At 41.1% G+C, this 62,320-nt stretch overlaps 1 protein-coding gene and 1 long non-coding RNA gene across 2 annotated transcripts; one reads left to right on the plus strand and one right to left on the minus strand.

The window, feature by feature from the left end:
* The first annotated feature begins 3,909 nt into the window (after positions 1-3,909).
* adra1ab (adrenoceptor alpha 1Ab) lies at positions 3,910-30,563 on the plus strand. Its single transcript, XM_047372632.1, has 3 exons — positions 3,910-4,027; positions 15,593-16,789; positions 27,925-30,563. The coding sequence occupies exons 2-3, from the start codon at positions 15,874-15,876 to the stop codon at positions 28,395-28,397; spliced, it is 1,389 nt and encodes a 462-aa protein (XP_047228588.1). The 5' UTR covers positions 3,910-4,027; positions 15,593-15,873; the 3' UTR covers positions 28,398-30,563.
* LOC124872526 lies at positions 17,308-19,013 on the minus strand. The gene is made up of 2 exons (XR_007039312.1): positions 18,578-19,013; positions 17,308-18,493 (listed from the first exon to the last, which is right to left on the minus strand). It is a non-coding gene; the product is annotated as an uncharacterized LOC124872526 (long non-coding RNA).
* Positions 30,564-62,320: the final 31,757 nt, after the last annotated feature.

Raw genomic sequence — 62,320 nt, forward strand, 5'->3', positions numbered from 1 at the left:
AGAATATCACCTAAAAAGATTCATTCCTAGCTTTTATGATTAGCTGTCAGCTTCAATCTGAATTGCTGTTAGCAAGGCTGACTGAGCAGTTGTTGGCTTGGCTCTAATTAGCCGGGAGCGACGCCATTTTTAAGTAGTTAACACTGATGAGTTTTTAGTCTAGCTATAGCTGTTAGTCTCACTCTAATGCTCAACCGGGATAAATTGCAATCTTCACTCACATTAGCTATTAGCTTTACTTTGAGAGGTTTCCCCGCTTGACTTATTAGTATAGCAGAGAAGTTGACACTTCAGTGACATTTCCCTTTGATGCCTTTGATATCTCCAATTACTTTTTAACAAAGGTAAACTATGGACTACTCATAACTATTTCACACAACCTGACCTAAGAATGAAAAACTACCCCCTTAATGTTTATTTTAAACAGGAAGGGTCATCCTTAGTATCAGTTTTGGTGGCTTCATAACCATGGACTCTCAGTGAAAAGGGACCTACTGCTTCCTGGATGAGCCACAACTTTGTATGGAACTGGGACGGTCCTCTGAAGGTTCAGGGTCTTTGTAGGCACTGTGTCATTGAATTTGTGGCAATGCATCTTATAAAGAGGTTCATAAGATTTGTCAAGATGCTTTTTCTTACTCACTCTGACTTTTCCAAGGAATTTCTTTTCTATATCAGCGTATAATCCAGATAGTTAGACCTTTCAGCAATCTTTAGCAAGTTTCTGAAAACTCTTTCTGATGATTTATTTGATATAAGACAGTCATTAGATCACGATATGTTGAGTCTTACCTAAAACCTGTGATCACTTAAATCTGGAAGTGTTCTGAAAGCATTTGCCATGATAAAATATTAATACCCATCTGGTTTTACACCTGTTTGAACAATAGCTTTGCTATCTTTGTGAGATAGGATGTTTTAATAAACAAAACAATGTATTTAGAGAGATGTGGGACTGTCTGGTAACAAAACTGTACAAAATAATAGAAATGTCAAGTGCTTTATCACTTCATTCAGTGTAGATGGATTGAGTTGTTTTGTATTTATGGGTGTAATGAATGGCACACACTATATGGTAATTTTAATTTCACATAATTAGTTAATTAAGCTTATCTCATTGTTTTTATGTCCTTTTTTAAACAGCAATGAAAATGGCTGCTTTTAAGGAAGGTTTTGCACAGACCATGACATTCAAATTGGTTACTGAACATTTGTGGATGTCATAAAATGAAAAAATGATAATTATACATGTTGTCACACATTAAATGTTCATCTAGCAGAGATCGTAAATCCCAGCAGGAGGCACTGAGAAAACAATCGACAGCTGATGAAGCTGCGTCAAATATTTTGTTTATTGTAGATTTAGAGTTATGGTTTAAAGATAAGGATGGCGCATCTTGTTGTAAATCCTTTTTCATCGTCGTGTCTCATTCCATCTTCTCAGCTTTGCTGCAAATGAAAAACATTGCAAGAGAGGAGTCAAGGAGATGAAAATAGGATGTGCAAACTGTGAAATGAGAAGAGGGACTTGTTTGTCTTGTTTTACTTTGTCTGTGTGCCTTTCCACCCAGGCGACTGATTGTTTTCGCTTGAGTTTCCTTATACTAGACTACTTATACATTTAAAGCCCATTTCATCTAACTTCAATTGACAATTCACCTCCATTCCAGCCTCAGTTAATTGTGTGTTTGTCTAGGTTCTAAGACATGTTCGTTATACTTAATTTAATGTGGTCGGATTCCTTAATTTTGCCTGTGCAGCTCCTGGTTCTGGTTTCACTTCTGAATTTTTAAACTTTTTTTTCAGACCTTGCGTTGATCTCAGCTTTTATGCAGTGCAGTTACAAAAACATTCATATAATTGCAGCTACCAGGGTCAGTGTCTTTTTCTTGACATAAGGAACGAGCTGTACTCTTCAGATGGGAATTAAAGATTTTCCTAAAACTCAGACCCACGCAGTGCTTTACAAATTAAACTTTCAGCTTTACACATTCCCAGGTAAATGTGTCATACTGTTTCAAGGCCTGTGCCAACATTAAAGGTGCAGAACCCCTTGCAAAGTAAGCCACACATAAAGAACTTCTAAAGAAATGAGTCTATAATGAAGTTATGTGAAATAAAGTGAAATGGAAAAGGCAATGAGAAAGAGAATAAGAAAAAATACGCATCCTTACTTTGTGAAAATGCCACTTTTGGAATTAACACTTTTAGACATTTACTATTGAAAAACTAGTGCCATCCATTTCTAAGGAGTGTTTTTGACCCATTCGTATTTCCACAAATGGATTCAAGCCATTTGATTAACTGGGCCATTCTAGCAAAAAACCAGCTGAAAGTTGGCTGTTTACCCTTGTTTCACCTTCAGATTCTTGGAAAGAATGTCTCCATTTCTCCATCCATCCTTCCTTCAGTTACATGAAGTCTGCCAGTACCGTATGCTAAAAGCTTCGCTTCTTGTTTTACAGTGATGTGCAGTCCTATTCATCTCCAAACATGATTTGTGAAATTACATGTATAGAACCATTTTGGTCTCATCTGACCATACTATATTCTCCCAGACTTAACAAACTCCAACTTAGTGTTTCCTTCAGCAGTGAAGTCTTGTGCTGGGAGTCTACATAGAGGCCATTATGGCTGAGAGCAGTATTCATAGTTTTCATGCAAATACATTGTTTGCTAATTTATGAAACTCTGTGAGTAGTTCTAGACTCTTGGAGAACTCTTTTGGTTATTATTTTGAATCCTCTGTCTGGATAATGGTCCAAATAATGCTAACTAAAACATTTAGATGTTTAGAAATACACCTGCAACAATCACCATTTTCTACAACAGCGAAGGTGCTAAGAGAGTTCATTGATTTTACTTATTAGGACATTCTTCTTGTGCCAAAGATAGGGGCCTGTAATTACTTGCTGAGAGTTATTTAGTGTTATTTAAAAGAGGTTTTATCACTGCAGTTAACATTAATCAACTGCCATGATGGAGTCATAGCTAAGGTAGTGGGTCAGTTCTCATTAACCAAGCGATTCCAATGCACAGAGGCAGACATAATGGACATTTTCCCACTCCTGTCATCACATTTCACCCAGGATCTCAATAAGTTGCCACCATGGAAGTGAACCAGCATGACCTGCTATGAAAGTTTTGTGCATGCTCCAACTTCTCTGTAATGTGTATCTGGGAGCCCACTGTGTTCTGAATTTGTCCCCAAGCACTTTCTTCCATTTGCATTCTGGCTGATTTTTTTCTCTTTTTATGTTATAACAGGATCTTTATTACAGTGAAGGAAAACACACAGGCAATGAAGCTATTTCAATAAGTGTCTCATTCCAAAGATGAGTAGTGAAAAATTATTTGTTAGTTAATTTAGATGACAGAAATTTACCCTTTAATGGGCCCTGCACTAATTAGTTGTTGCCTTACGTCGTCAATTGGTAGTTTTCCCAGATTTTTTTAATTGAGATGACACTTGCTGCTGTATATTGCAGGTAAGTAATCCAAATTTATGTTACAGAAAAGAATAATCGATAAGGTAAAATTTAGTTTTAATCAAGATGGTTCCTAACTTGTTTTTATCTCCTAAAGGACTCATTAGTTGGAGCCCAGACCGCCTCTCATTACACCTCATTCTTTAAGCCCTTAATTACCAGATCCAACTGTTTACCTACAGTAGAATCATTTTGTTTTGCAAATATGCAAATACTATCTGCAGGGAGACTCAAAACAAGAAAAGAAGGGCTCCCTTGGTGGTAATTAGGTTATGTTAGTGTAAGGATGCAAGCAACCCCTCATACCTTAGTTATCAGAGCATTTGAGCGCCCTAGTGGGAGGCGGAGCCGAAGAGGATCGGTTGGTGGTCCACTCTGATTGTACTTTCCATCAGAGGAGGACAGACTGCAGAAAGGAGGAAAGCACTTCACTGCTCTCTCCGTGTTGTCTGTAGCTGCCTCATGACGAATGACTGCTCTCGGAGAAAATTAGCTGAATTCTCTGGGCTCGCACTTATGTGTGTGCACTCTAAAGCAAGGTAAGACTTTCTCATGTTTTTGTCCTTCCATCCAGCAGCTTTCTCCACTACCAATCAGTAAGGCTTCCAGTTTCTCACAATGCATCATTATGAAAATTTATTTTCAAAATGTTTTGTTATGCCTTTTTTCAGGCCGCTTGGGACCAAAGTGATGATACTATTTACAACATTTTGTTTAACAATACATGCATATTTAAAAGTTGATTAAATATTATGAAAATGAAGGCGATCCATGAAAAACCTAAACAGTATACTTGTTTCCTTTAGACTTCTTTATATTTGTATTGGAACACTCCCCCTCTTCAACAGGTAGATTGGATTTAAAACAGACAACCAGCTCAGGAGATGGAAATATAGATTAAAATTCCTTAACAACCAGAAAGAAAAACAAATACTTTTAATTTAGTGGCTGTGAGAGTCGGGATGCATCCGCAGTAAAACACACAAACAAAAATGTTCTCAGGTGGATAATAGGAGATGCATCCTGTCAGTGGCATCGCCTAATGTTCAAAGCTGATGCAACATAATCATGGATGTCGTACAGGTATTGAATTATGAACTTCAAGGCAGTGACTCATCCCTGAAGAGAATGGCCAACATTTTTGGAAATTGACTTCTTGTGCTGTAATTCATCATGTGAGTGCTCTGCTCTAGAGACCCGACAACAACTGTTCAAATTACAGCGTTTTTAGACACAGTGAGGCATCTGAACTGACCTTGTCTGGCAGGAAAAAAGCAGGTTGAAGGGGTGCGATGTGACTGATCTCATGCAGATGTTTAAAAACTTGGTTTAAGCTGCTGTTGTGTAGAAGTATTTGAAATTTCCCAGTAAAAATCTTCTTTGTCTCACATGTAAAGATATGTTATTGCAGGTTTTGTTTTATATTTACTTAGAATCTTAAACTGTTGCCCTGATAACAGAAATCACAGAGCCTCCTTTTTTTCCTGCTGGAAGGTGAACCTCCACCTCAGCTTTAAGGCTCCTCTAACTGGTCTTCTTCCTAGATTTCCTTTTATTTAGCTCCAGCCATCTTCCTTTTAAATCTGACCCACATCCTTGTCCCTGTTGAAATGAAACACACCCCACAGCATAATGCTGCCACCACCATTTTTCACCATGATGTGTTCAGGCTGATGTGCAGTGTAGTTTTCATCACATAGGCTGTGTCCATATTTTTACTGAATAGGTTACCTGGACATGGAGTACAGTAATGTATTATGCACTATCTAGAGAAAATGGGCTGTTAGATTTTATCAAGGGGTTTTACAGTAAAGGGTCAGAATTCAAATGCATGCCAATTTTTTCAGATTTTATAAAAAAAAAAAATTTAAAACAATGCATGATTTTCTCCTTAACTTTACAAATATGCTCTACTTTTACTGTTGGTCTAAAATCCCAATAAAACACATTGAAGTTTGAGGTTGTAATGTGACAAAATGGGAGAAAGTGTAAGGATGAATACTGACAGCCCACTTTGTGACACTGCTGTGTGTTAATCGGGGGGCGGGTAAGATCTGATCACGCAGGGTGGATTTTAACACCATGTATGAAAAGTGGGGCTTTACTCTGTCTACGTTTATCTGAGTTTGCCAGAATAGATCTTAATGCCAATTTTGAAAAGGGTCTAAGCAACAAAAATAAACAATTCAGAACCAGGTTAGGCACCCAGAATGAATGGTCTGATTTGGATGTAAGTTTGTAAACATGCAGGTAAGCTGTGGTTATACAGATGTTCTGATTTGCTATAGAGCCAGCATTTCTAGAAGTTACACCAAAGGGCATAAGTGCCTGGGTTGCATTTTAAGTCGCATTAGGTAGATAGTCAAATCATATAGTCAGACCTGGCCTTTGGGGCGTTACAGATATCTCACGTTGGAACAAACAGTTCCAGTTAGTGTTACTGCTTCAGATTATGGATCTTCCTTAAGTCATCTTTATTTTGGTGTACAGCACCTCATGGTTCTGTTTTGTGGCCCTTATATTTTCTGGTTTACATGCTCCCTTTTCAGCACATTTTACTTTAAATGGTCATTTTCAGTCTCCCCATTCACTCATGTTTTATCACTTATGAAATAAGCAACAGAACAGAACAGAACTGGAAATCGTTCCTCATGCATTTTTTCTTCAAGATTGGATTACTGTAACTCATATTTCACCTGCCTAGAAAAAGCATCATTGAACCATCTGCAGGTTGTACAGAACACTGCTACCAAGTGTCTGACCAAATCACAGAAGTTTCTAATGTCACACCCCTCCTCATCCACTCCATGTACACTCCATGTACATGAGTACACTTCATGATCTTTGTTCTAGCTTATAGGGGTTTGAATGGTCAAGTACCAGCAAATATTTCAGAACTTTTACATCTATATGTCCATGCAGGTCTCTAAGGTCACGTGACCAAGGCCTGCTGGTTGTGCCACATACCAGGCTGAAAACTAAAGGTGAAAGGGTCATCTCAGCAGTAGACCCAGGACTGTACTCTGGAAAGCTCTCCCCTTTAGTTTCAGGTCAGTCGATTGTGTTGAGCTTTTTAGAAAGCAACTAAAAACTAATCTTTTCTCAGTTGCTTTAGATTGACTATTTGGATGCACTGATGTTTTTAGTTTTCTTCTGTACAACACTTTATGATCTATGTCTTGAAAGGTGCTATATAAATAAAGATTTACTAACTTACTTATCTGGGTCACGTTTTGGGAAGTAAAATGGTCTGATCACGCAGGACATGTGATGCAACTTTGGTTGTACCAGGCTTCACATTCAGTCTAAAACTACACAAATAACTTCTGTTCACCAAACACGACACCTAGAAGGTATGGTCTGAATTAGATCAAAACATAAACACGCAGAACAGTGATGGGTATATACAGGGGTTGGACAATGAAACTGAAACACCTGGTTTTAGACCACAATAATTTATTAGTATGGTGTAGGGCCTCCTTTTGCAGCCAATACAGCGTCAATTCGTCTTGGGAATGACATATACAAGTCCTGCACAGTGGTCAGAGGGATTTTAAGCCATTCTTCTTGCAGGATAGTGGCCAGGTCACTACGTGATACTGGTGGAGGAAAACGTTTCCTGACTCGCTCCTCCAAAACACCCCAAAGTGGCTCAATAATATTTAGATCTGGTGACTGTGCAGGCCATGGGAGATGTTCAACTTCACTTTCATGTTCATCAAACCAATCTTTCACCAGTCTTGCTGTGTGTATTGGTGCATTGTCATCCTGATACACGGCACCACCTTCAGGATACAATGTTTGAACCATTGGATGCACATGGTCCTCAAGAATGGTTCGATAGTCCTTGGCAGTGACACGCCCATCTAGCACAAGTATTGGGCCAAGGGAATGCCATGATATGGCAGCCCAAACCATCACTGATCCAACCCTATGCTTCACTCTGGGCATGCAACAGTCTGGGTGGTACGCTTCTTTGGGGCTTCTCCACACCGTAACTCTCCCGGATGTGGGGAAAACAGTAAAATTGGACTCATCAGAGAACAATACATGTTTCACATTGTCCACAGCCCAAGATTTGCGCTCCTTGCTCCATTGACGTTTGGCATTGGCATGAGTGACCAAACGTTTGGCTAAAGCAGCCCGGCCATGTATATTGACCCTGTGGAGCTCCCGACGGACAGTTCTGGTGGAAACAGGAGAGTTGAGGTGCACATTTAATTCTGCCGTGATTTGGGCAGCCGTGGTTTTATGTTTTTTAGATACAATCCGGGTTAGCACCCGAACATCCCTTTCAGACAGCTTCCTCTTGCGTCCACAGTTAATCCTGTTGGATGTGGTTTGTCCTTCTTGGTGGTATGCTGACATTACCCTGGATACCGTGGCTCTTGATACATCACAAAGACTTGCTCTCTTGGTCACAGATGCGCCAGCAAGACGTGCACCAACAATTTGTCCTCTTTTGAACTCTGGTATGTCACCCATAATGTTGTGTGCATTTCAATATTTTGAGCAAAACTGTGCTCTTACCCTGCTAATTGAACCTTCACACTCTGCTCTTACTGGTGCAATGTGCAATCAATGAAGACTGGCTACCAGGCTGGTCCAATTTAGCCATGAAACCTCCCACACTAAAATGACAGGTGTTTCAGTTTCATTGTCCAACCCCTGTAGATGGCTTCAGCTGCAAGGAGCTGGCATGTCTAGCAGTGGTGCCAAAGGGCATAAGTGGTGGAGAACATAGTGTCATCAGGATGTTGCAGGAGCATCTGACAGTCTGTTAAACCAGTGGGTGTGAGTCACAAGACAGAGAATTGTGGAAAAGCATGAAACTGTTATGATTTGGGGTTGTTTGGTTTTTGGTTTTTTCTTATGTTTTTCAGAGTTAAGGTTTTGAATATTTCTTTTGTTTATTATTATTATTTATAATTATTCTTCTTAGATTTTGAATCATGCTTCTGTTTATTTTTCTGGTCATGTTTTAGTCTTGTTCATGTCTTGTCAAGTTTGGTTTTTGTTTGTATATTAGTCTCTGTTTTTGCCGCAGCCACGTTTTGTTCTGTCTGTCAATTAAGTTTATTCGGTTCACCTGCTCCAAGTTAATCTGTCTCCTTGCTCCACCTGGTTTTCACTCCATATATACACACCTGTTCAGTTAGTCATCGTGGAAACATTTCTCATATCATGTCTTGTTCTCAAATCATGCTCTTGTCTTGGTTTGTGGTTCATGCCAAGCCTGTCCTGCCTGTCCGTTTATTTTTTTGTTCCTGCCTCTTCTGAGAGTGAGTTTTTGTTTTTTATTAAATCTTTTTGCACTTACCATCACGCTGCCTGCTCGTCTGCATTCTGGGGTCCTATATCTCGCAAGCCATAACAGGAACAATATTTCATTCTGTAATATGATGCTTCCCGATACACTAAATAATTTAGTGTATTAGCAAGTATTTTCTTTTGATACAAATTGTCTCAGTTATCAGATTACTATAGCTTTTTTTCCTCTAGGTCTGTGTAGCGAGCAGAAGAAATGCAAGCAGTAAATCATTATCTCCAAAACATCAAACCTGTCAACCTAAAGGCCACAGAATCAGTTTTAAATAATTAAAAAGAATTAGACTAACTCTGGAGTAAATATATGCGCATTAAGAGTCTAACTGGATCCATTGACTTTTCTATCTTCCTCTCCTCCTCATGTTATTCAATGGTAAATGTTGCCCATGCTTCATAATAACAAAAAGAGGCAGGCTGAAATCTCCCTATTTGATGGAGACTTGTACATTATGTACATTACATCGCTCTAGTCTTGTATGTGCATCTCTTGTTGCTCTAAAATATTCAAGATTATGTTTTTTTCTTTTCTGGTTAAATGAATGTGGTTTACTGTAATCTGCATGGTAAACCTTACATTAAAGCAAGGAAAATACTTAGGAGAAAACACTTCAGTTTACAGCAACACGTTCCTGCACTGTATGGAATTGGCTTCATCCTCTCGAGCAGTGGATAGTGCCTTACAAAAAGTTTGTTAGATAATATTTGTGGACAAACAATATCATGAGGCCAAGAAAATCTGTATTAAAATTGTGAAGATGTTTAAAGCGGGGTTAGAGTTTAAAACAATACCCTCAGATTTGAACATTTCACGGATCTCTGTGCAACTATCACCGAAAAAAGAGAGTATGGCACATCTGCATACCTACCAAGATGTGGCCGTCTACCTAAACTGACAGGCCAAACAGAGAGAGAGAAAATTAATCAGAGAGGCAGCCAAGAAGCCCAAGGTAACTCTGGAGGAGCTGTAGAAATCCACTGCCCATGTGTAGAAGTGACAAATCTTAGTTGTGCACTTCACAAATCTGACTTTTATGGGAGTGTGACACAAAGAACGCCATGTTGCAGTTTGCAACAAGCCATGAACAAGCAATCATATGGAAGACGCTCTGGTCAGATGAGACCATCCCCACGGTGAAACATGGAGGTGGCAGCATCTACTTCACAATTATCGAACACAAAAGCAGCAAAATGTCCACATTGTTGTAGAAACATTAACAAAGTAAAAAAACCACACATCTGCCTGTAGCCTCATGGATAACAATGCTGCCTCAAGTGAGAATTAGCATTTTTTAAGCTAAGGTAGTCCAACTAATACCCCTGTTAATATCCTGTCTGTTTCAAGCACAAACCCTGTATCAACTGCCTTAACAATGTCATTTCTATGATGGCCCTCAAGCATCAAGGACAAAGCTTTTCTCCATTACATCCACTAATGCAGCAACGTGAGCAGATCAGCCTTTACATTTTACGTGTAAATGGGAGAATTATACCATTGGCTGATAGCTTTTAATCAAATCTTATCTGTGGAGAAAGAGAGGAGGTGTGTAGCCTCAGTTACCATGCCATTATAGTGGGAACTATGCTCATATCGCCATTATTCTTGCAGGATAAAAAAAAATGGTAAAGCATCCAGAGCCCAGAAACAAGAAAAATTGAAGTGACTGAATCAATCCAGTTTTTTGCCGCAAGCGGCTGCATGAAAAAGTGTTGTGATTCTGATTTCAGTGAAGCTATGAAGGTTGGGAGGGCATGGAAGGGAGGACCACACTGAAAAGGTCATTTCACAAATTTTACACCACTTCATTATTATTTCATCTCCGTGCTGCTGTCCCCTTGCTGCCCTGTCTGTTGTCACACTTTACATGAATGAAACATGAACTGGAGAGATTTACAGATTGGCTACACAATGACTACCCGTCATACTTAGGGGGGAATTAATGAAGCTGTGTAATCCCTTCAGTGTTTTCAGCTCCATTGCTCCTGCTAATTGCATCATTTCTGCACCAGATTCACAAAGCAGATTGTACCAAATAGATGCAGGAGAAATCCGTCCGTCCAAATAAGAAGCTGGCAGTAGTTCTCACCTATTTGTCTATGATGTCACAGTTTTCTATCTTCATCCACACACACAACAGATGCAGTGGTGACAGATATATATTTTTCTACTATTAACTTAATTAACCCTCTTGTTTTTTGACATTTTTTTAATTTTAATCTTGGACAACTTTGGCTCTCTAGATGCAAAACCCATAAAAGTTGGTCATTTTTCTTTAAATCTTTTTGCCTTTGACTTCAATTTAAAATGCATGAATATTATTGAAATTTGATTCCTTTTTAAATTTTGTTTTAATACACTGGTGCCAAAACCTCTTAGAAAAAAAGGAAAAATAAACAGAAGATATTTTTTGACCAATTGCGATAAGACTTTGGTCACTGAAACTAAAAGGTTTGCATAAAGAGTTGTGATGTTATCGGACGTTTTTTATTTATTTATTGGGAAATTAATGAACAGTGACATGTAAATATGCCAGATTGCAGCTAAAGCTCATTTACATCTGTATTCCTTAGGCAGGTTGAGGTTAAAAAATATAAGCTAATAAAGGCTTTCATAAAATATTGGAACACAATATGTTGATACATAGAGCACATACATAGACCCCTAGTTAACAGCGAACTCTAGCCCCTTACCTGACGAGACATCACTAGAAGACAGGATCAATCCCCTAACCCATTTTTCGGAATGCCAGCAGCACAAATCTTTTTCTTCTGTTGTGCCAAAATTAGTAGCAGATTTTTATAGCCCTTGTTTCTTCGTCTCAATCTAGATAATGCAAACAGCTTTGATTTTGCAGATTGAGGAATTATTTTCTCAGGCATAGATATAGAGTCTTTTTCAACCAGAAACATGTTACATACCTTGTTAAGATGTTGACAAATAGTTTAAATGCGGAGATATGCTTTTTGCTCAAAGAAGCGACTTCAGGAGCAGAACTGCTTTTGCATCTAGTTTCTGTATTAAAACCTTGTGCAAACTTGGGTTTGCAAACATTTGCATCAGTTCCAGAGTTTAGTATGTCTCTCCTGTAAAACAGCTGATTGCCATGGAAACTGAGCAAAGGCTGGTATATGGACATAATTGCCTCTAAGGCAAGTCCTGGAGCTTGGATATCCAGGCATGTGACAGATTGTTCTTCTCACAAGTGCCATTTGCTTTCCTACAGCTCAAAAGAGACCATTTTTAATTAATAAAGTAAAGAGAAACGCATAGTCAACAAAACACCTCAGATCTGACCTTTCACGACTGCTGTTGTCCACGTCTCTTCAAAATATCGTTGACAGACCTTTTGGATTTGTGATTACAACCTTTTACAGATGGCATCCTTACACCAAAAGATAGGAATCCTCCTAGCGTTCTGCTCAAAGGAAGTCCTTCAAATATGAAATCAATTTTAAATGAGAAACAAGATGAGAAAAAAGAAACAAAATTTTTTAACATAATTACCCAGTGAACAACTCTAACTGTTCGTTGCTGTTTATCAGCCAATCTGAAGTAGTTTTTGGTACTTTAGAAAAGAACCTAAGTTATGAGAAGAGGTGAACTACACAGCAACATCCATGTGAACACCAAGATTTCTTAGCAGACGTTTGCACTACAACAATAACAACAGCATAAATAACTTTTCCTGTCAGTGGTCATAATGTTATGGGGGTTGTTTTTATGTTTTGCTATAACAATAAGGGTATTTTTCAAAGCTGAATGCAGCCTGAGCACAGCCAATGCAAATAAAATCTAACATGGGCTGAGTGTCACCTAAGCAGCCTCACAACATAAACAAGTCACCCGGTGCTGACTTACTGCACTTTGCACCTCTAAACCAGTCTGCCCTGCCTGACACAAAACAGCATATTACTGCGGAGTGTAGGACTAATACATGGCTCTGTATAGATCTCAGTAATGTTGCTTTATCTCTGTTCTGCATTAATTTATTTCCTGTTTCACCCTTTTTTCCACTAACACATCAATCCTCCCACATTTACAGGCAGAGAATGAAAAAACAGATGACTCCCCGTACTATGATCTCTCAGTACTACTGTATATGTATTCCAAGTACCACTTCATTCCAGGTAATCCGAGATATCCGCCCATTTCATTTCTGTTCCCCCTTGGGCCACAAATCCCAGCATAGAGCGATAGTGAATGTGTGGTTCCACCTCGCAGCGGGACCTGCAGCAGAAGTCTTTGATTCTGTACAAACGTGAGACAAGCATGACAGTTCTACCACAAAGCTTTATCACTGCTACATTTTTTTATTCGAGATTCGTCTTATTTCACTCTGCGACATCCCTTACTGTGAGAAAAACACAGTGAGTCTGTCGGCACCCGAAGCACTGGCAGGGAGGTGCTATAGTGCCCTCCGCATGGTTCAATCCTCTGCCTGTCATCTGACGAATGACATAAAGCCCAACACACACACAAGACCTTCAGCAGAGCTTTCGTGGGCACTTGGCTGACTGTTTACCCGTAAAAACATAATTATATGTGCTTTCATTTATCTTCTTGCTGCACGGTTGGTTGGGTTTCTCATAATGCCACAAATGATTTTCCTGTTGCTCCCTGAAGATTATCGTTTCTACTCTGGTGTCTTTGTGTTTACACCATATTTTTATTTAGAATAATGATGTTTAGCACTCCTACAGAACATCAATCTGGCTTAATCAAGTGAACCTAAAGTTCAGATATTATTACTTTTGAGCTTCTGAAAGAGAACCCCAAAACACAGACCACCGTCTCCCCATATGTCCTGACACCTTCAGCTGTACCTTTCCCCACCCCTCTCCTATCTCAGGCAGCCTCACCATCCTCCATTCCTGCATGCCTCATTACATCTGAATAGGTAAAGAAAGAGGTGAGAAAGACCAAGGCTTGTAAGGTGGCTTGCCCCAATGGTATCAGCCCCAGAGCAATGTGCTGCAGTATATCTTTAACCTGAATCTGAAGCTGGAGCAGTTACCTGCCCAGTGGAAGATTTCCTGCTTAATTTCAGTTCCCAAAATTGAGCCCCCAAGAGAGCAAATCAACTGAACTGGACCCTATTCTGGTTGTGCATCGTCCAGGGATGGGGTGGAGGACGCTGTTATCTACATGCTTCAATGAGCCTTTTCACACCTGGACGATCCTGGGAGTACTCTGAGGGTCATGTTTTTTTTTTTTATTCTCCAGTGCAACACCATCCAGCATTCACTGCTGAGGGGAAATCTGCAAGACTTGGGATTAGACAGTTTTGTCACTGCATAGACCACCGACCTCACAGATAGGCCGCAAAATGTGAGGCTTTGCGACTGTGTCAAATGTGGTAATCTGCAGCACAAGCTTCTTGGTGAACTGTCCTCTCACCTTTCCTCTTCACCCTCTACACCTCGGACTTCAGACGCAACACTGCCAGTTGTCACTTCCAGAAGTTTGACTGGGCTGTGTCTCTGAGGAGAAAGATCTGGAGTACAGGGAGGTCATCACAGACATTGTTGGCTGGTGCACATGGAACCATCTGTGCATAAACATCAACAAGACTCAATGCAGATGTCCACTGGACATTTCCGCCCAAAGCTAAATTGTTACGACCGCGTAGGAGGTCGCCTAGACACACAGTGTCACTGCCACACTCTGCACTGCAGTGAGAGATTTCCCTTCTTTGTCCCTAGTATGTTTATTTGACGTTATGTGCCACCTTCTTTTCTTTGGTTTTTCTAAAGCTACAAGGCAACTTAGCTCTGACTCGTTGTTTGATGACACCATGGCAGAAAATGTGGGAAATGTAGGAATTTGTCACCATAAATTAAGATAATTGGTACACTCAACTATGAAATCTCAAATGTCTGCAAACAGTGCTCGGGGAGTCTGCCTGAAGTCCACGCTGCTCACAGTACACTCAACTATGAGGGAGCCTTAAGGAGATGGTGATTGACTTCTCCACGAAGGCCACTCCCCAAACATCCAGGGCTTTGGCATGGAGACTGTGGCGGAATACCTGGGTATTCACCTCAACAATAAACTGGACTCTACAGTGGAGATGGGAAAGAGAAGGATGCCAAACTGACATCCATCATGAACAGCACCTCTCACCCCGCTACGACATGGGTGCTCTGAGCATCTCCTTCAGCACTGCAGCTGCCACAGTGCAGGAAGGAACACTTCAGAAGGTCCTTACTCCCATCAGCAATAAGACTCTACAATAAAACATTTAAACGTACGATATCTCTCTCCTTTCTGTTTCTCTCCTGTTTATAGTGTACATTATTTTAGATATAGCATTTGTTTTTGGCACTACTTGCACTAGTTAATTATTTTATTTACTTATCTTCCTGGATGTGTACCTTATACTGTGTCTTGTTGCTGTGATGATTCAATCCCCCCTTTGGGGATGAATAAAGACTTATCTAATCTCTTATCTATATGTTATTTTGTCAGTAATTGCCTGAGTTTGCTTGCAGGGGCAAAATGACAGCAGACTAAGATACTTTTAGATAATTGTGTGCATTCTCTACTTCATTACTCAGTTCTCTCTGGTGCAGATCTAATGAAGAGGGAACACTGTTATTTTTACCTTTTAATAATATCAGGGAGATGTGGAATGAACTTTGTTTCGCCATTTACATCTAATGTGTTTTGTCATTTGGCTTTGTAACCAACAGCAAAAGAACATCATTTACGTTTTTATGGCCTTGTTTACTGATAAAACCCTGCAATCATACACTTTATCTCTCCTCTTCTTTTACAGATTTCTTGCAGTAAGGCCTTTTTAGGGTGAAGACTGGATCTCAACTCCAACTGTGATCACCTTTTTGCCCCTTTGAGTATTTTCAGACTCAGCATGATAAACTGCAGCAGTTTTATTATGACCAAATTGGAAATTCAGCCGAAGAATCTAGACCACATGATCTATGGATTGTTGGCAAGAGTCAGTGCATCTGCAAATGAAGTGGAAGAGCAGTTTATGCAGCTGGGAAAGCTTTTGTCCTCTGTTGGAGCATAACAACATAATTCACCTAAGCATTTATAATGGTTCCAACTGAGAATACAAGTCTTTTTTCACCAGCTGGTTTTTGCCCCAACTCCAGCTCCTCTACCCTTTCAGAGGTGCATGTGGCCAAGGCAGTGGTTTTAGGGGTTGTGCTAGTGGTCTTTTTGTTGTTTGGGGTCCTCGGAAACATCCTGGTCATCCTGTCTGTGCTGCTCCATCATCAGTGGCGATCTGTAACGCATTATTTTATTGCCAACTTGGCAGCGGCAGACCTGCTGCTAAGTTCAGCTGTCCTGCCTTTCTCCGCCACCTCCGAGGCTCTGGGCAGGTGGGTGTTTGGCCGCTCCTTCTGCAACGTCTGGGCCGCCCTGGATGTCCTCTGCTGCACCGCCTCCATTCTTAGCCTCTGTGTGATTTCCATTGACCGCTATCTGGCTGTGAGCTACCCACTGCGCTATCCGGCCATAGCTACTGGCCGGCGAGGCCTGACCGCAGTGGCGGCTCTCTGGGTACTCTCAGCCGCTATATCTGTGGGCCCTTTGTTCGGCTGGAAGGAGCCTGACCCGGAAGATGAAACCGAGTGTCGAATCACACAAGAACCTGGATATGCTTTGTTTTCAGCATTAGGGTCTTTCTACATACCACTGGCCATCATCTTGGCCATGTACTGTCAAGTGTATAGAGTGGCAAGAAGAGAGACAAAAACCATTAGAGAGGGCGCAAAAGGAGAGGGGGTGGAGATGGAAGGAGTGATGTTAAGGATACACAGAGGGAACTCTTCTCAGGCTGGGAAGAACAAGGATGATGAGGAGACTGTGATGCACAAACGGTCCTCGTTTCCCCTGCCAAAGCTGCTAAGGTTCTGGGGGGAAGAAAAGGCAGCCAAGACTCTGGGCATTGTGGTCGGTTGCTTCATCCTATGCTGGCTCCCCTTTTTTCTGGTTTTACCAATAGGTAGGTTCACCCTAACACAGCCCAATTTTTTTTTAAGTTTTCCTTGTAGATCAACAGGAAATGACCATTTCTGTTTTCAAATGTAAAATAAAAAGTAATGTAGGTACTGGTTTGAAATATTGCCACCCCTTGGACACAAGTAGATCATTCAGAAGTTCAGAAAGCTGGGTTTAATTCCAGCTTCCCCGTCACATGTAGATACATGCACATTAGTGAGCATGACTGGGTGAATGTGGCTCTGGTGTAAAGCATTTTGAGTGGTCAGTATGACTTGAAAAGAACTAAATAAATTCAGTCTATTTACAGTCATTTATTTCCAAGCCAGAGGAGAACAGTTTTTATTCTGTATTTTATGTTTTTCAAAAGGGTTAAATAAGGTGCAGCTCTTCTGCATTATTTAGAGTTCTTGTTGCTTCTTGGTTCATTTCATTTCCACTAACTTCCTGTAGCAGCTAGCTATGCTGCAGTGATAATGGAACCCTGTAGCCACCAGCAGTGCTTCAGTAGTGGGTCCGTTAACTTCTGTAGAGATTCAATTTTAGATATATTTTCTTACAATTTGCTTCTTCTGCAAACCTGGGAAAGCTGTGCCTCCTGTTGTGAGGAGAGTTTTACCCCCTGCCTTAGAGTTCAGGGCTGCCAATATACTGTGACTCTTACATGAGTGTTTAATAAAAACTAGAAGTAAAGGAACAGTAGAGTTATAGAACGAAAAACCAGTTTTAACCTTTTCAGAAATGAGCATATAAAAGTAAATTGCCTTCACTATGCAAATTGTTTACAGCTGCACCAGACTTGAGCAATTTAACCAGAGGGAGCAATTAAGCTCTGCTTTTCCAAGCGAGTCTTAGGTTTATCGTCTCTGCAGGAAAACAATTTATTATACCAGATGATTTTTGCAGAAGAAAATGGATACGTCTTCAATGTCTTTGTTTGGCTTAGATTAATTCTTACAATTGAGTGCTAATATTCAATTTCCCAAATCTTTTTGTCACTGACAGTAAACTGACATGACTTAAGATGGTCCATTTGTTGTAATGTTGTTGACTTTATGTCTCTAAAAGAGGCTCCAAGATATTTAGAGATTTATTGTCAAATTTTCACGAACAAGCAAAGTAAAGGTGAAAATGAACTTTTTATTGCCTTTGTAGCAAAGCTTTCAAGCTTCAGGTAACCCTTTTAGGAAGTAAAAAAAAAAAAACAAGTAATCCAAGTCATCTGCTGCTATTTACACCTTAATGTGCACGCTCACAAAGAGTGATAAAACACAGGATGTATGTGAAAGGCAGGGAAAATGGAAACAAAATAAGGAAGCCTACACACACAAAAAAAAAAAAAAAAAAAAAAACACAATAGGAGCATCTCAGTGTTTCATTTAGCATGCACTGGATGTGGCAGGGGAGCCAAACGAGACATAACTAATTACTTCAACTGCGGTTACTTTTATCTGCCAACGCTTCCACATAAAAAAAAGGTTGAAAAAGAAAGTTGGGTGCAGTTTAGTGTCAGCTACTAATGTGCGTTTCCCTCAAGTAAATATTAGGTTGAATAGCTTGACAATAAATAAAGCTTTCCAGATTTTTCCATCATATACATGTCATTTTCAGTATAGATTTGACCCACATACAGAGAACACTCAGAAGGAAAAGTTTTACAGGTTTTGTTGTCAGCAAAGTAATCTGGGATGAGGACTGGAAACACCAACTGTATGGGAGGGAAGAAGAATGGATTGGTGAACAAACTAATGATAAGAAGCAACTGATTACTTAGATCTGAGAAATGGCTTACTAAATTGTTGTAGCTAGAACCACCAGGGTAGAGAGATTCAGAGTCTTAACTTGTGAAGTAAGATTGTTCAGTTGTCTTCTCCATTGTGAGCTTGGTGTCAGCCCAATGGAACTCAGGTGCCAACGTTTGAGATGGAGGAAGGAGCAGGGTGTGCTGATGCCTGGGTCCTGGAGTCGAAGGAAACGGGAAGCCGCCAGCTTGGTCCGCGCCCGAAAAGTACAGACGGAAATGTGAGAAATCCACAAGAAGGTAGATCCTTAACTCTGTAGTTGATAATTCAGATGCTCAGAGAAACTCTGGAATGAAGTCAAAACTCAGCAAGGTAAACAAGGCCTCTGGTAGAAACCTGCATGGGAACAAAATGCAAGATTACTTGGAATTCAAAAACGAAGCACAAAATCACTAGAGGCTGAGCTTGTTACCACTAAGGCAAACACTCTCGCATCAAAGTGCTGGCACCCTCCCGCTTAAGTACTCCTCCAAGCAATCAGCAGATAGGAGACACCTGTCATCCAGCGCACCTGAGAACTCCAGCACCAACAGAAACACTGAATGGTTATGAAGACAAGTACACCAAACACACATGCAGACACACACATAGACCCAGACTCTGACAATACAATCATGAAAACCAACCTGAGTGGTCTTGAAGGTGACTCCACTGACATCAAAAGCACCAGTAGAAGTTTGTTTTTACCATAACTAAGGTCAATATTGAACTATCATCACTTTTAAACTGAAAAATTATTAGGATTTTTTAAGTTAAAAAGGGTGCAAATATTAAAGTGATGGTTGAACGTTTTTAAGTTTTCTGAAATCATGTATACTCGTTTGATTTCACATTAAAACCCTCACAGTGTCAGATCCTGGTTATTTTTGCCTGCTACTAACCCTTTTCCACCAGTAGGGGCGTTAGGAGCTGAGTTCTGGGTGGTCAGGTGTATCGCATGAGTGTCATCAGCTGGAGGACTATAAGAAGGAGGCGAGCCAGTACTTCGACGCCTTAGTATTTTGCCTCCTCATGGTATTCAGCCTGGCCAATTTCATGATTTTGTGTAGTTTTTGATCTTCTGTGAAGACTCTGTTTATTCACTTGACTAAGGGTCTTATCTGTCTCAGGATACCAAAGCCTAGTTCTGGAAGACTTCTAACAGTTTATGGATTCTGGATTCTCGCTCTTCTACCCGCTGGCTGCCGGATCAGACGTTTGCTTCATAGCTCCAGGCGAACCCTGTCCACCCTCCTCCGAACCTCTCAGGACTACCTTGCTCCAACGTTGCAGTGTTGATCACAGCCACTCCAGGATCATAACCTCTCTCCCTGGCGGACCTAACTCAACCGGACGTAAGCTCTCACATAGAGCACATTGTTAAGGTTTCTTTGGTGGTGTCTTACCTGCATTCGCTTTTCTCTTGCAGTCGCTCAGCATCCTCGGTTTCCAGTACCTGGTTCTGCAAATAAAACTTCTTTCTAAACGCTTCTCTGTTTAGTTGCGTTTTTCTGCATGTGGGTCAAGTTGGCCATTAACACTATGACCGAACACTCAGGCCAGCCGGACCCAGCAGAAAAACTACGGAGAACCGTTTCGGAACACGGCCAAACGATCCAGGCCCATGACTCAACCCTCCGTTCGATCCTAGAACAGCAGCGACAGGTTAGTCAACAGCTGGGGAAGATGACGGCACTCATGTAGCACACCCTGAGTGTTAGAGCCACAGCACCACCGGGGGCCGCTGCGGAGCCTCCAGTAGCGCAGCGACTTCCGCATGGCCGAGATGTCACTTCCCCCTGCCCGGAGAAGTTTTCCGGTGAGGTGGGAGGTTGTCGTGGGTTTTTGTTGCAGTGCTCTCTAGTGTTTAACCGTTCCCCTCAGTCATTTCCCCATGATGATGCAAAGGTATCTTATATTCTGGTTTTACTATCTGGTAGGGCACTCCGATGGGCGGAGGCAAGATTCACTAATTATAGTCATTTTGGCTGCACTTATGATGAATTCTTAAAGGACTTCAGATCCATATTCGATTTAGAGATGGGTCAGACTGAGGTGGCTCATAGGTTATGCACGCTTAAGCAGCGCAACTGACAACTTACTGATTTTTCCATAGATTTTCGAACTTTGGCGGTTGCATCTGGCTGGAATTCCGGTGCATTGAGATCAATGTTTTTTCAGGCTCTGGATGAAAATTTAAAGGATGAACTAGTTCTATTGGAAGAACCAGAGGACCTAGATGAATATATGGATTTAGCCCTCCGTTTGGATAACCGTATAAGGGAAAGGAGGCGGTCCCGCGCTGAGCGGTTTTTGCCTAGAGCACAGTCTTCCACCACTCACCAGACACCGACCTGACTGGTACAATCTCCAGGCCAGGTAGAGTCCGAGCCCATGCAGCTCGGACGGGCGCGGTTGTCTGATGATGAGCGGAGTCGCCGGCAGGAGGCCGGGCAGTGTTTTTACTGCGGATCCCCCGAGCATTTGGTTTTGGCTTGTCCTATTCGGTCAAAAGGTTGGGTCCGCCGGTTTGGTGGACCAAAGGCCCTTTAGCATGCCCTCACGTTTTCACATCACCTGCCACATTAGTATTGAATCAACAGAGCCTCACTCTCTCCGCCCTACTAGATACGGGTTGTGAACTGAGCCTAATCGATCAGGATCTGGTAAAACTCCACCAGATTAAGATTGAACCATTAACCGTGCCACGTCAAGTCTTGGCCTTAGATGGCCGGGCGCTCCACAGTATTACCCATAGAACTCTACCCCTGGAATTAGTCTTATCTGGTAACCATAGGGAGCTTATTACCCTGTTTGTGTTTTCCATGGTACAGAGTTCTCTTGTGCTTGGATTTCCTTGGCTGCAGCTTCACAACCCGCATCTGAACTGGGCGGAGTTACGGGTAGAATCATGGTCCACCCAGTGCTTGTCATCCTGTCTCCACTCAGCTGTTCCCCGTAGTACTCCTGAGAAGGAGAGGGAGGTCGAACCTCCCGATCTTACTCGAGTACCAAGTGAGTATCATGATCTAAAATCAGTGTTTAGCAAGTCTCTGGCTCTGTCCCTCCCGGCGCACCGTCCTTATGACTGCGCTATTGACCTTCTGGCAGGAGCTCCATTACGGTTATATATCCGGTTATATAAAATCTCTGGACCAGAGAGGTTGGTAATGGAGAATTATATAAACGAATCATTAGCCTCAGGAATAATCCGACCGTCTTCATCCCCGTTGGGAGCTGGGTTTTTCTTTGTCGGCAAGAAAGATGGGTCTCTCTGCCCGTGTATAGATTATAGGGGATTAAACGCCATCACAATAAAGAACAAGTACCCTTTACCCCTTCTTTCATCGGCGTTCGAACCAGTTTATGGCGCCACAATCTTTACTAAACTCGATCTTAGGAACGCATACCACTTGGTCCGAATCCGCCAGGGAGATGAGTGGAAGATGGCTTTTAAGACTCCACTCGGACACTATGAGTACCAGGTGATGCCGTTTGGACTATGTAATGCACCCGCCGTGTTCCAGCCTCTTATAAACGATGTATTAAGGGACTTCCTGACTATTCGTTTTTGTTTATCTTGATGACATTTTGGTTTATTCAAAGACTCCTATAGAGCATCGCCGGCATGTTCGTCTAGTCCTTCAGCGCCTCCTGGAAAATCAGCTGTTTGTGAAGGCCAAGAAGTGCGAATTCCACCAGTCATCCATCAGTTTTCTGGGTTTCGTCCTCGAGGGTGGGCAGGTTTGCGCTGACCCGAGCAAGATCAAGGCGGTGGAGGACTGGCCTATCCCTACCACTTGGAAGGAATAACAACGGTTTCTGGGCTTTGCCAATTTTTATAGAAAATTTATTATGAACTACAGCCAGCCCCCTCACAGCCCTGACTTCCTATAAGGTGCCGTTCGTTTGGACTCCGGAGGCAGACAACGCATTCAGCACCTTAAAAGACAAGTTCACCCATGCTCCAGTGCTCGTTCACCCTGATTCAGCGAAACAGTTCATTCTGGAGGTGGATGCTTTGGACACAGGGGTGGGAGCGGTGCTCTCCCAACGCCAGGACCTTGACTCAAGGCTTCATCCGTGTGCCTTTTTCTCTCGCCGCTTATCTGCGGCAGAAAGGAACTATGATGTGGGTGACAGAGAGCTCCTAGCTATTAAGCTCGCTCTGGAGGAGTGGCGGCACTGGTTGGAGGGCGCTGAACATCCAGTGCTGGTCTGGACCGACCATAGAAATTTGTCTTACATCCAATCAGCAAAATGGTTAAACCATAGACAATCACGTTGGTCATTCTTTTCTCGCTTTAATTTGTTGATCTCTTACAGACCCGGTACCAGAAACACCAAGCCAGATGCCCTGTCACGACAGTTCTCCACTAATGAAACTGAGAAGCTAGCTGCACCTATCCTGCTTCCTAGCTGCACTATTGGAGCCGTTACCTGGGAGATTGAGGACAGCATGCGGCAGGCCCTCCTCGCTGTCCCGGGGCCAGGAACTGGACCACCTAACTGGATGCATGTTCCCAGCGCTGTTCGGTCCCGGCTCATTACCTGGTTCCACGCTTCAAGGTTCGCCGTCCACCCAGGAGCTAATTGGACCATCGCTGCCCTGTCTAGACGCTTTTGGTGGCCCACTTTACACTGAGACATTAGGGATTATGCCTCAGCCTGTAGAACCTGTGCTCGTAACAAGACATCTAATCGGCCACCCCCTGGCCTCCTGCAACCGTTGGATGTTCCTCCTCAACCTTGGTCCCACATCGCCGTGGATTTTGTCACTGGCCTTCCAAACTCTCACGGTATGACTACTATCATGACTATTGTGGACAGATTTTCTAAAGCCTGCCATCTTGTACCTCTCAGGACACTGCCTTCCGCTTTCCAGACTGCCAAGCTTATGGTCAAGCATGTATTCCGTTTGCATGATCCCCCAGGACGTGCTGTCGGACCGTGGGCCCCAGTTCACCGCCCAGGTGTGGAAGGAGTTTTGTGCAGCACTGGGGGCCACCGTCTCTCTAACTTCCGGTCATCACCCACAGACCAATGGCCAAGTGGAGAGACTTAATCAGGAGATGGAAGCAGCGCTACGCTGCGTAGCATCCTCCAGCCCTACTGATTGGAGCGACTACCTGCCCTAGATTGAGTACTCACACAATTCACATGTCTCCACTGCCACCGGTTTATCCCCGTTTGAAGTTTCGCTGGGGTATCAACCACCCCTGTTTCCTGCTGATGAGAAGGAGATCGCTGTTACCTCCGTACGACAGCACGTCCGGCAATGCAGACGATCTGGACATCTACCACCAAGGCCCTTCAGCGGTCCCCTGCAGCCAACAAACGCTATGCCGACAGGCGACAGATCACTTCTCCTACCTATCGCCCGGGTAAGCAGGTGTGGCTGTCTACACGGACTGTTCTGCTCAAGTCTCTGTCCCGGAAGCTATCTCCCAGGTTCATTGGTCCATATGTTATAGATTCTGTGGTTAACCCTTCATCGGTACATCTACGTTTGCCCCCTAGTTTTCCGGGACCATCCTGTGTTTCATGTATCTCAGATTAAGCCTGTCCAGTCCAGCACGCTCTGCCCTCCAGCCGTGCCCCCTCCACCCGCCCAGGAGTTCCAAGGCCACCTACTCGGTCCGCCGGATCGTGGCCTCCCGTCGACGAGGAAGGGGGTGGCAGTTCTTAGTGGATTGGGAGGGTTACGGTCCCGAGGATCGCCTCTGGGTTCCCCGGTCTTTCATCCTGGACTCTAGACTGATTCAGGACTTCTGGTCATCCCAGGCCAGTTCGTCTAGACCGCCCGGAGGTGGTTGTTGAGGGGGAGGTGGTGTCAGATCCTGTTTATTTTTGCCTGCTACTAACCCTTTTCCACCAGTAGGGGCATTAGGAGCTGAGTTCTGGGTGGTCAGGTGTATCGCATGAGTGTCATCAGCTGGAGGACTATAAGAAGGAGGCGAGCCAGTACTTCGATGCCTGAGTGTTTTGCCTTCTTCTACCCGCTGGCTGCCGGATCAGACGTTTGCTTCATAGTTCCAGGCGAACCCTGTCCACCCTCCTCCGAACCTCTCAGGACATCCTTGCTCCAACGTTGCAGTGTTGCTCACAGCCACTCCAGGATCATAACCTCTCTCTCTGGCGGACCTAACTCAACCGGACGTAAGCTCTCACATAAAGCACATTGTTAAGGTTTCTTTGGTGGTGTCTTACCTGCATTCGCTTTTCTCTTGCAGTCGCTCAGCATCCTCGGTTTCCAGTACCTGGTTCTGCAAATAAAACTTCTTTCTAAACGCTTCTCTGTTTAGTTGTGTTTTTCTGCATGTGGGTCAAGTCGGCCATTAACACTATGACACAGAGGCTGGAAAAAGAAATTTAAAACTATGACTTCTCAAAGGCTTGTATTTTATCATAAATCAAAGCATCACTGCAACAAAACCCAAAGGGAAAACTATCATTGACTTGCGGTAGCCTACCTGAATATCAAGCTGACCACGTCCATCCCTTTATGACCACAGTGTAACCATCTTTTTCACAAAGAAGTCACGTCAAAAAGCCCAAATTATCTCAAACTGGTTTGAGATCACTGTGCTCCTGTGGCCTCCACAGAAAAAAAAACTGCTTTAGGGAAGTACAGCAGCATTAGGTTTCAAGTTGATATGGACAAAAATCTCTGAGGAATGTCTTCAACACCTTAAATCTATTCCACAAAGAACTAAGGCAGTTCGGAAGGTATAAGTGGACTAACTTAGTACTAGCAAGGTGTAGTTTTCTCTTTGTATGGAAATCCCTGTGCCCGCTGATGGAGACAGCTTTACATTTTGGAGATTAAAGGCGAACCAAACCTTGCAAAGCTTTAACATAAATGAATGCTTTAGCAGCAGCTTTTGTTGAGGTTTGGACCTGAACACCTTGTTAATTAATTTGCTGTGAACACAACAAGAGGAAGGACCTCCGTCTTTGACTCCTGTATCTTGACCCAACTGAGTTTATCACGTCTCTGAAAGGACACAAAGAAATTCAATTACAAGCAAGAAAATAGAGCAAACAAAACCGCAGAATGGGCTCCTTTTGCAAGATGAAATTGAATAACCCAACTACTGCTCTCGCCTAATAGAAAACTATTATAGATAACAAGCATGAGACTTAATGGACTGCAATGCCAGGGAGGCATCCAGAGACACCACTGACACACAAGGCAGTTGATCATATAAGGATAGTTAAGCATTTCAATTTAGACAGACCTTCACGGGCCATGGCGCAGCACTCATACAAACGCTGAGGAGATGATAGTCTGGCATTCAAAGGCTGAAGGTTTGAAAAACTGCAGTTTTTTCTTTTGTTTAAAACTCTGTAGATGAAAAGCCTGTTCAATGCTGTAACACTTGTTAATGACACACCTTTCAATAACGTTGCACAGTTCTTGCAAAAGCACCAGTTCTATATGTTCCTTAGTAAGTGTTTACAAGATGAATGACATAAAGCACCTCCATCTTCTACACATCAAAGAGTCTAGAAAACCCATGTGAAGCATTGATTTTAGGAGAATCAATAGGCCAGAAAATAAGACAGATTTCTACATTTATTAGGAAAAAATATAGCCTGTTTGGTAAAGCATGAAGCAGTTTTAACATGATTTCTGTTTTACAGATGTGTTTCATATAAAATGCGAACACTGAATATCCTATGCAGGAGTAACTGCGTTTTGGACAAGTAAACATAAATTCTAAGTCCAGTAATGGGTAACAGTCCAGTGACAGTGCAGAGAGTCCTTACAGGATTAATTTAGTCTTGGAACATCTGTACAAGTACAGAATTTAAGTTTTTCCAGCTTTGGGTCAGATTAGTATGGAAACAGAAAACAAATATTTTTACTTTTAGATCCTTATTTCATGGCAGTTTTTCTCCATCCATCCATCCATCCATCCATCCATCGGTTGAAGAATATGTCCATCTATCTTTTATAGATTTCATATTGAAATGCTTACCACATCAGAAATATCTACCAGAAATTCAAATTTTTGTGTTTTCATCTTAAAATGTAACCACAAATTAACAGACAAATCTGGAAATTAATCACATGTTGAAACCCTTTCAGCTTTAGCAAACGCTTTTGATGTGGTAACATGTTAAAGACTTGTTGTTAAAAGTTGTTTGTATTAGTATTCATTTATTTTGGCCTTACCAACTCCACCACCAGAGTATATATTTCATTGATCTGCCCTTCAGCTTTTAGAATCTAAATTAAAACCTTTGCTTTACATGAAGACCAGAAGGAGGAGCACGATGCACCATACAAGTGCTCAAAGGAACATAGACCTCCTAGATAGGTCCTATACCAAGCTAACAGTTATACAGAAACTTTACTATAGCTGCTGGTGATAAATACGCCTAACACTGTTGTTGGTTTGGCCTCATGTAGACCTACTGTTTTTTGACCAAATTGGGAAAACCACTTCTTTTCTATAATGGATTTGTGCAGAGGAAACAGGACATGAATCCTAAACACACATCAAAACATTTTCCAAATACGTAAATCAGCCCAACATTGAGCCTCTGGAATTGCCTCCCTAAAGTTGGCCTCAGTCATTTTGAACATTTATGGACTATGTTTAAAAGCTGGCTCTGTGCCAGGAAACCAACCGTTTTTTTAACTTTACAACTTTACAAAGTCTAGAAGAATGTGCTACCACTTACCCTCTGATAAAAAGAGAATCGGTTGGGGGGCTGCATCAAAGTTTAGTTCAATCGTTTGCAGTGACTGAATGTGAGGTACGGTGGTGTCAGCATCATGCTGTGGGTATTTTTCCCTGTAGTGGTTCTAGTGCATTGCACATAGTGGATTAAATAATAAAAAAAGAGCACCACCTTCAAATTTGTTTACCTCACAAATGAACAGCTAGATGAAAATTGGACGCAATCTGGTATCCAAAAAAAGACCATGATCCCAAACGCACATCAGGACCGGTCTAGGAACAGATAAAGCAGGCAGACCTAAAGCCTCGATAATGGCTTTCCCAAATCTTTAAGTTCAACTCTATTGAAACAATTGACAGACTGTGCTTAGCAGAAATCTAACCGATGTAAATGAACTCTTAAAATTCTGTCAAGAACAGTCGAATATCCAGGTAAAAATTATGATTAGACTTTGTGGTTACAAAATGTCAATTGTCAAGGTACACCTTGTCAAGAGACTTTTAACCAAATATCAGTGAGGGCATATGTATATATTCAATCCCATATGTATAATTCTGACCCTCTGTAGATTACACTAGATTCAGACAAAAATTTGTGCACCCAATTCTTGCAAAGTAATTTTCTTGAACCTTTTATTTTGCTTCTCTTTCTGTATCTTTTCCAGGGTCCATCTTCCCGTCCTGTAAGCCCCCTGAAACCATCTTCAAGATAACCTTCTGGCTGGGTTACCTCAACAGCTGCATCAACCCTGTTATTTACCCATGCTTCAGCCAGGAGTTCAAAAAAGCTTTCCACAACATGTTAAGAGGGCGCTGCATAAGAACTGCAGTTCCCGCTGCCAAACAGGGACACATCACCGCTCATTCCTCCTGTCCCCGCCCAACGTCTTATGGATCTGGTACTTCAGTCCAAAACCATACTGCTGCTTCCTCATTAGCTTGCTGCAGGATGCTGTCGACGTCAACATCATCTGTTGGTGGTCAAGATAAGACTCAAAGCGGACATGTCCAGGGGAAGGGCCTGCTGAAGGCCTGGTGCCTTTCAGCGAGGCAAACCTCAGTAGCACAGAACCCTTCCACAAATGGGTCAACTAAAGTCTTACGCCTCTCTCTTGGCATTTCTGGAGAAGCCGTTTAATTGGGTTCTGAGAGGTCAGGACATTCAATCTTGTTATCCAGCCTCCTCAGAGAAACAGTTATGTACAACTCTGTCCTCAAATGCAAGATGAGAGATCAAAATGACTGCAGCAGCCTTTTGTATTAGGAACATGCATGCTCAGCAGAAAACATTTGGACCGGTTGTGTTGTTGGAGTTTGCGGAAAAAGACTGAGCCAAAAATCCTGTTTTGCAAGAATGAACACACGAACAGAATATCCTGGAGTGTTTGCTGAGGATTAAAGGAGATACCAGTAATTCTGCTCATATTGAAATTGTAAGATTACCCCAGAGAAATGATTTATTGGAACATTAGTGGTGTTTCTGCATATTGCACTAAAGGGAACAATCCCAAGATGATTTAGGGGTAATTACTATAAAGTGACAGATCTGAGAAAGCTGGTGTTGGGAGTGTGTTACCTCTGATTTAAAGAGAAGGTCACAACAGAAACATGCAGCGCCTTGCAAACGTATTCACACTCATTTGACACATTATGACCACAACCCTAAATGTGTTTTATGTAAAGATTTAATGTAACAGAACAACACAAAGTGCTGCACAATTGTAAGGTAAAAGAAAAATGGAAACTTGGTTTCAACCGTTTTTAAAAGATAAGAATCTACAAAGTGTAGCTTAAATACGCATTTACCCCCGTTACTCTGACACCCTTAAATAAAATTCTGTGCCACCAATCATAGGCCATCTAATGAGTAGTGTCCGCCTGTGTGTATTTTAACCTCAGTGGAAATCCAGCTGTTATTCGAAGGCCTCAGAGGTTTGTTAGAGGACATTAGTGAACATGAAGACCCAGGAACACAGTGGACGGGTCAGGGAGGAAGCTCTGGAGAAGTTTAAAGCAGAGTTAGGTTCTTAATCAACATCCCCAGCTCTGAGCATCCCATGGAGCACTGTTAAATCCACCATTTAAAAAGGGAAAGACGATGGCACAACTACAAACTTAGACATGGACATCCACCTATACTAACAGGCTGGGCAAGAAGAAGCAGCGAAGAGTAATATGGTATCTGGAGGAGCTGCAGAGATCCGCAGCTCATGTAGGAGATTCTGTTAAAAGAACAAATCTGGCCTTTATGGAACAGTGGCAAGAAAAAAGCCAATGGTGGAAGAAAGCCAGAAGAAGCCATGTTTACAGTTTGTCACAAGCCATGCAGAGGACACAGCAAAGATGTAAAAGATGCTCTGATAAGCCCAAAAACAAACGTTTTGGGCTACAATTAAAAAAGTATGTGTAATACAAAGCCTATACTGCTACTTACCCTGAAGAAACCATCCCCATAATGGAACATGGTGGAGGCAGTATCATGCTTTTCTTTAGCAACAACAGGGAAGCTGGTCAAACTTGATGGGAATAAGGCGTTAAACCCAGGACATTCCTAGAAGTCCTGGATGACATCCACCTGTTAGATGCTTCAAAAGACTTAAGACTGGGGCAAGATGAAGACCTTAAACATGTGGCCAGAGCTAGATCAAAGCATATTCATGTGTTAGAATCACCCATCAGAGCAAAGTTCAAGTAAGACTCTGAGGCAAGTGTTGAAAACTGATGTCCACAGAAGCTTTCCGTTTTCTGACAGAGTTGAAACTCTTTTGTAAAGAAGAATGTGCAAAACATTTCAGTTTCTAGCTGTGCAAAGCTGGTAAAGAAATACCCCAGATGTACTTTAGTTTTTTGTGAAAAGTTTTAAAACGTCATGTTTACATGCCACCTCACAATTCTGTATAAGTCTATAAAATCCCATTGAAGGTTGTGGTTGTGGGAAAAACGTTCAGCGGTGTGAATACTTTTGAAAGACACTTTATTGACTAATATTTAGGAATCTGATAAATCAAGAAAAAAGGTTTATATCTAAAGCTTGACTAAGTGTCCTGATAAACAGCTGTTGTACAGCTGCTTTGCCAATGAGGGGCTTATTGTACAGGTTAGACAATGATGCATGAACAAACTGAGGCAATAATTGCAACATGATTCTCTCTAAGATTAATTCATTCAGTCAATTCCTTACTTTGCAGTGCATTGACTACTTTTGCAAAAATAAGCCTGCAAAGTTGGACCTTCAATGGCAGACAGGCAGCTTTGCAATGAATCGTTGGATTATTGTTAAAAAATTAAATTAAATTAAATAAGGTGTCAATTCCATATCTGACAGATTATTTTGACTTTGATACTACAGTTTGTGTTGGAAGGGATCAGGTTTGGTTCTATTTTTAGTCCCACTTGGCTCTTCTTTTGGCTCACATTAACAATCCAAGCAAATCACTAGAACAAACAGAAAAATCTCTGGCCAAAGAAAATTAAAATGAAATAATAAATCTAAATCTAATAATAAACAAGTGATCAAAGAACAAACAGCACTTCATTAAATGAGGGGAGTGATGACGAAAGGGAAGCAGGTGTGGCAGCTACAAAAGAGACCAGGTGGTGCAGACAACTGGGAAAGCAATCTGGATACTACAAAATAAAACAGGAAAATACAACGCTAGAACAAATACACAAAACAGAAAATCAAAAACGATTATTGAAACCACATGTTTTGAATAGGAAACCCCATCTTGCTGCTGTGAATAGGGAGACAAGGTTACTGCATTTATTCCAGAATCTTAGAGGATGTCCTGCATTTTGAATGGTTGGATGGTGCCAGAAGAAGTGGTTTGCCCAGGAGGCCATGTAGCATATGGGACTTTCAAACCCACAAAAATCAACTACAACCCAAACAAAACTATGAGAGCTACAGAACCGCCACCAACAAAATAACCAGCACCACCAGGTTGATTAGATTAGGTCAGGCTGGAGTCCTCCTGGACTATGATGATTAGAGTGGATATTGTGATGCCAAGTACAAGTAGGGAACAGGTAGAGATATGCTTTAGAGAAAGAAGAGGAATGAAAGTCAACGGAAACAAGAGAATATATGAGACAAAGAGAGGTGGAGAAATAAAGCAAAGAAAGAGCAAAGATCCTGAACACATGAGTTAAGGTACCTTGGGTCAACCATCCAAAGCAACAGGCACTGTACAGAAGTGAAATAGAGTACAAACACGGTAGAGTACATGGAGATAAATCAGAAAATTTATGAAAGAAACAGCAGCACAAGTGAAGATGAGACTTGGTGAGATTATCTAGATTTGTTGACCACACAGCCATGGTGTGAATCTTCTGTTCCATCACATCCCAATGGTGCTTCATTGGACTGAGATCTGGTGACTGTGGGGGGTATGGGAATGCTGTGAACTCTCACTCAGGATGGAGATGATCACCAACAACCCATCTGCCTCAAGCTTCGACTTGTTGTGTGTTCAGAGTTGATATTCTGCATACCGGGATTGTAACAAGTTGTTTTTTAAGCTATTGTTGTCTCTCTATCATCTCGCACCAGTTCACACCCATTCTACTTTCACTTCTGAAATTTCCTTCCACACAACTGCAGCCCACTGGATATTTTCTCTTTCCCAGTCCGTTCTCTGTTAACCTGTGAGATGAATGTGCATAAAAATCCCAGGATATCAGCAGCTTCTGAAATACTCAGACCAGGATGTCTGCAACGTTTAAAGTCAGTGAAATTCCCCTTCTTCACCATGCTGCTACTCGATTTGAGCAAGTCGACTTCACCACATTGAATCTGTTGAGTTCCTGCCATGTAATTGGCTGAGTTAATATTTGCGTTGTAAAAGCAGTTAAAGACATATACAGTATGTTTGAGACTCTTTAAGTGAAAAAGCTAAGGCCTCTTGTGACACTCGCTTAGAAGAAGCCAGTGCCACCTTTTCTTCATTTGGTGTCATTTTGGGATTAAAAATATATAACCTGTGACAGATAGGACACTCCTACTATAAATGCTCACAGTTTGCTTGAGTGCAGCTACAAAACCAAGATTCCTAATACACACTAGGCCTGCAAGCTTGAGAATTAGGTTTGAATTAAATGCCTCAATGTTTGAATTGAGTTTTAATTTTACGCTACTCTCGCCCAAATTAAAGTAAAAGCTTAGAAATTACAGCTTTGTGTTATGTTAAAACCCTTTTTAGTGGTTCCAGTGTCATTGCACAAATGCATGATATTCTTTTTGCAATTCTTGTTCTTCTGCAATGACTCCCTGAATTCTAAAACAATGATTTCATGAAATAGGTTTTCTCCCTATTTGCACATTGCCAGGTTCAAAATATTACTAATAAATCTTCACGAAGGTTACCCAGCTCTTGCTTCACTTGGTGAAAAAGAAAAGGGTTGAATTCTAATTTTTCAAGACTATATGAGAGCTGCTCTTGCTGTGGCAAAAGCTTCAAAATGCTGCTTGCTTAAAGTGATTTTGTGTCCAACGTTGTATCTGCACATCTGTTTTATGCCTCTATTGTTGGTTTCTTGAATGTTTGTCTTCAGCGTAATTTAGTTAAGAAGTGTCACATCTGCCTCTATCAGTTCTGATATTATTCATGGTAATAAAGGCACAGGCCTCCTTTTAAACATGCAGCTCTCATTTTTAGAGAAGCAGACAATTCGAAGGGCGTCACCGCTGTTGTCAGATTAAAGCAAATGCTGTCAAGATGAATGGATCCAGGCTCCCGTTACTAGAAAGATGGGCTTTAACCCAATTAGTTGACTTAGGACTGTGAAGTGTCATCACAAAGGGTGATTATGATTAATAATGTCGAGGCAGCAGTGCATTGCAGATGGCAAGAATTGAAACTAAATCAGGAAGTGAGAGAGGCAAAGTAGGGTATGTTGTATGTTTCAAGCTGGAAGACTTTCTGAAAAACTCTGAGTCTTCCCCTACTACAGCATATCAGCGTTTCTCCAAGTGCATTAATGTGAAATTTCACTAAAAAACAATCCATACTGGATCTGATTGCTTGTAAAAATACTTTTCCTTGCAAAAACTTTGTTAAAATATGCAAAAATTGATAATCTATGTTTACCATTTCATTTTTTGGAAAGATTTTGCTTATAAAATTGCCAAAGTTCCCTTCAATGCTATTTAGTGGAATTATTCTCTGTCTCGTTAAATGTAAGAACAAGAATTTGCATTGCAGGAGGTGTCAAATTCTGATGGCCCAAATTTTCTTGCCACAAAGCACAACTTAATACCTGCGTGGATGGACAGAAAAGCAATTGTAAAGAAAATTAAATCTGCTTTTATTTAGCCACAGTGTTATGTATTTTCGTCTTATGCAGCAGAACAGAGAGTATCTGCATTGAGTAACAAAACTCAATGGTATCTAGATTCAATATTTAATTAATCACAATGAAACACAATGGGTCTAGGTAAGCAATATTATAATCATACAGAGTAATGAACTAATTGTGCATCTCACATCATTGTACACAAATGTAACTGCAGATGAATGCAAATATTTGGCAGAATTATCCCACAAAATCTGATGTTACTTACAAAGGTGGTTTCTATTGGCTAAACATGCTTTGATTGATAAAGGTGACATGGCATTAGCTAAACATTACAACAGAAAAAAGCAGCAGCCCTTGGCATAACATACAGATACGTCTAAATAAAAAAAATACAATAATGCATGGTCATTTCAGAAAGTGAAACTCATATATTTTGTAGAATAATTACACATAGAGTGATATATTCCAAGCCTTTGTTTCCTGTAACCTTGATGATTATGGCTTAAGAAAACTCAAAACTCAGTGTCTCTGTGAAAAAGTTCATTTTTGAACACTCGTGGTGTCACACCCTACTTAGCTAATTAACCTAAGACACCTGCAAAGGTTTCTTGAGCATTTAAATGGTCTTTCGGTCTGGGTCAGCAGGCTACACAGTTATGGGGAAGACTGCTGACTGGACTGATGTCCAGAAGACAGTCATCAAAACCCTTTACATGGAGGGTACGCCACAAAAGGTCATTGCTGAAGAAGCTGGTTGTTCACAGAGTTCTGAATCCAAGCATATTATAGACAATTGAGTGGAAGGAAGAAGTGTGGTAGGAAAAGGTGCACCAGCAGCAGCCTTTGTCAAGTGACAATATTGCACTTTTACACAATATTCTAAGTTTTTTAGATGTACCTGTATTGCACCTGACAATTAATGCTCTCCGTCATTTATCTATTGTCTTTACCTGTGTATCCTTGCTGGGTCGCAGTATCTCCAGCGATCATTGGGCAGGAAGCAAGCTACACCCTGGACAGCAAGCCAGTCCTTCACAAAGATGGCAGACATTAATTAAATATGCTACACTCAACAAATGCACCTCTGCATTAGCTAAACAAGCAGCAACTGACAAAGATTACCCGCATTAACTCAACGTGCCTGTGAGGGACCAAGTCGGAAAGCAGGAGGAGTCACTGAAATTATCAGAAAAAGAGTGTTTTTTTACGTTAACCCAAAAAGTTATAACTGCAAAAATGACAACTGAGCTCATAACAGAGATCAAATAAGCAAAAGTAAACACAGGCAAAAAATGTGAGCAAACCAACTGACTGCACAAACAAACACAACTGACCTGTTAAGAAATGACGCACAAGGGTATATATGTTAGTTGATCAGACCATTACAACACAATAGGGGTAACTAAAGAATACAAACACCAACTACAAGAAACAACACAGTACAGTAAAGTTTGTTGCTAAATTGAACACTAAAGAAAGAAATGAAAACCACCGAACCTTAAATACAAAGCTTTAGTTATATACAAAAGAGCAACTCCAGCAGGAGTTGGTGGTGCAGTCCAATTTTCCAACAGGTATTTAGGTGGTCTAAGCCCTGGCCATCAGCTTTTGTCTGGCCAAGCTCCCAGGGATCATAGAAGGTAAAAACTGGTAAGAGAAACAAGAATTAGCAATAATTACAAATCAAAAGATCAAAATGAGTAGATAAAAATACATCTGAACCAAATGTGCACCTTACAAGTTGAACACATTTAAAACACCTCAATAAAACCTTGTTGCAAACTAAAGTGTATCATTGTGTTTGAATGAATGAACAATGAGGGTGCATGAGAGTTACTCAACTTTACTGGAGCGTGGCTATGGATTTGGTCATCACAATGCCATAACTGACAAACATGGATAGCACAGCAAAACATGCAGTGAATAAAATAGATGACTTAGCATTAGCTAAACATGCTACACCCAATAAATGTGTCTTGGATATGTGCCTAGGATGCTATAACTAACCAATTTGACCAAGTATTACCTAAACATGGTAAATGACAAAAATCAATTCAATTTTGTTAATTTATGTCACGCCAAATTACAACACATCATCTCAAGGCACTTTACAAAATCAATTCAATTGGATCATAGAGTTACAGAGAAGTCAGGTACATACATTCCAGTTGATCCTAGTTATCAAACAATCCAGTCAAATTCAGTTTATTATTCAAATTGGTTAAAACGTTTTATATCTAAGGAAACTCAGCAGATTGCATTGAGTCACTGACTTGCATCATTGACTCCTCCTGGATGAGCACATAGCAACAGTGGACAGTCACTTGCATTGTGTCGTTGACTTTGCAGCAACCCCTCGTACCAAGCATGCATGTAGCAACAGCGGGAAGGGAAACAACCCTTTTAACAGGAAGAAGCCTACAGCAGAACCGTGCTCAGTGTGAGCAGCCTTCTGCTAGAGAGCAATGTAGAGAGCAATGACTTAGCTGTCAAAGGAGAGCTGGGATATTGAGGAGTTGGTGATCTGGTGAGTTGTGCCAACAAGTTGTGCCTCTATCTTATTACTGTTGAGCTGAAGAAAATTGCTTTTTATCCAGTTCTTAATCTCATCTAGGCAGGCAGCAACATGTGACAGGGCTATGGAAGGGTTGGGAGCAGTTCTGATGTATAAAAGTGTGTCACCAGCGTAGCAGTGGAATGACAGATTGTGCCTGCTGATGACACAACCAAGTGGAAGCATGTAGGTGACAAAATGCAGGGGGCCCATGACTGTTCCTTGGGGGACACTAAACGTAACAGGGAGGGGTCTGGACTTACATGATTCAATAAAACATATTTGGTTCTGTCAGAGAGGTATGATTTGAACCACGCTAAGGTGCTGCCTGACAGTCCGGCAGTGTTAGAGAGGCTGTCTAGGAGGAGAGCATGGTCCATTGTGTCAAAATCAGCTGACAGATTGAGGAAAATGGGGAGTGATGGTGATCCAACATCAGTGGCCATCAGCAAGTCATTTGTCACCATAAGCAAAGCTGTTTCTGTGCTATGTCCTGAACGAAAACCTGACTGGAACTTTTTAAACAAGTTGTTGTTCTTCAGATGGAGTTGGAACTGAGAGGAAACAACTTTCTCGAGGACCTTGAACAAAGATAGCACGGTTGGAAATAGGCCTATAGTTCACAAGTTCATCTGGATCCAGGCTAGGCTTTTTGAATACAGGGCAGATGATGGCTGCTTTCAGCACAGTTGGGATTCGCACAGATCGAAGAGCGAAATTTAAAAAATTGGGTGATGATTGGACTAACAATGGAAATCAGCGATTTCAACAAAGCCTTTGGAATGGGATTTAAGATAGATGATGAAGCTTTCATTGCCTGCAAGATTTCCTCAATGTGGATGCGTTGGACCTCAGTGAACATTAGGAAAGATGGCAGAGTCCCAGATAAAGGTTTCAAGGCAGGGGGAGACACAGAAGAATAATCTATTAAGGAGAAGTGGATCTTGCTAACTTTTACTCTGAAAAAGTTAATAAGAGGGGTGCATTGCTCCTCAGTTGTTGTTGTATTGGTACGAGGCACCTGTGGCTTCAACAGAGAGTTTATTGTTGAGAAAAGCTGCTTGGGGTTTCCAACATTTTTATTAAATCAGGCTGGAACAAAATTTAGAGTGCAAATCCTTTTGTTTGGCGTAAGCCTTCTGATGAGAACGGAAAGCAAGCTTGTGCACTGTGAGTCCAGACTGTCTATAACGACGTTCCAGGACTCGGCTGGCCGTTTTCATCTGCCACAGTTCCTTAGTGAACCAGGGTGCAGAGCATTCAAAACTGACCTCACGTGACCTAATAGGGGCATGGAGGTCAAAAATAGCGCTCAGGGAGGAGTTATAATGCATCACTAGTTCATCCACTGTTGCAGGAATGTGACTGAAGGTACATTGGAGGTCAGTGGTCAAGGTGGTGAGGTCAATATGTCTCCAGTTGCGGAAAGATATTTGCGAATGTCAAATGCATGGACTAGATTTCCAGCATTACTCCTGGACAAGATATTTCTAATTTTGGAAGTATTCCGAAGGTGAAAGAAGGTAATCCTAGAAACCTGTTTAATATGGCATTTACCCTACCGGTCAAAAGTTTTAGATACGCTTTCTTACTTAATGGGTCTCTTTATTAACATGACAATTTACATTGTAGATTCTTACCAAAGGCAACAAAACTGTGAATGAACACATGAAATTATACAGTAAACAAAAAGTGTGAAATAAACATTTTTATTTTTCAGATTTTTCAGAATAGCCATCCTTTGCTTTGATTACTTTGCTCTCTTGACATTCGCTCCATGAGCTTCATGAGGTGATCGCCTGAAATGGTTTTCCAAAAAGTCTTGAAAGAACTTCCCAGAGGTTCACTGAGAGATAGTCAAAGGTTAATATTTCAGTTTCACAGCAAAGGCTGGCTACTTTAAGGAATATAAAACATAAAACATATTTAAAGTTCTTTTACAACTTTCCATTTGCTACATAATTCCATAATTCCAGTGAAGAGAATTGGCCCAAGCACTGAACCCTGTGTTACTTCACAATTAACCCTGGAGTTTGAAGATGATTTATCATTTACATGAACAAACTGGAATGTGTCAGACAAATAAGATTTAAACCAGCCTAGTGCTGTTCCCCTGATCCCTACAGCATATTCCAGCCTCTGTGAGAGAATATTTTGATCGACTGTATCAAATGCAGCACTGAGATCTAACAGAACCAGAACAGACACAAGTCCATTATCTGAGGCCATAGGAATATCATTAGTGACTTTCAGCAGAGCTGTTTCAGTGCTATGATGAGCTCTGAAACCTGACTGAAACTCTTCAAACAGGTCATTGCTGTATAAATGCTCACACATTTGATTAGCAACTATTTTCTCAAGAATCTTAGATAAGAATGGAAGATTGGATATAGGTCTGTATTAAATCATCTTGTTCAGGCGAAGATTTATTAAGTGAAGGTTTAATTACAGCTACCTTAAAAGCATGTGGTTCATAACCATTTACTAAGAATAAATCAATCATATCTGATTGCTGGTAATTCAAGAAAATACATCCTTAAATAATTTGGTTAGGGTTGGGTCTAACATACAAGTTTAAATGAAGCTAATATTTTTGAAATCTCAGAAAGCTCCACTGGATCAAAGCAGTCCAAACACAGATCAGGTTCTACAGTCACTTCCAATGCTTTCTCACTTACTAAGGATGAAGGAATCATTTTTGGGACTTTGCCAATGATTTTAGTTTTAATAGAATTAATTTTATTTATAAAGAATCCCATAAAGTCAGAGAGCTAAGGGAATGGATGGCTTAACAAAGGTGTGTCTCTGTGTGTGTTTGGCAACTGTACTAAAAACTAACCCAGGATTATTCTTATTCTCTCCTGTCCGGCAGAGTAGCGCTCAGAATTGTTCTCTGAGTGCCAAGAAAAAGCCTAACAGATTTACTTTCACAAGTGGAGCATTATAGCTAACACTTTAAAGCTCTGATATTTATAAAAGAAACTTTATTAGAAACTGCTTTGGGATTATTTCAGTTGTTACGGACACGGAGACAGAAATTAAAAGAAGAAAATAAGTAGCACGAAAGAGAGAGGTGGGGCAAAATGGAAAAGGGAGAGAAGGAGGAAAGAATGAAGGAGAGAAAGAAGGATGAAGAGATTACAAGATAACACACTGCTTACTTCTACACCTGCAGAACATTCATAATAAAAGCTTTTTTACCAAAATGTGCACGGTACTTATGAATGCAAGATGTATTTAGTGGTAAATGCGGCTCAATATAGAACCTTTTTGTATTTGTTAACACCTGAATCTAAACACCTGTGGATCTGAGTGTGAGCGCGCTTGTGTATACAAGGTTTCTCCATAAAAATAGGCAATAGCAAGTGTGAGGAGCCACAGACCTGCCCCCCTGGACCCGGGACAGATACGGAGGACATCCGAGCCATAGACATCTAAAGGCCCCCCAGAGCACAGGAACCCCAAGAGAACCATCGCCGGGACTAACACAACCCCCCCAGAGATGAGCAGGAGAGAGTCCCAGGGGAACCACCCAGCAGCCACAGTGCAGAAGCCCCAGGGAGCTGCAGTGACGATCCCATTGGCCCCGCCAGCAGCCGTCTAGGCCTGAGCAGATTTAGCCATGAATCCAGAGACCCGATATATCAATCCCCAAGCAGAGGCCCGACAGAGCCCAGGGGTCCAGGCCCCAGCAACCAGCCACCGGGAGTGAGTCGGCACATACCAAAGCACCCAGCCCCGGACACCAAGAACCAAAAGTATACCAGCGGGCAGAGACAGTAGCCACCGGCAGGTAGTGTGGCAGGGTGGAAATAGGCCTCACATTTGATTGGGGGCCTAAACTGATCCAGGAGAGGGAGCAGTCCAAGACCCAACCTGACACAAAAAACAGGCACACACAGTCACAATCATACATTCCCAGCCTCATGCATATGTTACCCCCTTAAAAGAAGGGAAAAAGTGCAAGACAATGATCACAGGAGACCGTATCACTGCTTCTCCTTTCACTCATGTGTATTGAGTGCAGTAACAAACATACGAGTCCCCCTAGTGGATCCTTTAGGTTGTGACGTTAAAATAACCCCTTTCCCAAACAAAGAAACTTAAATGCTTCATCTTTTGCACATTTTAAACCAAATTAGGAAAACATACAAATGAAAATAATCAAAATAAATTAGCATAATATTAATAAAGATAAATTACCCTGCAACACGTACACATTAAAACACTCACAACCACGCACCCAACGTAAAGACAAACAACAATGGACATTTTACACTCACTCACACTCCCCATACATATTCTATATTCCCAGGTATTGGTGCCAATACCTCATAAGGGCAACCAACCCCCGGACCCAGGAGGTGGTCCCCTTCCCTCCGGGGGTGGAGGCAGGCAGACCACCCCAGCACCAGCCCAGACTAGTGCCGGCACCACCCAAACCTGAGCAACCCAGGCCCGGAACCTGACCCCAGTCCCCATTGACCCTCGTCCTCATCCCACACAAGCATACCACATCACCGCCACTGCAGCGATAGCCCAGGAAGAAACATTACCTAGCTCAGCTCTACCATCGCCGCTCAGCCGATTCAAATGCCGGTGACCCCACATCCAAGAAGAGGACACAGCCCCCCAACCCACATGCTGCGGCCCCTCAATGCCACCCTCTAGCCCGCCGCCTCAACCCCCCACTAGTACACAACAGCCAGCAGAGTAGCACACTGCCAAGCCCGCCCGCCCAACCACCCAGCCAGCAAAAGCAGCCCCAGCCTGCCAGTCCATGACAGAAAAACAAGTACCAGCCAGGTAACCGGACCAGGCAGGCCAATCTCTCCAGGCCAAGCACAACCCACCAGCCGCCCAAGTGCAAGCACAAGACATTCTCATCTGCCCCACCCACCCGACCGCCATCCACATTCTTACTCTCTTCTATTAATGATGAGAAGTAAGGTGCTCTAGATTGGCGAAGTGTCTTTTTATAACAGTAGACTATTTTTTCAGATTAAGTTGGAGTCCTCTAGGTGTGTAAACGCCATTTTCTCCCCAATTTCCTAACATTGTTCTTTGAAATACGCAGCACATAATTAAACCAGGGAGCCAGCCTCCTATGAATAATTACCTTCTTTTTGAAGGGGGCTACATTGTCTAATGCACCACCCAATGATGAAGTAACACTATGAAAAAGAAAATCAATTTGTGAAAGGCAAAAAATTTAATTACTGCCTCCACTGTGTTTTCATGTGATAATAAGGAAATTAAAAATGGAACAGATTATTTAAAGTTGTGACAGCATTGTCTGATAATGATCTACAATAATGAAAGTTTCTTTCATATGTGGAGTACTCGGTTAAATTAAACTCAAAGGTTATTAAAAATGGTCAGACAGGACAGGGTTATGAGAAAATATTGTTACTGCTGTACACTGAATACTATATTTTAGAACAAAGTCCAGAGTATGAAGGCAAAGTGGGTAGGTTTGCAAATGCTTTGGGCAAAGCTTGAGTCTAAGATAGCATTAAAGGCTATATTTAGGCTATCCCTTTCAATGTCAACATGAATGTTAAAATTCCTGACTACATTGACCTTATCTGTATTTAACACTAAATCACATAAGAAGTCTGAGAACTGATCTAAAAGCTGATAATTAGGGCCTAATAGACAATTCAACTATAACAAACAGAATTTATTGCTTTGCAATTTGGATCAAAACTAAGGTTTAAATATTCAAAAGAATAGTAACTATTGGAATTCTAATTTCCCCTCGGGGATCAATAAAGTATCTTTGAATTGAATTGAATTGATTAACAAAATAAATAAATCTGATTGTCACAAATCAAGTCATTAACAAACAGTCTTTGAAGAGAGAGACCTTATGTTCAGTAAGCCCCATTTAATTGTTTTATTTTTCTTTTCAGTCTGAGTTTGATTTATTTTTAAGAGATTTTTATGGTTTCCTCCTTTTAGATTATTTTTCAATCTGTTCGACTTTGACCATGGGCAAAACATTGTCTTTACAGGGTAATGGGTGGGTAACAGCACAGAAGCTACAGAGCTGTGTCTTAAACTATGACTCTGCTTCCTGGTCTGGACCGTGGATTGTCAGAGTTTTGTACTGCTGAAGAAATTCGGCCACATTACTAGGAAGAAGAGCAGCTCTGTCAAAAGTGGAATGGATGCCTTTGGCTAAATAATAATAAACTGGCAAAGATGTGTAGCGTTAGCTAAAAATAACTGGCTGTAATGGACAAGAATGGTGAGCATTATTTATTCGAGCTGTAACTGACAAAGGTGATTTAACAGCTAAACATGTAATAGCTAACTAACATTAGCTCACCAGGAATAAAGGAAAAATGTACTTTTAACAAAAACAAAATTATCTTAAAAATGAGGTCCCTACATATTTCCATGTATAATCAGATAAGGAATAAATATCACTGAGATTTTTTTGCCACATTTTCCTTGTCATGCACAAAATGCCTCATCCTAAAAACATTTGAAAAACCTAATATTGCCAATTGTTTTGGGGGGGAAATAAAATCCTTATTTTAGACTAAGTCTGTCAGTCTCTTAAATTGTTGTGTGGATGTCACTGTGAGCTAACCAGAGCAGGATGAACCTTTCCGTAAAGTGATGGACAGAGAGGTGGAGAGGTGAAGGGTCACTACATGCAGAGCTCTATTACCTGTCAGATAGGCAGCCTGCTCATTCTTGTTAACATTTGATGGTTCTCTCACACAGAATCAGCCTCCAGCCTCTTTCCAACATCTCTGCATTTCTCAAAATGTTATACTGACAGAAAGGAAACTTTTTCAGAGTTGTGCTATTTAATACCTGCAGACTTTGAATAATTTGCACTTAGAAAGCATATACTTGAGCCATTTTTTGAAAATCTTTTTAAATATAACTGTTGAAACTTTAAACAACCTGCTTATATTCAACACATAAAATACACTGAGGGCATTCATTTGACTTAATATTTCTTATTGCTTTACATAATTCTCATTATTGCTAGGGGAAATTCAAAAATTGGCAGAACATATTTCATTTGATATGCAACCTTAAATACACAGTCAAGCTAACAAAACTTAAATAGTGAACTGTCATTAATGTTCCACATTTCTTTTTTCACGATAAAGATAAAGAGGAATTCAACTAAGTATTTAAAAAGCCATTAGGTGTGATGTACCATGATTGGATAAATCACATTTCCAAAATTTGATCCAAACAATTCCAGGTTTTTTCAAAGTTTCTGCAAATATTGATTTGTTTAAGTTTGCATGGCATTCTTCCTTTGCAAAGGTATATTGATACAAATTTTGAAAAAATAGTGAAAGTACTGGATGACACATTTGAATAGTTGCATCTGGAATAAACCTTTTTTCCTGCTGCCGCTGGAAATTTACTTAAACCGTTTCTTTGTCTTGTAAAATTTGGTTTGTCCATATTTCACACAGGGAAAATTATAGTGACAACCTGAAATTACACAGGAAGTTATCCAGGCTGAAAAAGAACACACACAGTGTAGCTATTTTGGTTTTCACTTGTTTTACCGGTTGTTGTTGTTGAGCTTTTCCCACCAAGTAGACGGAGAAGGAGGAATTGTGTTATATTCCCTTTCAAACGCATTTATATCACCCATTTTGCCAGCTCACAACAAGTAACTTTAAAACATTTCATTAGAATTGTATGTGGTAGACCAACACAAAGTATGGCATAATAGTGAAGTTGAAATGACACATGGGTTTTCACCAAATTACAAATAAAACTGTTGCATTTGTTTGTGTTCAGCTCCATTTAATCTTGTTGTGAAGAAGATAAAGCGGGGATTGGTTATAAAACAAAATCCTAAGCTTTGAACATCTCACAGAGCGCTGGTAAACCCAAGATCTGGCAATCCTACCAAAACATGGCAATCCACCTGAACTAACAGGCTGGGCAAGGAGAACATTAATTGACAAAAGCAGCCAAGAGGCCCATGATAAATCTGGAGCAGCTGCAGAAATCCACAATTCAGGTGGTAGAATATGTTGATAGAAAAACAATAAGTTGCACACTCCACAGACCTGGCCTTTATGTAGGAGTTGCAAAACAAAATCCCATAAGACTTTAAGGAAAAGCTGCTCTGATCAAACAAGATCAAAATTAAAACCTTTGTGGTCTACAAGGCAATAGCTGTTGAGAAAAACCAACACCTCACATCACCATGAAAACATCATTCCCAGTGTAAAACATGGCAGTGGTAAGGGAAGCTGTTCAGAGATGGAGCAAATACAGGAAAATGCTGAAAGATAACCAGGGGTGAAAGTGAGCCGGTACGGTCCGGTACTGCGTACCACTAAAAGATTCTGCGCCGGTACGCAGTACAGGTGTTACGTCGATTCGCGTTTCCCCAGCGTCTCCTTGCCGCTCAGCTGCGTGAAGCTGACAACCCACCCACTTGAAAAATTCCAGCAAATAGACAGAATAGTTAGTGCTTCGTTTGTGCAGGTTTGTGCCGTTAACATTTTCGTTTGTGCTGTTTTGGTTTCTGAGATATTAAAGATTATTTTTTAGGTCATCCAGAGGTCACCATCCCCCCATTTTACTCCGAATTGAACCGGAGTGGGCTCATTTGTTAGTGCTTCGTTTGTGCAGGTTTGTGCCGTTAAAATTTTCGTTTGTGCTGTTTTAATTTCTGAGATATTATAAGGTTTAATTTCGGCCGATGACGTCACCATCCCCCCATTTTACTCCGAATTGAACCGGAGTTGTCTACCTTTTTAATGCTGTTTGTGCCGCTTTTATGTACAAGCTATATAATTTTCTTTCAGGCGATCACTGACGACTTAAATCGATGACGTCTATGGCCTGCGCTGAACATAATCACCACCAAGCAAGCAGTTATTAATTTCATGTTTTTCTTTCATCATGCAAGTTAAATTGTGTTTTTATCCGATGTTGTAAAATGTATGCCTTGTTATAGTGTTTTGCACTTTATTCCTTAATAAAGATTATGAAACTTTTTTGGTCTCAAAGAAATTTGCTTTAAATATGTCTACTAAGTCACCAATACATTTATCTTTCTACACAGTAATTCAATATTATCCTCTCACAAATGGGGAATAATCCACCAGCTGCAGCTACACATTCCTTGCCCAAAACCTGACATGGTCTGCGACCACTATGATGTAATGTTTATAATTTCAATAACTGTTCTGTGTTACTGTTGTGGTTTTAATAATCTAATTCAGCTCGTGTACGCTGGACAAAAGCAGAAGTGCGAGTAGGTCATTGGCTCAAAGTTCATAACCAAGTAATTTACTTTTCGTTTAAATAAAATTTTTAAATGCGTCAAGCTTTAATTTCTAATTTCTGACATTAAATGTAAGAATTTTTAAAAGCGCTTGGCAACTTTGATATACTAAGTTCTCACACAATCAGAATCAGAATCAGAAAAGCTTTATTGCCAAGTACGTTTTTGGACATACAAGGAATTTGTTTTGGCGTAGTCGGTGCAATACAGTACAAATTAAACAGTACAAACATATCTTCAATATAATATAAATATAAGTGCACAGTTTTAAGTGAGTGAGAGTAAATATAGAGCAGTATAAGATGCAAGAGCAATACAACAGTGCAGGTGATCATTGTGCAAGTAAAGCAGTGCAAGTAAGCAGGAGTCCAAGCTGAGCGTTAATGTAACGCATAGAGTTACAGGTTACAAGTGTCCTGTCAGCAAAAAAAGGGTGGGTGTGGGGGAAAGGGGGAATGTCAGGGTGGTTTCCGGGCTTTGTTAACCAGGCTGGTGGCAGATGGGAAAAAACTGTTCTTGTGGCGTGAGGTTTTGGTCCGGATGGACCGCAGCCTCCTGCCAGAGGGGAGAGTCTCAAAGAGTCTGTGACCGGGGTGGGAGGGATCAGCCAGAATCTTCCCTGCCCGCTTCAGGGTCCTGGAGGTGTACAGTTCCTGGAGTGACAGTAGACTGCAGCCAATGTCATAGGGATTGGCTCCACCCACGTACTGACCCCCACCACTGACCTTGTTTTGGCGGTAATTTAAACGTTTTACTACACTTGTACAAGGTAAGTAAGCTAATAATGTTTAGGTTTTAGATAAAACACTGTTTTTTAAAAGTCCAGACGTTTAAAAAATGTTGAAACAAAGATTCTGCAAGGCTTCATTTTGCAGCTATTCCATTCATTTTTAGTCATCGATGTTTAGGCACATCAGTAGACTCCACAGAACTAAGACACATTTTTAAAGTTGAACAGATACTTCAATTGAAAATTCACAAGACAAGTAGTAGTAAAAAATTCAACATTTAAAATAAAATAAAAACATACTATAATTACAACACAGCATAAATGGCTTACAGATTTGAGAGAACAATTTAAACTGAGTTTTTGAGTTGTGATAGAATGCTGAAATATCAATGTTTTGTGGCTTTGGGAGATTATATAGGCCAGAATAATATTTTGATTAATGCTAATCAAAGCCTTTTCATTCTTTAACTAGATGCCTCGACAGCCATCAATAGACAGGAATTCCCTTATTGCAGTTCTCTGCACTTCCAAAGAGGCTATCCTTCTAAATGGCAAAATAGCCACTCCAGCTGCCACTATTTGGACAGTATTAAGTCAGCAGCTGGAAAACAAGATGTCTCCAAAAGCCCTGTACACTTTTGTAAAATCTAACAGACATAACATCTGGTCATGTTTGGAGATCAGTGAGCAGGAAAGTGATCGTGAAAGCAGTGTGGACACAGAGTTTGACTCTGGCTCCATTTCTCCTGGACAAGACGACTGCTCAGGTTTTCAGCTTGAAGTTCCTTTTGAGGAATGGATCAAATTTGTACCTGAGAAAGTGGAATATAATGACAAGTTTTCATCATCTGGCAAAAGGGAATATATGATTTTGAAGCCTGGCACTTGGAGTCATGTAATTAACCATCTGATTTGGAAAAAGATCAAAAGCACATGTACATTTGTGTTCCAGAGAGCAAAAGTTTATCCAACTGTCACAAGCAACTACACAGATATCAAAGGCTTCTGTAAAGAGTGTCAAGGCCATATTAAAATGACTTTTGCTAGAGAGCCAACGGTAAACAGCCCAATGCTGCTTCAGTGTTCCATCGAAGACACTGATATCTCCCTGCACACTGGGCAATCCAAGAGGTTCATGTCTAGAAACCTTCGTGCACAGATTTCAAAAGAGCCGTGTGAAGGCAGGATGGAGCCGGCTGTATGGAGGTCAGCGAAGGCATCAGATTTGATGGATATTGGAGATGCTGAGCCAAGTCACCTTCCAAATTTGGCCACCCTACGAAAAGCTAAGCAGGAGAGAAGAGATTTGGAATTAGGTGACAAAGATCCCATTTTGTCTTTGCAGTTATTAAAATATAGCACATCTCACAGTGGTAGTATAAGAGACATTGGTCTAGACAAGTTCTTCTGCCACTATTGGAGTCAAACACAGCTACATGTGTATAAGGCATTGTCCAAAAAATGCCCCTCAGTAGTTTGCTTTGACGCAACTGGCTCAGTTGTGAGAAGACTGGTGAGACCAAATGGTACATCTGGCCACATCTTCTTATATCAAGGCGTTCTGACAGGGGACAACTGCTCAGTCCCAGTTGTGCAAATGCTGTCAGAGAGACACGACATTAATGCAATTGCAACATGGCTGACAGAATGGCTTCGTACAGGTGCTGCTATACCAAAGGAAGCCGTGAGTGACTTTTCTCTGGCTATTCTTGGTGCTCTGGTGAAGGCCTTCACACCTTACCCCGATCTGAAGACATACATTAACGAATGCTTCCGTTTGCTACTTGGGAACCAGTCTGCAAAACTTCCTCCTTGTTTTATCAGGGTTGATGTGGCACACTGCATAAAGATGATCTGTCATTGGGACTGCCTGAAAAACAAGTCACACCGTGTCAAAGATTTCTTTGTCAGGGCAATAGCAATATTCCTGACCAGAAATAGGTTCTATTTTAATGTTCTTTGTTACAAGTTCTTAGATGGTTAAGTATGCCATATTTTGCCTGTGGTGATTTATAACATAAAGTTAATTTTCCAAATCAGAAGTGTTTATTCTTCTTTGAAAGTATAATGTAGATTACATTTTCAAACAGTAACTTGGTTATGCGTGATCTCAGAAGTCATGGTTATCTCTCTCAATTAATTAGAATAGAAAACCTTTATTGTTCCACAATAGGAACATTTGAGTGTGTCAGCACCAAACCATAAGGCAATGAAAGTACACAAGTTCATATTTATCTAAAAAAGTAGAAAACTTACCCAAACTAAAAGCTGTAAGAAACAAAGTGCAAAAAACAATCACAAAAAGGCTGAAAGGGATTTACAATAAAAGAGAGGAAAAATACAATACTGTGCAGTTATCAGTAAGGTATAGGTTATATATATTAAATTAGGCGTGCAGAACAATCAGGTGACAGTGGTGACAGCATTTATGTAAACACTTGATCAGATAAAAACTTGATCAGATAAAAACTTCAATATTGGCATGAAAGTAGAAAACCTATTGTTTGTTGGAAGCAGTGATGGTTAGTCTATAAAGTCTAACAGCAGCTCTGCTCTGCAAAAAAGTACTTTTGTCCACTTAAGGTAAAGCTTCACTTAGGCTAAAGTACCTCTCCATGTCTTTACTAGCTTCATGCATGGGATGGGAAATACTGTCCAACTATGAATATATTGGTCATGTGCCCACCTCATGCCCTGAATAAAGTGCAAAACAATATAACAAGGCATACATTTTACAACATCGGATAAAAACACAATTTAACTTGCATGATGAAAGAAAAACACGAAATTAATAACTGCTTGCTTGGTGGTGATGATGTTCAGCGCAGGCCATAGACGTCATCGATTTAAGTCGTCAGTGATCACCTGAAAGAAAATTATATAGTCAGTCAGTCATTTTCTACCGCTTATTCCATAGTGGGTCGCGGGGGAGCTGGTGCCTATATCCAGCAGTCTATGGGCGAGAGGCGGGGTACACAAAATTATATAGCTTGTACATAAAAGCAGCACAAACAGCATTAAAAAGGTAGACAACTCCGGTTCAATTTGGAGCAAAATGGGGGGATGGTGACGTCATTGGCCGAAATTAAACCTTATAATATCTCAGAAATTAAAACAGCACAAACGAAAATCTTATTGGCACAAACCTGCACAAATGAAGCACTAACAAATGAGCCCACTCCGGTTCAATTCGGAGTAAAATGGGGGGATGGTGACCTCTGGATGACCTAAAAAATTATCTTTAATATCTCAGAAACCAAAACAGCACAAACGAAAATTTTAACGGCACAAACCTGCACAAACGAAGCACTAACCATTCTGTCTATTTGCTGGAATTTTTCAAGTGGGTGGGTTGTCAGCTTCACGCAGCTACCCTGAAAGCTCAAATGTCGTGTTTCGGAGAAGTCGATCTACATTTGTTGAGCTAGTGTGTTGTTATTAGATAAACTAATATATCATCATTTTACAGATAGATAGATAGATAGATAGATAGATAGATAGATAGATAGATAGATAGATAGATAGATAGATAGATAGATAGATAGATAGATAGATAGATAGATAGATAGATAGATAGATAGATAGATAGATAGATAGATAGATAGATAGATAGATAGATAGATAGATAGATAGATAGATAGATAGATAGATAGATAGATAGATAGATAGATAGATAGATAGATAGATAGATAGATAGATAGATAGATAGATAGATAGATAGATAGATAGATAGATAGATAGATAGATAGATAGATAGATAGATAGATAGATAGATAGATTTTATTATATAGTTTATTATATAGTTATATACACACACACGTATATATATATATATATATATATATATATATATACATATATATATATATATATCCATACATATATCCATACACATATATATATATACGTTCTACATTGTCAAGTGATTCTAATTTCTGCCTTATACAGACAGCCTACAGTAAAGTAAAATATTGATACGTTTTAATTAGCTTGAGTTTGGACTTTGCTGAGAGAGAGAGAGATCTCGAGGGGGCCACAGATGAGAGTAACAATTAACAGACACACACATTATATATATATATATATATATATATATATATATATATACATATATGAGTATATATATCCCCATTCCCCCCTCTAGCTCCATCCCTAAGTACCGGTAAGATTTTAAAACTACTTTCACCCCTGAAGATAACCTGTTAGAGGAAACCAGGAAAAATACTCTAAACATACAGCCAGAGCTACAATTCAGTGGTTTAGATCAAAGGAAATACTTGTCTTAGAATGACCCATTCAAAGTCCAGATATAAATCCAATGAGAATTTCTGGCAAAAAATGTGAATGAACTTGAGCTATTTTGCAAAGAAGAATCGGCAAAACATTCAGTCTCTACGTGAGAGAAGCTGGTAGGGACATACCTCTAAAGACTTGGAGCTTCAACTGCAGCAATAGGTGGTTCAACAAGGTGAATAAATAGGCATGCCATACTTTTCAGATTGTTATTTTTCATTGTCCTTCACAGCTTTGGACCGCTTCAAGTTGGTCCTTCCCATGAAATTAAATACATCGAGGTTTGAGGTTACGAAAGATGACAAAATATATAAAAGTTACAGGTATGGAAGGTACTGTATTGTGTGTGCACCACTCAGCTAGGTTTGCAACCTCTCTCCTGGAAGATGACTCATCATTGCCTGTAATTAGTCATACAATTGTGGTGTCGTCACCAAATTTGATGATTACATTGTTAGAGGGACACACAGGGGTGCAATCATATGTCAGGAGAGCAAAAAGCACTGGGCTGAGCAGAGAAGGGAAGAGATGTTTTTACAAATTCTCCTCTGTTGTGGCATTTTGTAGCTGCTCTACAGACAGTGGATTCTCCACATAAGCAATGAGAAGTAGGATTGAGAGAAAACTTAGTACTGATCTTCTGTTATCCTTCCTAAGAATTCCTGCAAGATTTCAATCTTTTCTCAACGTTTTTCCTGGACAGAAATGATGTATTTGCCGTCATTGTTTTTGACAACCTTCTCCACGGCAACTGAATCTCTCACCTTGAAATTTATGATAAGCAAGAAAACTGTATTTTTTCACTTGCAATACTGCAATAAAATGTATTGGATCATTTTGTGATGGGGGAAAAATGTAACTTAAACATTTTAAATAAAGTATATAAATTGATATCTTGCCCTAATGGGTGATTTGTTTTCTCAGAACTGAAATGCTTCTCGATAATTACATGCGGTTTCCAGCGGATTTCGAAGAACACATGAATTTTGTCCTGCTTCTTGCAATGTAAATAATTCTGGAAATTTCATGTCTAAGGTAGGTACAAAATAACATGCATAAGTGTAAGTCTCAGCTCTATGATGAACCAATTGCACCTGATGTGTTCCCCAGGTTGTGCCGGATGGAAGCCACTAAAGGAGAAATAGATTTACACAAACAGGCCACTAGGGGTCACAAGTGTCTCATAAACCCTGTACATGATTTCTAGACATGGACTGAGCATTTAAGATAAAAGAAAAGTCATTAGTCTGGTATTAATAAAGGAATAAAAGAGAACTTCAATGAAAAGTTATTTTAAACTTCAAGTTACTTCAGACCCAAAAGATAAAAAGCAGAGATGGTGAAGTTAATCACCACCAACTTTTGATCACCACAACATTTTGATTGCTTAACTGATTTATTTTTATCAAGCAGCTGCTGTAGTATTTTGAAGGATTTACGACCATAGCAACACATGTAGGTCCAATGCGCATCAGAGGGAGCTTGGAGTGATCGGTAAATAAAAGGACAGCACTGCCACCTAGTGGATGCACTTTAATATATTTCTCTGAACCGCTTTCATGAGAAAAAGTCTTGCACCAGGAAATGTAAATATGTAAAAGGCCTGGTGAAAAACCACTGTCCTAAGCTACAGCTCAAAATCTAGTGCATGTAACAAAACTGAAAAACATACAGTGCCCTGCAAAGGTATTCATCCCCATTGAAACTTTCTACATTTTATTACATAACCAGAAACCTCAATGTAATTTATGTGACCAACCAAAAAAAGTGGTGCATAATTGTGAAATTGAAGGAACATAATTTATGTATAATGGAGTATTTTTGTTTTTACAAATTAAAATCTTAATAGTGTGGCGTGCATTTGTATTCTGTCTCTCTGAATCAGTACTTTTGTCAGTACCTTTTGCTGCAATTACCAGCTTTGCACATCAAGAGCCTGAGGTTTTACTGATTCTTCTTTGGAAAAAAAAATAAAAACGCTGAAACTCTTTCAGATTGGATGGAGAGCATCAATGAACATGGATTTTCAGGTCTTGTCACAGGTTCTCAATTGAATATAGGGCTGGACTTTGTACCATTATAACACATGAATATGCTTTGATCTAAACCATTACATTGTATATCTGGCTGTATGCATAGGATTGTGGTCCTGCTGAAAAGGAGAACCTTCACCCTGTTCTCAAGTCTTTTGACCAGCTTCCCTTTCCCTACTGAAAAAAACGCTTCCCCAAAGCATGATGCTGCCACCACCATTTTCACCCTTCCACAATATTTCCATATTATAATTGTCAGGATCTGGGTTTGTGTTTGTGTTTTTGTGCTGCTACATGTGCTCATTCTCAGGTGGTGCTGGAGCTCTCAGGTGTGCTGGGTGACAGGTGCGACTTATTCCACTGATTACCATGAGGAGCACTTAAGCAGGAGTCTGCAAGCACTTCAATACGAGAGTGTTTTGCCACAGTGGTACAAACTCTAGTCACACTCCAAGTTATGCTTCGTACTTCAACCTCGTTTAACTTGGTTTTTTGCTCCTCTGCAGATTTTGAAAGCCTAAGCTTTGGATCTATGTCACTGAGTTTTCTGGACTACGTTTCTGAAAGTTATTCTGGATGATCAAGCCTGTCTTCGTTCTGAGGATTCCTATCCTGTGATCTACCTTCATTTAGATTTGCATCAAGCTGGCAGCTTCCTGTCCTCTTCGTCTCCTGAGCCAAGCCACAAGCGCACCCTGTCCGCCCTCCAACGTAAGCCACCGCACATCGAACTTGTTACTGTAACCTGAGCTCCACAGAAAGCACCAAGTGAACTCTCTACGGATATACCTGCTTAAGACCTGGATCCTGAATCTCATTCCCCCTGGCAACCTGACCACCATAACTCTGTAAGCCAATCTCAGTATCAAAATAACTATTTGCTCTTAGTTTAGTTTTTCCCTCCGTTACCCGTACTCATCCATTCTCTTCACTTCTCTCTATTATGATTTGTGAGTGTTTTGGTGTTTTTGTTGGTTTTATTCACAGTTAAGGTTTTGAATCGTTCTTCTGTTTGTTTTCCTGGTCATGCTTTAGTTTTGTATTCATGTTTTGCTTAGTTGTGTATTTGGATTGGGCTTCTGGTCATGCTTTGGTTTCATGTTTTTCTAGTTAGATTTCTGTTTGTTTGTATCCTTGAAGTTCTTTTTTGCCACTGTCATGTTGTGTTCTGTCTGTTAATTATCTTTATCCAGTTCACCTGCTCCAAGCTAATCTGTCTCCTTGCTCCAACTGGTTTACTCTCCATATATACACTCCTGTTCAGTTGTTCAGCGCGAAAACATTTTTCAAACCATGTCTTGTCTTCTGGATCATGCTCATGTGTTTCATGCCAAGCCTATCTTGCCACTCTGCCCATGTCTGCTTGTGCATGTCTTGCCCGCCCGTTTTTTGTTTTTATTTTGTTCCTGCCTCCTCCGTGAATGAGTTTTTGTTTTTTATTCATTATTCACGCTGCCTGCTAGTCTGCATTCTGGGGTCCTCTATCTCGCAAGCTGTAACACTCTCCTTACAGTGAGATATTTCGTCTGTTCCGTTCCTGACTATATCGTAAATAAACAATCTTTATTTTACTTCCTCCTCCTGAGTGTTCTCTGTACGTGGGTCCGAGCTATTTCAAACATAATGACAGAACATTCTCGCCAACAAAACCCAGCAAAAGCACTCAGGAGGACTCTCTCTGAACAGTCTAACCAGATCCAGTTTCATGATTCCTCTCTTTGTTCCCTTACAGAACAGCAATGTCAAACCAACCAAGAGCCTTAAAACAACGTCACAGACCCATTTCTGAGTTTTCTATTGAATTCCGTACTTTGGCAGCTACATCTGGCTGGAATAATGAGGCTCTAAAGACTACCTTTTTGCACGCCTTAGACGATCCTCTAAGGGATGAATTAACCAGGGTAGAGGAGCCTCCTACTTTAGATGAGGTTATTTCATTAGCAACCAGGATAGATAACAGAATAAGAGAAAGAAGAAGAGCCCGAGCAGAAAGGTTATATTTTCACCCCCAGTTGAGGACTAATTCTCCATCCGTTGTCAAGGCCTCATCACAACAATCAGCCACCGAACCCGAGCCCATGCTGTTAGGAGGAACCCGCTTATCTTTTGAAGAAAGACGAAGAGTTTCTAGGCAGTGTTTTTGCTGTGGTTCCGCAGATCATTTCGTAGCAACCTGTCCTGCCTTCCCTGGGCCGTTAAAAACAGGGTCCACCGGCTTTGAAGGGAGGGTTGCTGGACCAAGCTCAAAATAGTAAAGCCCCCAGATTCAGCTTACCTGCGACTCTTTTAGTGGGTCAGCGTACGTTGACTGTATCTGCACTTGTAGACTCCGGCTGCAAACAGAATCTCATAGATCTGGATTTGGTAAACCAGGCAGGAATAGAAGTGGAGTCCCTTGAATCACCACGTTCAGTTTTAGCTTTAGACGGAAAGAGACTACAACAGATAACACAACGAACCAAGCCAGTGGAACTACTGTTATCTGGCAATCATAGGGAAGAAACATCATTTTTTATATTTCCAGTATCTCAAGGTTCTCTGGTCTTAGGATTCCCCTGATTACGACAACATAACCCACATCTAGACTGGTCAAGGTGTCGTATAGAGTCCTGGTCCGCTAATTGTCATTCATCTTGTCTAAGATCAGCATTCACACCAAATCTACCCCCACAGGCTACAGTGAGGACGAAGGAATCGATTTGACTCATGTACCTCAAGAATACCATGACCTGAAGGGAGTGTTTAGCAATAATAAGGCTCTATCATTACCTCCTCACAGACCCTATGATTGTGCAATTAACCTTCTCCCCGGTGCACCTTTGCCCTCTAGCAGACTCTACAACATTTCACGTCCTGAGCAGAAATCTAAGGAAGACTATATCAATGATTCCTTATCAGCAGGAATTATTCGTCCTTCCTCATCACCACTAGGGGCAGGTTTCTTTTTTGTAGGGAAGAAGGATGGTTCATTGCGTCCCTGTATAGACTATAGGGGTTTAAATCAGATCACCATTAAGAATAGGTACCCACTTCCCTTCATCACTTCTGCTTTTGAACCCGTTTATGGTGCCACGGTTTTTTCTAAATTACTGGTCCTTCTCAAAATATTAGCATATTGTGATAAAGTTCATTATTTTCCATAATGTCATGATGAAAATTTAACATTCATATATTTTAGACTCATTGCACACTAACTGAAATATTTCAGGTCTTTTATTGTCTTAATACGGATGATTGTGGCATACAGCTCATGAAAACCCAAAATTCCTATCTCACAAAATTAGCATATCATTAAAAGGGTCTCTAAACGAGCTATGAACCTAATCATCTGAATCAACGAGTTAACTCTAAACACCTGCAAAAGATTCCTGAGGCCTTTAAAACTCCCAGCCTGGTTCATCACTCAAAACCCCAATCATGGGTAAGACTGCCGACCTGACTGCTGTCCAGAAGGCCACTATTGACACCCTCAAGCAAGAGGGTAAGACACAGAAAGAAATTTCTGAACGAATAGGCTGTTCCCAGAGTGCTGTATCAAGGCACCTCAGTGGGAAGCCTGTGGGAAGGAAAAAGTGTGGCAGAAAACGCTGCACAATGAGAAGAGGTGACCGGACCCTAAGGAAGATTGTGGAGAAGGGCCGATTCCAGACCTTGGGGGACCTGCGGAAGCAGTGGACTGAGTCTGGAGTAGAAACATCCAGAGCCACCGTGCACAGGCGTGTGCAGGAAATGGGCTACAGGTGCCGCATTCCCCAGGTCAAGCCACTTTTGAACCAGAAACAGCGGCAGAAGCGCCTGACCAAAGTACTTTTTTCGGATGAAAGCAAATTCTGCATGTCATTCGGAAATCAAGGTGCCAGAGTCTGGAGGAAGACTGGGGAGAAGGAAATGCCAAAATGCCAGAAGTCCAGTGTCAAGTACCCACAGTCAGTGATGGTCTGGGGTGCCGTGTCAGCTGCTGGTGTTGGTCCACTGTGTTTTATCAAGGGCAGGGTCAATGCAGCTAGCTATCAGGAGATTTTGGAGCACTTCATGCTTCCATCTGCTGAAAAGCTTTATGGAGATGAAGATTTCATTTTTCAGCACGACCTGGCACCTGCTCACAGTGCCAAAACCACTGGTAAATGGTTTACTGACCATGGTATCACTGTGCTCAATTGGCCTGCCAACTCTCCTGACCTGAACCCCATAGAGAATCTGTGGGATATTGTGAAGAGAACGTTGAGAGACTCAAGACCCAACACTCTGGATGAGCTAAAGGCCGCTATCGAAGCATCCTGGGCCTCCATAAGACCTCAGCAGTGCCACAGGCTGATTGCCTCCATGCCACGCCGCATTGAAGCAATCATTTCTGCAAAAGGATTCCTGACCAAGTATTGAGTGCATAACTGTACATGATTATTTGAAGGTTGACGTTTTTTGTATTAAAAACACTTTTCTTTTATTGGTCGGATGAAATATGCTAATTTTGTGAGATAGGAATTTTGGGTTTTCATGAGCTGTATGCCAAAATCATCCGTATTAAGACAATAAAAGACCTGAAATATTTCAGTTAGTGTGCACTGAATCTAAAATATATGAATGTTAAATTTTCATCATGACATTATGGAAAATAATGAACTTTAACACAATATGCTAATATTTTGAGAAGGACCTGTAGATCTTCGTAACCCTTACCACTTGGTCAGGATCCGCCAGGGGGATGAGTGGAAGACGGCCTTTAAAACGCCATTGGGTTATTTAGAGTATTTGGTCATGCCTTTTGGACTGTGTAATGCTCCTGCGGTTTTTCAAGCTTTGGTCAACGACATTCTCAGGGATTGTTTTGAACATTTTCGTCTTCGTCTATTTTGATGATATTCTGAATTACTCTAAGAATATGCAGGAGCATCGCAAACACGTTCGCCAAGTTCGTCAACATCTCCTGGAGAACCGCCTGTTCATAAAAGCCGAGACGTGTGAGTTTCACCAGTCATCAGTCACCTTCCTGGGCTACATCCTTGAGGGTGGACAGGTACGTTTTGATCCAGAGAAAATAAGAGCTGTACTAGAATGGCCGGTGCCGGACTCACGCAAATCTTTGCAGCGTTTTTTGGGATTCGTAATTTTTACAGACGTTTCATCAAGGACTATAGTCTCATTGCTGCACCTATAACAGCTCTAACTTCCTCTAAGATCTCCTTTGCCTGGTCATCTGAAGTGGCTTTTTGTACCCTCAAGGAGACGTTCTCTCGCACCCCCATCTTGGTCCATCCGGATTCTGCAAGACCATTCATCCTGGAAGTCGAAGCATCGGACATCGGGGTCGGAGCAGTGCTGTCGCAAAACTCTGAAGATGGAAAACTTCATCCTTGTGCTTTCTTTTCTCGCAGGTTCAGCAATACAGAGAGGAACTACGACGTGGGTGACAGAGAACTCCTGGGGATAAAGTTGGCCGTTGATGAGATAAAGTTGGCCGTTGAGGAGTGGCGCCACTGGCTTGAGGGTGCCAAACATCCCATCCAAGTCTGGAATGATCACAAGAATTTGGTCTACCTACAGTCAGCCAAAAGGCTAAACCCACATCAGTCTCGCTGGTCCTTACTTTTCATAAGTCTCGTTTCGACTTATGTATTTCTTTCAGGCCGGGACCTAAGAATACTAAGCCTGATGCCCTCTCCAGACAATTCGCCACAGACGATTCGGTGTGGGAACCTGCACCCATCATACCGCCAAGTTGGACGGTCGGGGCACTTAATGGGAGATTGAGGACACGGTGTTAAAGGCTCAACAACAGGAGCCCGATCCTGGCAATGGCCACCAAACCGTATCTACGTCCCATCTACAGTACGAGCTCGATTAATTAACTGGCTGCACACAGCAAGGTTTTCGGCTCATCCAGGTGTTAGTAGAACTATCGCATTGGTTCAAAGGAGGTTTTGGTGGCCTACATTATATAAAGATGTGAAGAAATTTGTTCAGTGTTTTGCTACTTGTGCTAGGAATAAGTCTTGTAACCAGCCCCCTGCAGGTCTTCTCCAACCTCTAAGCATCCCAAGTCGTCCCTGGTCTCACATAGCTTTGGATTTTGTTACTGGTCTTCCCCTCTCTTCTGGTATGACAACTATTCTCATTATTGTAGACCGTTTTTCAAAAGCCTGCCATCTCATCCCTTTCAGAAAACTTCCTTCAGCCCTTCAGACCACGAAACTCCTCACTAAACACGTTTTTCGTCTCCATGAAATTCCACAGGATATTTTGTCTGACCGAGGTCCACAGTTCATTTCGCAGGTTTGGAAACAGTTTTGTTTAGCTCTCGGAGCCAAGATTTAATTAACTTCAGGTTACCACCCACAGTCTAATGATCAGACCGAAAGATTAAATCAGCAGCTAGAATCAACCCTACGATGTCTCACGTCCACCAACCCTTCTGACTGGTGCCCATATCTACCTTGGGTAGAGTATGCTTTAAATTTTCACATCTCCTCTGCCACTGGACATGCGCATTTTGAGGCCTCACTGGGCTATCAGCCACCCTTGTTTGCTGCTGATGAAAGAGAGATCACTGTGTCATCCATCCACCAACATGTCCGCCGCTGTAAGACCATTTGGAACTCAACTGTCCAGAGCCTCAATCGCACTGCAGATCAAAACAAGCGTTTTGCTGACCGCAAACGCAGACCTGCACTGGAGTATCGACCTGGACAAAAGGTTTGGTTATCGGCGCGTGATGTGCCCCTTTAATCCATGTCTAGGAAGCTTTCGTCTCGTTTCTTTGGTCCCTAGATTGAGACGGTAATTAGTCCGTCTGCTGTTCATCTTCGCCTTCCTGCAAGTCTTCATATCCATCCCACATTCCATGTTTCCCAGATAAAGCCAGTGGTCTCAAGTGACTGGTAAACGCAACAGGAACACAATGATACAGAAGAACAAAAGCAGGTAATTAGTATGACCACAGTGGTTCCTGTCATCTCCTTTGACCTCTGAGGATTTTAAAAACAGCATTGGGTGCAAACATTTACATTTACTGTCGGTTTTCTCTAATTGCAACTGGTCCAAAATATTCCTTCAACTCAAATATTTGTACTCATCCTGCTAATATTTGGATAAATATCTCTTAGCAGGTTGCATCTCAGCTTCATCCCATCTGGCATCATTCTGGTAAAATCCTGGTGGGATATTTGACCGCTCTCCTTGGCAGACTCAGTGGAGTTTGTTTAAATTGGTTGGTTTCCTGGCACAGATCTGCCTTTTTTAAGCATAGTTCACAAATTTCCGATAGGGCTGAGGTCAGGCTTTGGAAAGGCCCTTCAAAAAACTTTATCCATTCCAGAACCAGGACTGATGTCTGTTTGGATCACTCCCCTGTTGGGACAACTGATAGTGTTCAAGTTTCAGCCAACAAGCTGTTGATTTGTAAAGCAGACAAATTAGGTGGTAGTCCTCCTTTCTTGTTCCATCTAGTTTATGCAATACATAATGTAAAACAGCCCTAAAGGATTAAGTTGCCACCACAATGGTTCTTCCAGACCTTTTTAAAGTGGTAACACATGCAAATAACCTGCAGTTACCTACAACTGTTTGAACTGATGATCATGAAATCTGCAGTTGTTTAGGAATTGCTCCAAAAGACTTTCCCAATCTGCGTAAGTCTCGTTATTTGTTCTTCACACAATTCCTTGGAATTGTGTGGTGTCAAACAAATCCTCACCATGACAACAATAAATAACTCGCTGTAATCATCACATGTCTCATGGCAGATGGATGCTCACACTTAGCCAGGTTCTGCTGGAGGTTTCATCCTGATAAAGAAAGCTCTCTGCAAAGTTAACGACATGATACAATCAACGGTCTGCTTTTGCTGTATGCTCGTTCAGAAGGAGTGATTGCCGCTCAGTGACTCGGTGCAATCTGCTGGATTTGCTCACATAGAAAACTTTATACCAATTGGAATGATACACTGAGCTTGAATGCATAGTTTAATAAGTAGGATGACATCAGAATGTATGTAATTGCCTATTTGACTTGATTAATCATCATTTTTATTTATCTATTTGTTTATAAGTGCAGGGGAACAACATTTGTTGTGAATTGAGGCTATTTAAATAAACTGAAGAAGCTAATAGGGTTTGCCAAGTCAAAAGAAATTCATAAGTTTAAATATGAATGTATGTAGATTTCTGAGCCTATGTGAATTTATTTTTTAAAAATCAACAAGTTACAACTTGTGAGCTTGAATTACTCTAGTAAGATCACTAAGAAAAAGTAAATACCTCTTGTGAAGTTAAAATACATTCTTCTATCTAACATTATTCTGAAACAGGCTTTGCCAATTTTCTTTAATCTGAAGGTAACAGTTAGAGTCATCTTGCAGACCTCGGCGAAGTGGCACACATGCAACTTGTATTTAGGTACAGTTGTTTGAAATAGCGATATTGGAAATATTTGGAAATGCTACCTATAAACACCTCAAATGTTTTATCTTCCACCTCAGCCATGGACCCTTCTGCTTCTACGTGTTCGCTTTCAACCAAATCAGAAGATGCTGATGCTCCCATTGCCTTCCCCTTCCACCTGTGTCTCAAGAAGTCAGGTGAAGAGACTGGAGAGACTGAACCAGTATAAGACTGCAGGTCCACATAGTGTCAGTCCTAGAACCCTGAAGGCCTGTGCAGAGCAGCTCTGTGCAATTCTGCTATTCAACCTTAGCCTGGCCCAGAAAAAGGTTCCAGTTTTGTGGAAGACCTCCTGTCTTGTTCCGGTACCAAAGAAAACTCACCCATCAGTCTTCAGTGACGATACACCTGTTGCCCTGACATCCCACACCATGAAGGTCCTAGAAAGACTCCCATTGGCCCACCTGAATAAGCAAACAATAAACTATTAGGTCCCCCTTCAGTTTGCTTATCGGTGTGGAGTTGGAGTTGAAGATGAAGATGCCATCATACACCTGCTTCAACAAACCCACTGTCATCTGGACGAAGCCAGCAGCACCGTGAGGATCATGTTCTTTGATTTCTCCAGTGCATTTAAAACAATTCAACCTCATTTGCTTTGTCAAATACTCCAGAAGACTCAGGTGGAGGCCTCAACGATCTCCTGAACCAAAGGCTACCTGAAAAACAGACCACAGTTTTTAAGACTGAAGGGTTATGAGTCTAACCAGCTAGTCAGCAGCACAGGAGCACCACAGGGGACGGTACTCTCACCATTCCTTTTCACTCTGTACACCTCAGACTTCCAGTACAAGACAGACTCCTGTCATCTGCAGAAATACTCAGATGATTCTGCAGTTTTGAGGTGGATCAGAGATGGACAAGAAGCTGAGTACAGGAAGGTGGTGGAGGGCTTTGTGGCATGGTGTGGAAACAATCATCTCACCTTGAACGTGAATAAAACAAAGAAGATTATTGTAGATTTTAAGAAAAACAGGAATGAGTCAAACACTATTTGCATCATGGGAGAAGAGGTGGAGGTGGTGGAGGAGAATAAATATCTCTGGGTTCACCTGGACAACAGACAAGAGTGGAGATGCAACTGTGAAGCCATCTACAAGAAGGGACAGAGCTGACTGTAGTTCTTGAGGAAGCTTATGACTTCAATGTTTGCAGCAAGATGCTGCATGTCTTCTATAAGTCTGTAGTGGAGAGTGTGATCTCTTCTGCCATCATCTGCTGGGGAAGCAGCACCAGAGCCAATGACTTAAAAAAGCTCAACAAGCTAATAAAGAAGGCTGGCTTTGTTCTGGGGACTCCTCTGGAATCTCTGGAGATCATTGGGCAAAGAAGGATTCTTCATAAAAAGAAGAACATTTTGATGAAGCCTGAGCATCCTCTTCATCAGACTGTCATACAACAACAGAGTGTCTTCAGTCAGAGGCTTC

Source organism: Girardinichthys multiradiatus, chromosome 8 (assembly GCF_021462225.1).
Source record: "Girardinichthys multiradiatus isolate DD_20200921_A chromosome 8, DD_fGirMul_XY1, whole genome shotgun sequence".
Lineage (NCBI taxonomy): Eukaryota > Metazoa > Chordata > Actinopteri > Cyprinodontiformes > Goodeidae > Girardinichthys > Girardinichthys multiradiatus.

Coding starts and splice junctions, on each gene's coding strand:
- adra1ab (XM_047372632.1), top strand. CDS start 15,874: ATGGTTCCAACTGAGAATACAAGTCTTTTTTCACCAGCTGGTTTTTGC. Junction 16,790..27,924: donor TTTTCTGGTTTTACCAATAG/GTAGGTTCACCC, acceptor TATCTTTTCCAG/GGTCCATCTTCCCGTCCTGT.